This window comes from Zalophus californianus, chromosome 4 (genome assembly GCF_009762305.2).
Source record: "Zalophus californianus isolate mZalCal1 chromosome 4, mZalCal1.pri.v2, whole genome shotgun sequence".
NCBI classification, from domain to species: domain Eukaryota; kingdom Metazoa; phylum Chordata; class Mammalia; order Carnivora; family Otariidae; genus Zalophus; species Zalophus californianus.
In genome coordinates, this window is record NC_045598.1 from 65,363,551 (window position 1) to 65,416,647 (window position 53,097).

The 53,097-nt window shown below is 37.6% G+C and overlaps 1 protein-coding gene across 1 annotated transcript; it reads left to right on the plus strand.

Moving 5' to 3' along the window:
* Window positions 1–26,270: 26,270 nt before the first annotated feature.
* On the plus strand, window positions 26,271–52,823 carry IFI44L (interferon induced protein 44 like). The gene is given in 13 exon segments (XM_035727408.1): window positions 26,271–26,283; window positions 32,682–32,791; window positions 35,561–35,964; window positions 35,967–36,050; window positions 36,570–36,593; window positions 36,596–36,617; window positions 37,351–37,546; window positions 40,980–41,128; window positions 42,682–42,685; window positions 43,623–43,794; window positions 51,375–51,475; window positions 51,786–51,958; window positions 52,698–52,823. Coding segments are annotated over 10 exon segments (1,311 nt in total). The 5' UTR covers window positions 26,271–26,283; window positions 32,682–32,791; window positions 35,561–35,570; the 3' UTR covers window positions 51,951–51,958; window positions 52,698–52,823.
* Window positions 52,824–53,097: the final 274 nt, after the last annotated feature.

The window sequence follows — 53,097 nt, forward strand, 5'->3', positions numbered from 1 at the left end:
TGCCTCCACCCAGGAGAAGAGATAGCTGTTTCCCTTGATACTAAAGAGAAGGCAAAACACCCAGAAAATTCCCTGGTGTGAATTAAAGAGATCGACAATAGTTTGCCTTCTAAAGTCTTAAAAGAGTTAATCATGTGCTTTCCTGGGGTAGTGAGGAGAGAGTGAACCAGCTTCTCAGGCGCCAACAGGGTAACATTCCTGCCTGTCCTGATCATGAACATGGGAACTCACACACGCATTCCCGCTCTGGTGTTTATAGTATAAGGAGAAAGCATATCTGGGAAACTTCTTTCCTACTATCCCTCTAGGAGCCCTACATTCACTGGGCTTCTTGGCACAGGTGCTGGGTGAGTGGTCACTGGAACTCCAGGAGGGTGAAATAAGTACCCGGGCCACAAATTAGGGCTCCTCTCAAGATGTGGTACCCCGTAGCTGCATTACATCCAAATCCACCAGTCCTTTTATGAATGACAACTGAAGGATGGATGGCTAATGCTGCCGGGAAAACGGACCATTATTTGCTCAGATCGTTGTGAGCACTTCCTGATGATTTATCTTTCCCTTTTATCGTTTTGTTTGTACCTTCAGTTTTAGAGAACGGATTTAACCCAGTGTTCATTTTTCATGTTCTAAAGTAGCATGAGTTTAGCTCTAAAGTAACCTCATAAGGAATGCTTCATTTCTGTTGTGGTAAATGATCTTTCAACTTTAAAAAGTGAACAAAACAAAAGGTCACATACATTGCATCCTCTTTCCTACTTTGTGTATATTTATGGTTAGAGGCTGTTAGGAGGAAAACATGCTTTTGTAAATAAAGAGGTTTGGAATCAAAATGAATTTGAATCCTGTTTCACTATTTTGTGTTGTCATATTTTTATCTAAAATTTGAGTCTCTATTTCTTCCCCTAAAAGATAGAGATAAAAATCAGTAACTGTTTTTATGGATTTTAAGTTTTAAGTGAGTGATGGATAAGACAAGTTAATTGTAGAGTGCCTGGCACATAGTAGGCGCCATTATTTCCAGTTTCTGTAGCTTGGGAATTGGTGATTTTCAAACACTATTAAGATACATTTGTATATCCCCAGCAAGAGGTGGTGAGCTAGAACCTTATACCTACTAAAACAACAAAAATAAAAAGGTAATAATACCAAGTAGAGGCAACAATATGGGGGAACTGAGAACTCTGAACTGCTAGTGTGTAAGCAAATTTTTTTAAAAGTCTGGAGACAATGAGAAGGTGTTTAACAAAACTAAGCAGGTTCACATCCTAAAGACCCAGAAATTCTATTACTGGGCACGTTGCTGGAGAAATTCTTTTGCATAAGCTTAAAGAAGCACACATAGGAATGTTCACTGTGGCATTTTTTTGAAATAAGGAAGACTTAGAAACAACTATTCTAATGAATAGACTAGGGAATGGATGAATGAACTGTTCATGTTGTGAGATACGATGCAATGTCAAAGGGATGAATCAGATCTAAATACACCAAAACTGATAGATATCAGCATTTCAAAAGCACAATTTTTGAGGAAAAGGGTAAATGCACTACACTGGATGGGCATGAGAGGTGGTAGAGAGGAAGACAAGTGAAGTTACAGGGATAAAGGAGATCAAAGATGAGGGACCGGGTCTGGAGCAATTGAGAAATGTGCTGTGAACTGAGGACAGGTTATATCAATCTCATTTTGAAGCCCTAAGATTCATACAATGACAATGACACAGAATAATAAAAGTAGACATGTTACACACTTTTCTTCCTCAAAATACCTCCATTGAGAGCTAATGGAAACAATTTGGGGCCATTAAAAAACAACATTTAAACAAGACTTCTTTTTTTCTGAGGCTTTTCCCCCTCCAGTATCGAATACGGTTTCATACGGGCTCACTCTCGTGCGGCCTTCATCTGGTCCCCATGAACACTTATGCAACCTTTGCCTCTGACAACTCCCAACCATTGCCAATGACCCACTTTTCCTTTGAATTTTCTACCAGGTTTTAGTCAGCATGCCTTTTGTCTTAAAATTTTAAGACACCAAGCATCACTCCATTATACCTCCTAATTGCCAGAGAAACAAATTAAGTTCCCAGAGGAGACTCTGAAAACTGTCACAGCTTGAGTATAATAACAAAATACCAAGTGGACTAAACAACAGACATTTATTTCTCATAGTCCTGGAGGCTGGGAAGTCCAAGATCAAGGTGCCTGCAAATTCAGTTCTTGGTGAGTTCCATCTTCCTGGCTTGTAGAGGTCCCCCTTCTCAATGTATCCTCACATGATGGGGGGGAAGGAGGGGAGAGGAAGGGAGAGGGAGAGGGGAGGGGGAGGAGAGAAAGAGGGAGAGGGAAAGGGGGGAGAGAGAGAGGGAGGGAGAAGGGGAATCTGGTGTCTCCTCCTCTTCTTATAAAGTCACTAATCCATCGGGGGCTCCAACATCATGACTTCATCTAAACCTAATTACCTCTCAAAGGTCCCACCTTCTACTACCATATAACAGCTCCTAATACATAACATCACATTGGGGGTTAGGGCTTCAGCATATGAATTTTATAGGGATACACACTTTCAGACCATAATAAAAACCATGTCACTAGGCTTGAAGTAAGAAGAAAGTGCTGCCTTTTGGAGAGATAGGCCACATAGCAGAGCTCTATCCAATGAAATCTCTTCGTAACCTCCCTTTCTATAATCTTCAGCAACCTTATAATTCTGTACTCTTAAGGTGGGAAGGGTTCAAGGGTTAGAATTTTCCTCTCTGTGTGACACCTTCTTTGCCATCTGTACACTACCCTAAGGTCCTATTACATTTACTCTCTGCTCTTAGAGGCCAAGGAAACCTTTTTTTTTTTCATTTTAAAATCTTCATGCTTGCATGCACACTGTCTATCATATAGTAGGTACTTAATAGTTGCTTTTAAACTCACCTGGAGGCGCCTGGGTGGCTCAGTTGGTTAAGCATCTGGCTCTTGGTTTTGGCTCAGGTTATGATCTCATGGGTTGTGGGATGGAGCCCACCTTGGGCTCCTCACTTGGCCGCCTGGCGGGGAGTCTGCATGGATGGTTCTCTCTCTCTGTCCCTCCCTTGGTGCTCGCTCTCAAAATAAATAAATGAATCTTTAAAAAAATAAACTCACCTCGAATAGTACAAGAGTACCCTAACTGTCCCTCTGCTTCTACTCTCGTCATTCCCACCATCATTCATTTCCCCACGTAGTAAGCAAAATGAGTCTCTAAAACAGTACATCTGAAAAGTCACTCAGCAGCCCTAAACCCTTCAGTGAGCACCTACTTAGTGACAAAAGCCCAGTCTTTCCTGTGGTCTACAAGACTCTGCCTGACCCGGGCTCCAGCTATTTCTTCCCCCTCATCTGTGCTTCCCTCACTCCTCACCAGGTACACAGCCTTCTTTGCTGTTCAGTCATTGTCCATGCAAGATGCTGCCCCAGGACTTTTGCACTTGACATTTTTTCGGCTTCATAGATTCTTCCCTTAGGTATTTTCACAGCTTGCTTTCACATCTCTGTTCAAATGTCACCTCATCTAAGATACCTTCCAAAACCACCTAACCCAAAATAGCAGCTCACCTCAACATTTCCACCTCCTTATGTGGCTTTAGTTTTCTTCATTGCACTACCTGGCATTGTATACTTTTCTCTGCTTGTTCGAATGGGAGCTCCACAAGGACAGAGATTTTGGTGGTTTTGTTCACTGCTGTATCCCCAATACCCAGAACCGTTTTTGGCATATAGTAGGTATTGCCTGACTGATAGAGGATTAATGCCTTCTCCCATTCAAAGAGGTTGGTTGATTGAGCACTTCTGGCAGAAACTCCTCAGTTTGCCACTCAAGGCTATGCAGGGTCTGGCCCCAACTTCCCTTCCTTTCCTTTTTGCTTTAATTTCTCCTCAATTGCCCTTGCTTTCTTTTTTAAGATTTTATTTATTTATTTGACAGAGAGAGACACAGTGAGAGAGGGAACACAAGCAGGGGGAGTGGGAGAGGGAGAAGCAGGCCTCCTGTGGAGCAGGGAGCCCGATGTGGGGCTCGATCCCAGGACCCTGGGGTCGTGACCTGAGCCGAAGGCAGATGCTTAACGACTGAGCCACCCAGGCGCCCCTCTTTTCTTTTTAAAGATTTTATTTATTTATTTGAGAGAGAGAGAGAGGAAGAGAGAAGCAGACCCCCCACTGAGCTGGGACCCCCCCCCATGGGGGACTCCATTCCAGGACCCTGGGATCACGACATGAGCCGAAGGCAGATGCTTAACTGACTGAACCACCCAGGCGTCCCAGGTTCATTTTTATTTTTTTGTTAAAGCCCTAAGGATTTTTCATGTTGGAAAAAACTTACCAGCCAAAAATGCTGCAGTACCAACTAATGGATTATACTACTTTTAGTAGTTTGTAAACTTTCATTTTCACTTGAAGATTTTTGCTGTAATTGTTTTTCCTCCTCAACAATTTTACTTACCATATTTTAAACACTACTTATTCTTCCTGTTGCCAGAGTAACATGAGCTTTTTACATTTTGAGATGCCACTTAAAAAGTGATGGTAGCAACTTCCCCCAGCCAGGTTTCTTCACAGTCATATCAAGATGTAGATCAGAACATCATAGCAAGATAGTAGGGGCTCTGAAAAGACACTATCGTAATAACAATGCTATGTGTTTATTACATTTATTTCATTTTGTCCTGGCCAATAGAGGAAAACTAGATTTTTCAACCATGTGCAGTTAAGAGTGGAAACTATGTTCTGGCCAATGCAATAAATGAAATGTAGCTGGAAGCTGTGTATACCCTTACAGGGCTGGCTCCTAAAACCTCTTGCATCATCCTATATGTCTTCCTTAAGTGCTGGGAGGATGTCATTATGAAGGTCAACCTTAGGAGCCATGTTCTGAAGATGGTGGAGGCTTGGTCAGCTTGGGTGCCTGCATGACTGTTTAGTAGAGGGACACTCTCCCTCCAGCTCCCTGCTACCATGTATTGGACTGTTACATGAGCCAAGAATAAACTTCTCTTGGTTTAACCATTGAGATTCAGAGGGATACTTTTGTAGTAGTCATTTACTAGAATTAACTGAAGCTTTTTATGAACATATTGCTAACAAATGAAGCAGTTTCAATTCATTAGCAGAGAAGAAATTATTTCAAGTATATAAAACATTGAGATGATTTTATGAATTGTCTTAATCCAAAATTTAAAAACAGAAAGTTTTCGGGGGGGCGCCTGGGTGGCTCAGTCGTTAAGCGTCTGCCTTCGGCTCAGGTCATGATCCCAGGGTCCTGGGATCGAGCCCCACATCGGGCTCCCTGCTCCGCGGGAAGCCTGCTTCTCCCTCTCCCACTCCCCCTGCTTGTGTTCCCTTTCTCACTGTATCTCTCTCTGTCAAATAAATAAATAAAATCTTAAAAAAAGTTAAAAAAAATAAAAACAGAAAGTTTTCTGTAAATTGGGTCCTGATAAAAGAAATTGGCATTTTAGTGCAGACTCCCAAGAGGTAAAGCAATGTATACTATTCCGTACATTTTTAGAGATCAATAAACTGAGGCCTGGAGAGCCTCATGCAAGTTTCTACGGTTGGTAAGGAGGTAGTGTGGCTGCAGAAGTCGCGCTTGTCACCCCTATGTTGTATTGGTTCTTATTGCTAGAAGGCACTGTTCAGCAGTTGGGGTGATCATAGAGCTGTTGACAAATCAACAACTATATTCTTGTGGCTGTTAAAACATTGATGCATCCTTTGCAAGAAGAGCAAATGATAATAACTTGAGTCTCATGATAAATCGTTTTGTGCAAACCATTCCAGCTTCAAATTGCTTTTCAATGATTCATTATGCATGAAGAACTCTAGTATAAAGTTTGAGTTTCAACACTTACAGAAACTTTCCTCTGGATTCATCTGGAGAAACTGAGTTTTCTTTTCCTGCAAATTGCTTTAGAGCTGCTAGCTCAGCATGGCTCTCTATTCTTAGTGCACATTCAAAACAAATAGGCATTTTGGAATTGTCACACCAGGACTGATGAGCAAAACTTAGCATATCGAATGCAGTGCAGAGATCCAGAGGTATGTCAATCATAAACATTTTTTTTCAGTTCATGTTAAAATCTTGAATGGGATAATTTGTATACAAATAACTAATCTAATTTGAATATAAGTAACCCCTTGTAGCAGAGTACCCTGTCAACTTTCATTTATTCATCAAATATTTTTTATGCACCCATTCTGTAGTAAGGCACTGTTTTAGGTACTTGGGGTTTATTTCTCAAAAAACAAAGATTCTAGGCTTCATTAGAGCAAATTGTGAATGCTTTCCTCAGGGAACAATCCATTATAATGCCACTGGAAGAACCTGGATCACACTGGCTTTTCATTTTTTTCTGCAAGAATGCCAAGCACATGGTATTTGCATGTAATGGGAGGTCTTAGGGAACATTACACTGGTGTGCTCCATTTTGGCTCCAGTCTGTGACACTCCTGGTAACTCTCTTGTTGCCTTTGGGAATATAAATCCCTTCTGAGTCACAAAAGATATTTTCCCCTGAGGAAGAGACGTTTCAAAGGTTTGTGTCTTCCTTGGAGGTAATTAAGATATACTCTTCAGAAAGTTGAAACAATGGAGGGCATGGATGAATCAATGTTTTATGTGTGGATAAAAATGAGATCTCACCAGGAGGTTGTTCTCTCACCAAGAAAAATATAAATAGATCATGTGTATCACATAGTGTGCGTATCATGAATAATATATCACAGGGCACCTGGGTGGCTCAGTCAGTTAAACATCTGCCTTTGGCTCAGGTCATGATCCTGGGGTCTTGGGATCGAGCCCCACGTCGGGCTCTCTGCTCAGTCTGCTTTTCCCTCTCCCTTTGCCTGGCACTCCCCCTGCTTGTGTGCACACACACACTCTCTCTCTCTCCCTCTCAAATAAATAAATTAAAAAACACAAACAAAAAAAAAATACACACCACAGGTAACTAGATCGGTAATTTTCTATTGCTTGATAGTTAGGCTTCCCATATTCCAAACCTTCCAGAATATGGCCACAGAGCCAAAAAGATAAGAAAATATTCTTTTTAAAAGGATAATTACAGTCCTAACAAGGCCTGCCTGATGTATCCCCTGACCTCAGCTCACCATGTTGAGCTGCACTGGCCTTCTTTCTGTCCCTTAAACAAGCCAGACTTGTTAGCTCCAGTGGATTGGCTGTCTCCTGGAAGGACCCTTTCCCAGATCTGTAAGGGATGGTTGGTTCAGTTTTCTTAATCAGATCTCTGATTAAATGCCCCCTTCTCAGACAGGCATTCCTTGATCAGTCTGACTGAAATACTGTTTTCCACCCACTCTTGCGACTCTATGCAATCAGATATCTTGTTTAGCGTTCCCATGGAACTTATTCCTCTGCCATCTTATTAGTTCGTTTGCTTTTTCCACATCGCTTCACCACTCCAAAAGTTAGGTCCCATTAGAGCAGGAACTTTGTCTGTTCTGTTCTATCCCTGGCATCCAGAACACAGCTGGCCCTTAGAAGGGATTCATGAATATTTGCTGAATGAATGGATGTAAGTTACATTTCATAGAAACAGGCCTGAAGCCACCAAAAAACTGTATTTTGCTGGAGTTTAAAGTTATTTTGTTTATACACTTGTTATTTAAACAGAAAATTATGTCAGACTACCATTATGCAATTGATATTGCTGGAAGTATTTCAATATTTTGGCCAGAATTTAACCTAAAACATAATTTATTCCCACCTTAGTATATGTGAGTATATACTAATACATCTAGTTAGAGGAATACAAACACACAGTGAATTCAGCTGGAAAGAGTCAGCAATAGAGGCAGCCTGTGGTTAATAAGCCTGACCTTGAACCAATTCTGTCAAGGAGTGATTATTGGATAAAAGGTAGCACTTTCATGGAGAAATGGCAGCAGGAGGAGAATTTAGACTTAACCACGTGGCCGTTTAACGACTGAGCCACCCAGGTGCCCCTAGGCAAGTACGGTTTTATCACAAATGTTCTTCTGTAAAGTTCTGAACATCTGGGTATAGAGCTCAATTCCTTCGTGATGCAGAACAGATTAACGGGCAGCAGACATTTACTGCATTGACTTCTGCGAGTTAATCTCTTTATCCGTGAGGGAGATAGACTAATTCTTGCACTTCAGATTTTTGTGAAACTGAAACAAAACTACATACATGGCATTGAATGTGCCCCAAACACAGTAGGTACTTCGTAAATATTCACATATTCATTGATACATTCAAAAAGATTGTGCTTGGTGTAATTATAGAGTTAAAATCAGCTGTTTTTAAAAAAACTATCTTGTGGCACTCAACAGACTTTTTTTTTTTTAAAGATTTTATTTATTTATTTGAGAGAGAATGAGAGAGAGAGAGAGAGCATGAGAGGGGGGAGGGTCAGAGGGAGAAGCAGACTCCCCGCTGAGCAAGGAGCCTGATGCGGGACTCGATCCCGGGACTCCAGGATCATGACCTGAGCCGAAGGCAGTCGCTTAACCAACTGAGCCACCCAGGCGCCCCAACAGACTTTTTTTTTTAAAAAAGATTTATTTATTTATTTATTTTTAGAGAGAGAGAGAGTGCAAGTATGGGGAGGGGCAGAGCTAAGCATGGAGCCTGACGTGGGCGTGATCCCCTGACCCTGAGATCTTGACCTGAGCCAAAACCAAGAGTCGGACGCTTAACCGACTGAGCCATCCAGGTGCCCTGGCACTCAACAGCCTTACGGGGATTCTTATTATTCAACTATTCTAAATAGTCACCGTGTATGTTTGCACACATGCTCATATACAAACGTGTGCTGGGGATGAGTGAGGAGCACGGTAAGCAGTGGAATGAGAGAAAGAACTAAAATGGGATATGGTAAGTTAGAATGCATGGGAAGTGATTTTCAGTTTTGTACGTTAGAAGTACTGGATGGTTATGTGGGATTATTATTAACCAGAGGCCATGCAGCAGGTTGTTCAACTCACTGACATTCTTAAGACTTGTAAATCTGTGTTATTTCGGGCACTTGACCACTGGAAAACCACAGTAAATGTTTGGAGGATGTGTTTAACTTTTGCTTGCCTCACAACTAATATTCTAATAAACGCTATTCAAATTTTTATATTCCAGTAGAATAAAAGACACCTAATCTTTATTCTTATCCTAAAAGCTTTTATAAATAATATTTATCTCAATGTTAAAAGTGATGTGTATCTATAGTCCCATTAAACTGGCCTAGATGTCATATTAAAAACTGCTAACTACCATGAACAATTAGGGCTACATCTAAATACTTCTGATATATCAGGTGTATTTCAAATCTGCAGGAAGAGAGTGAGTTTCAAAGCCTGCTTCTGGATAAATATTTGGCTCTACTGAAAATTTTGGAAAGGTGATATAATAGCTTTCCATGATAATAGCTATTATTAATAGCTACTTGTTTCATTATATTTAATCCTCCTGTATCAGTGAGAGTCGTGATTGAAAATAGAATTCCACACAGATAATTCTACTGAGAAGACTTTAAGAAGGGTGGGGACGGGGATAAGGGAACCAATGAATGATGCTGAGGAGGCTAGCGGCCCAGCAACAATGGCAAATGGTTATGAGTTGAGGAGGCTAGAAGGGAAAAGGAGAGTGTCCCCAGAGTCCAAGGAGAGCTGGAGCCATACAGGAAGGTGCAACTGGCAGAAGTTGAAGTCCTGAGAGAGTTGGCCACTGCCTGAACTTCCTAATAGAAGTGGAGGAGGGATAGGGAAGAAATACCCCAGCTTCTCTGTTTTCCTGCCCTCCCATCTTCTACTGTTAGGCCATAGTACCCGGGGAGTCTATGGATGCAGACCATTGATGTCAGCCTCCTGGGGCACACATTAGGACAGAGAAAGATGGAAAAGGATTAATCACCTCCAGGGGTAAAAGCTATGTCATTAACATGAAGGCACTAAGCCTGCCAAACTACACAGATTGTAAATAATAAGATCAGGACCTGAACTCACACTCTTTCCGTGATAGCATTAGGATTAATCAACTCAGGATGAAAAAGAATGGGTCTGGACTAGCATGCCATGAAGAGGGACAATAGTGGATAGATTAGACAGAATGACAAAAGGAAGGCGAGGAGGGTTAAGGGTGAATTCCAGAAAAGAGACAAGGTAAATAAAAGGTAGTCTCTGAGACAAAGTCAGAATCATTACATCAGATGAAAATGATCCCACCATGATTGAAAGAGTGGTAAACAGAATTTATAAGCAACTGGCATCATATAATAAATCAAAGTTTAAGTGTATGGTAGGTGTTTAATAAATGCTTGTAGAATGAATGAAGACAAATATATTAGTAGTTAAGGTCATGAGGTCTGGAGAAAAAAGGACTAGATGGGACCCAGGCTCTACAATTTAGGTAATCAGAAACAAGGGCCTCATTTTCCTTGTTTGTAAAATTAGACTAATATGGTAACTACCATATGGTAGTTACCAAATATTGTAACTATTGTACGTAACTATTGTATGGTAACAAATATAGTAACTACCCCAGAGGGTTGTACACTGAATAAATCTAAATTGAATAGCTATAAGTGTATGTATACACACATATGCACACATGCATTGCTCGGTAAAATGCCTAGCACACAGTGGTGTATAATTGTTATCTATTTCATATTCTAACTAGCTCAGTGTTAACCCCAACGATTATAAGAACATCATTCGTAATCATATGTACTACTTTTAAGCAGACTACATTGAGATGTTCAGAATTTTCTCAGCACAAAAATAAACCTATAAAACTCCTCTGTATATCTTAATTGTCTTGAGCACTATGCCCTAAATGCCTTTAGTCATAACAAAATACACATTGACACCACAATAGCTATAGATCACCAGGTGCTCTGATTTATTACTGAGCACTGATTAACTACATTAGAAGACACAAATGATTTACTATTTTTTTTAATGTGAAAGGAAAGGTGTTTTGTGATTTATCCTCCTTGGCTTCAATAATGCGAACACCAGTGTTTCCAAGAGGACTAACTTGATGAATGCTTGTCTTCATTTGGGGCACCCAACTTCTGCTGGGCTTCCTGGCACATTTAAAACAATTTTACTGTCTGTAAAATATTATAATGCTGGGCAATGTTTCATTTAATTCATCACTCTATTTTATAGCAATATCACATATTTTATTTGCATTTGAAAAGCAGTGGAATTTCAGTCTTTTTCCTGGTACATTGACTTTTATAACTTGCATATTTTTGTACTACAGTTGTAGCTGTCATTATGGTTTATTTCATAATGGAGTCTTAAGTTGTATCTTTTTTGACACAGAAATACTTTATTCAAACATGCATTCCATTTGGTTTTTATCTTTATTTTCCCACTTTGACAAAGAAATGCCTTGGGAGACACCATCGGTGTCTCCTGCCACATCCTCTCTGCCCACCTTTGATTTTGGCTGTGATCTGGTGGATACTTCCTTGCTTCCCACTTCCAGCACCATCTGTATCTCTTAGCTTTTCTACCTCAAGGCTTTACCCGGAGCCCTGGGAGCCTGGGATTCTGCCTTAGAGCTGGGAGGTGGGGGTGGGACAGAAGTGTCCCTAGGTGCAACCTCCAACTATGTGTATAAATACATCAGCCTTTCAACAAGAACAGTCATGTGTGTCACTTCTACTCAGCCTTAGTTTGGCAATAAAAGGACTAGTGGAGATGAAAGTAACTTGGAAAGAGCATTCTCTATGCAAGGGAGACAGAGCAACTTAACCACAGCCAATTGATAACTAGTGAGAACAGGCCAGATCTCTTAATTTCTCAAAAGAAGTTAGAAATATTGCTAATTAAAGTTTTTGAAATGAAAAAAATTTCAAAATAAAATATCTTGCTTTTAGTCTGGATTTAGCCTTTGGATTACCAGCTACAAAACAAAATTATAATACCAGTAGCTGGCTTTCCTATATGATAGCCAAACCAGTTAGTAGCAAGTATCTAGGATAAAATGTAGTGAAAACAAGCAGGATCTAAAGGAAAAACACAGAGTCTTATTGAGAGATATAAAAGAATATTTGAAAATTATAAAGATGCAAATTGTTCCTAAATTAACTGCTAAAATTAGCACAATACTAATGAAAATTGCATTTTTTTAGAACCTGAAGGAATTATTATAAAGTCCATTTGGAAAAATAGCTAAACAAAAATAGTTTCCAAAGAAAAACTGGAAGAGATACTTGCTAAAACAGATATTAAATGTATTACAAGATTACAGTAATTGAAACCCTGTCAAACCACAATGAGGTATCATTCACACCCACTAAGGTGGCAATAATAATAATAATAATAAAACAGGAAATAACAAATATTGGTGAAGATGTGAAGAAACTGGAGGCTTTGCACATTGCTGATGGGAATGTAAAATGGTGAGGCCACTGTGGAAAACAGTTTGGAGGTTCCTCAAAAAGTTAAACATAGAATTACCATATGACTCAGCAAGTCCCTTTCTAGCAATATATGGAGAAGAATGGGGAAGAATTGAAACAGATATTCACACAAAACCTCGTGCACCAACGTGTTGACAAAAGGTGGAAAAAGCCCAAATGTCCATCAGACATCAGTTTGGGCCAATAGTTACACAATTGTGAAGAGGAAAGTTTTGATCAAAGAAAATTATATCCACTCAAATTATAGTTCATATATGATGCTAATGAAAAGATAAATTCAGATACACAATAGTGCAGAAAATATAACTCCAAAAATATGCTTCTCGAGAAATATGTCCAGGCATTCACAAGTCAACAGAGAAATAAATGTTTATAATCCAAAAATGAGGAGTTTGTGGTATTAAAGGAATGGGTTGAGTATAGGAAACATTTTAATACAAAATAAGTAACCAGCAATTATATTAAATATTGCTTTAAAACGTTGTAAATGTTGAAAGTAATTCTTAAAAGAAACAAACATGTAATACTGAAAACAATAATTTGATGTGACTAACATATATTGAACTCCCCAGATTATATCTACTGATGTAGGATGAGGAGAAGTAAAACTAAGTAAATTCCCATTTTACATAGAGTGGGGTAAGGTAAATTCACTATTGATTTTGGTAATCAGAAAATTATAGTATTTTTATTTTTTAATCTTAATGTGACAAGCAGTATATATTAAAGTTGTATATACCTCTGTGAAATCACTGGACTAGATAAAACCCAAGAATAGTTAGACTATGCAACAAAACAAAAAATTAACAGTATATTTTCTTAAAAGAGGAAGTATGAAATAAGAGAACAGTTATTTTAGTTGTGAGAATAGACACAAATGGGTTAATCTCTCCTATTACATAGCAACATTCTCATATTGATTTAAAAGGATATTTCGGATATAAATTGTGTGTAAAGTTTCATCTAAAGTAATGAGGCAGGTGATTAAAAAATGAAGGGATGATGAAAGTTATAAAGCGAGTAGAAACGAATAGCAAAAGAAACAATAAATTTCAAAGAAAGGATAATTCAAGGCAAATTATTAAACAGGATAATTTTATATCAATAAGTATGGTTCACAATGACGATATAATAGTCATGAACCATTTTAGCAGAATATGTATCTTTGAAATAGTTCATGTAAAAAGGTTTTAGAAGTATACAGAGAACTTGATAAAAACAACTGTGGAATATTATGAAACATGCAACTAAAGAAACAAATTATATCCAAAGGCCAGATATTTCAATAACAAAGTTAATCATTTAAAAATTTGTATACACAAAAAAATAAATTATTATGTACAACCACCTGAATTATTACTAGATACAAAATAAAATCCAAACTCAACTTTACACTATTTAGAGAAAGTAAAGTGAGATTATTTCATATCAAAACATGACATGTATCCAAGGAGCTACTCCACAGCAAATCCAAAACCTTGAACATTTAATAGCTCAAGCAGACGAAATTTAAAAATAATTGAATTAAACATCTAACCAATGAAATTTGAAAATGAGCAGCCAAAGAGTTATTGAAAGTTGAGGCACCTGAGTGGCTCAGTTGTTAAGAGCCTGCCTTCAGCTCAAATCATGATCCAGGGTCCTGGGATCGAGGCCCGCATTGGGCTCCCTGCTCGGCGGGAAGACTGCTTCTCCCTCTCCCACTCCCCCTGCTTGTGTTCCCTCTCTTGCTGTCTCTCTCTCTGTCAAATAAATAAATAAATAAAATCTTTAAAAAAAAAGAGTTATTGAAAGCATTATGGACTGAAGGGAAAATTCTGTAAGAAAGGTAAAAGTAATTTCATTCCAAAAGTCAGAGGAAGAGCACAATGCCAAAAATGGTACAGAGTATAGAGCAAATAAGGAACCAAGAACTTGGAAAATAGTTAAAACAAGAGAAATGATAAAATCTAAAAAAACTGTTACTTGTCTGGAGGAAACTCAACAATCCAATGTTCTTGAAAAGCCTATCAAACATAACTGGGTTAAAGAAGAAACTACTAAAATCAATAATGAGAAGCTAGATATAGTAGCACATGTCTACATTATTTTTTAAATTAAGAAAATATTATACACAATTCTGTGCTATATATGAAATAAACTGGATAAAGTTGATTATTTCTATTCATTCTATTCATTCCAATTCTCCTACATGACACTCATTGTAAACAACGAAGAGTATTTACAGTGCAAGAAACCATGTTGTTAACTACAGATACTATGTTGTAGAGCAGATCTTGTTCATTTTGCACAGAAACTCTGCATTTGCCCAAATTCATCAAGAGTTTGCATACATTAAATGTGTGCAATACTTTTGTGTATTAGTTATATCTCAATAAAGCTAAAAATGTGAGCAGTATTTAGTCTTTTATAACGGCACAGACTGAATTAGACTTCAGAATCTAAACACTATTACTGTTTACTTTGGTCAAAACATTGTTTGATCTATTATTTGTTTTGTCTCCAGTCACTCTAGTAATAATTTTGCATGCTATATCTCTATCTACCTATATGATAATTTATTTGTCATGTGCCTCTACTCTCATCTTTCATAGAGTGTTGTTCATATAAGCCATCCAATATTTGCAAAACTCTTTTAAGTTTCCTTGAAGCAGTTTGCTAGTTCCTAAGATCGAGATCATTTGGAGTGTCTTTGTAAACACCAAAATATACACTTGTTCTGGTAAGATACCAAAGCATGAGCATAAATTTATTCAGTCTTACAGCTTCCCCTAAATGCATTATGCCTCAGAGGTCTTAGCTGGAAATTTGGGTTAAAATAAACAACCTCAGTGTGAAGTCCATGCTTCATTTGTTCTCAGCTTTCCTAAGGCCATAAATAATGAAAGACAGATTTTAACTTCTTAGTATTTCCAATGACGTCATCAGGCATAAAAGCATGGCAGTGAAACAGAGCATTAGGAAATGAGCAGGCACTTTGTACATCAATAGAAACAACATCTGTTGGATCCTGATCTCTGCAGTCTGTGTTCTTCAAAACAGGTGCTTAATTTTCCTGTGCTAATAAGTCTGTGTAAATTGAAACATTATATCATCTTCATGGGAAGTACTGATTCTTCCTTCCATGGAAACAAATATTTGTTAAACTCTTTCAATAACTCCTAATTTCAAAAGCCTTGTATTAAAACTACATATTAATCATTAAGCTCATGGCAACTGAGTGGCCAATGTTACTTTTATAAGAATAGAAAGCACAATGAGAATTTGAAACTTATATTGGGTATTATTAACTTAATAGCACCTGGCAGTTTTAAGCACAAAAGAATTTGTACTTGGTTTCTTTTAAAAAAATTTTATTATTGAAGTATAGTTGACATACAATGTTATATTAGTTTCAGGTGTACAACTTAGTGATTTGACAATTCTGCACATTACGCAATGTTCTCCATGATAAGTGTAGTTACCATCTGTTATTACAATATTATTGACTATATTCTCTATGTTGTACTTTTCATCTCTGTAACCTATTCACTTCTTTTATAACTGGAAGTTTGTACCTCTTAAGCCCCTTCACCTATTTCACCCATCTCCTTACTTTTTACTCCTCTGGGTAAAAAACAAACTAGTTTGTTTTCTGTATTTATGAGTCTGTATCTGTTTGGTCATTTGTTTTGTATTTTCGATTCCACATATAAATAAAATCATATGGTATTTATCTTTCTCTGTCTGACTTATTTCACTTTGCATAATACTGTCTAGGTCCATCCATGTTGTCATGAATGGCAAGATCTCATTCTTTTTTATGGCTGAGTAATATTCCATTGGGCCTATATGCCACATCTTCTTTATCCGTTCATCTATTGATGGACACTTAGGCTACGTCCATATCTTGGCTGTTGTAAATAATGCTGCAATAAACAGGGGGTGCATCTATCTTTTCAAATTGGTGTTTTCATTTTCTTTGGGTAAATACTCAAAAGTGAAATTATTGGATCATATAGCATTTCTATTTTCCATTTTTTGAGGAACCTCCATACTGTTTTCCGTGGTGGCTGCAACAATTTACATTCTCACCAACAGTGTATGAGGTTTCTTTTTTCTCTACATCCTCATCAATATTTGTTATGTCTTGTCTTTTTGGTACTAGCCATTTTGACTGGTGTGAGGTGATATATCATCATCGTTTTGATTTGCATCTCCCTGATGATGAGTGATGTTGAGCATCATTTCATGTGTCTGTTGGTCATCTGTATGTCTTCTTCGGAGAAATGTCTATTCATGTCCTCTACCCTAATCAGATTATTTGTGCTTTTGGTGTTGAGTTGTATAAGATCTTCGTATATTTTGGATATAACCCTTTATTGGATACATCATTTGCAAATACCTCCTCCCATTCAGTAGGTCATCTTTTGTTTTGTTGATGGTTTCCTTCACTGTGCAAAAGCTTAATTTTAGTTTGATGTAGTCCTAATAGTTTATTTTTGCTTTTGTTTCCCTTGTCTGAGGAGACATATCCAGAAAAATGTTACTAAGGCCGATGTCTAAGAGATTACTGCCTATGTTTTCTTTTAGGAGTTTCATGGCTTCAGTTAGGTATTTAATCCATTTTGGGTTTATTTTTGTGTATGGTGTAAGAGAGTAGTCTAGTTTCATTCTTTTGCATGGAGCTGACAGTTTTTCCAACATCATTTATTGAAGAGACTGTCTTTTTCCCATTGGATATTCTTGCCTCCTTTGTTGTAGGTTAACTGACCATATAAGGATGGGTTTATTTCTAAGCTCTCTTGTTCCACTGACCTATGTGTCTATTTTTGTGCCAGTACTATAGTGTTTTGATTACTATATCTTTGTAGTATATCTTGAAACCTGAGATTGGTTGCTAGAGGTGAAATGGACATAGTAGCTGAGCATGTTGGTAGCAGAAGACTACCGTGGGAGGAAGGGACTCCCACTGTGGTACGGTGACAAGTGGACCAGATTTTTAAAGCTGCCCTGGTGCTGTGAGGGCCAACAGTACTGTGGTACCTTTTCTTCCTTTAGGGTCAGGGTGCTTGGCTTTTCTTGAATTCTCTTGACAACTAACCAGTGCCTATGATTCCTACTTCTCTCATTTCCCTGTGCAGCCAATCAACTAGTACCTCATTAACTGAAATAACTTGAGTAAAACTCTATATTTTGGAAAAAGCCTAAAGTGCATGTGTGGGGACACACACACACACACACACACACACACAATTCCTTAAACATTCTTCCTAGATTCTAACCAATGATTTAAAGTGACACCAGACATTTATGAAATCATGAGAGCAGTAACTCTAAATTTGAGACAAGTAATGACATGAAAACCATTCTGAAAGTTAGTGAATTGAATGATTCTCACCAAGGTTAGTTATCTTGTATAAGAGGCAAAAAAGGATAGTATTCATATTTTAAAAAAATAATAGTAAGAGCTATGAAGTATACAAAAGTTAAGTCCTAGATACTTTGACATTTTAAACGAAGTCATGTCAAATATACTCAAACACATTTAATATTATATTAGCAAAGATATTAAGAAACTGGAGAGTATAACTGCCTATAAAATAGAATTATAAAGGATCTTCAGCTTTCAAAACTTGTAAGTTATCTATTAGTTGGAAACAATAAACATAATGTTTACACAGTATTGAATATATGGCCTACACACACAATTGTATTTTCCGGAATAAATTCTGTCAGATTATACTTCATCAATCATAGATATAGGATTGTATGGTGAGTCAGGAATCATCTTAGTGACTAGAATTTGAGAAGCCTGAAGAGATTGAAAGCAAAAGATACTCAGATGCAATGTTCTTACTGCACATTTAAAAAAAAATTTTATTATGTTATGTTAATCACCACACATTACCTCATTAGTTTTTGATGTAGTGTTCCATGATTCATTGTTTGCGTATAACAGCCAGTGCTCCATTCAGTACGTGCCCTCTTTAATACCCATCACCAGGCTAACCCATCCCCCCACCCCCCTCCCCTCTAGAACCCTCAGTTTGTTTCTCAGAGTCCATAGTCTCTCATGGTTCGTCTCCCCCTCCGATTTGCCCCCCTTCATTTCTCCTTTCCTACTATCTTCTTTTTTTATTAACATATAATGTATTATTTGTTTCAGAGGTACAGGTCTGTGATTCAACAGTCTTACACAATTCACAGCGCTCACCGTAGCACATACCCTCCCCAATGTCTATCACCCAGCCACCCCATCCCTCCCACCCCCCACCACTCCAGCAACCCTCAGTTTGTTTCCTGAGATTAAGAATTCCTCATATCAGTGAGATCATATGATACATGTCTTTCTCTGATTGACTTATTTTGCTCAGCATAATACCCTCCAGTTCCATCCGCGTTGTTGCAAATGGCAAGATTTCATTCCTTTTGATGGCTGTGTAATATTCCATTGTATATATATATATATATATATATATATATATATATATATATATATACCACATCTTCTTTATCCATTCATCTGTCGATGGACTTCTTGGCGCTTTCCATAGTTTGGCTATTGTGGACATTGCTGCTATAAACATCGGGGTGCACGTACCCCTTCAGAACACTACATTTGTATCTTTGGGGTAAATACCCAGTAGTGCAATTGCTGGATCGTAGGGTAGCTCTATTTTCAACTGTTTGAGGAACCTCCATACTGCTTTCCAGAGTGGCTGCACCAGCTTGCATTCCCACCAACAGTGTAAGAGGGTTCCCCTTTCTCCGCATCCCCGCCAACATCTGTCGTTTCCTGACTTGTTAATTTTAGCCATTCTGACTGGTGTCAGATGGTATCTCATTGAGGTTTTGATTTGGATTTCCCTGACGCTGAGCAAAGTTGAGCACTTTTTCACATATTTTTTAAATGCCAAGTATTTGAGAGAAAACCAGGAAGCAACTTTCCAAGTTATACCCCAAAGCTACTGGCTAGTATGTGGTCTGAAGTCACAACAATCCAATGATTAGAACAACGTTGTTCCTCATCTCTCCCTATCCACAGGTATGTGTGGTTTCATCCCATTGTATCTGAGCTTGTAAATTTTCCATCCAGTTGTATTCAACCCTACTCTTATGGGACTATTTGATGCAAACATTTAAAAAATAAATTTGTTTGGTGAAGGAAAAAGGTTGGAGTTTTTTTTTTTAGATTTTATTTATTTATTTGAGAGAGAGAATGAGATAGAGAAAGAGAGCCTGAGAAAGGGGAAGGTCAGAGGGAGAAGCAGACTCCCTGCTGAGCAGGGAGCCTGATGCGGGACTCGATCCTGGGACTCCAGGTTCATGAGCTGAGCCAAAGGCAGTCTCTCAACCATCTGAGCCACCCAGGCACCCCAAAGGTTGGAGATTTAAATGGTTATGACTAATCTCTGTAACTTACAGATATTTGTGTGAACACTTTCCAAGGTCTGTGTCCTGCACTACATGGAAAGCTCTGTGAGGGCAAGGACCATATTTAGTCTGCAAACCACTTTCTCCTCAGTACTTAGCTTAGTAACAAGGCACATACAAGATGGCCAATAAAGATTAGGTAAATTAATGATAATGGAAAATGGTTTTAAAATTTCTCTGTCCAATCCTCCAACCCTGCCATTGCTTATCAGTTGTTAATTCTTTATTTCTTGACCCTTATTGGTATAGTGTAGATAGACATACTGGAATGTAAAGCAAGATAGTAGGGGCTATGAATAATAAAAATGAAGAGGTGCTTTAAAATTTGAATTTCTAGGGCGCCTGGGTGGCTCAGTTGGTTAAGCGACTGCCTTTGGCTCAGGTCATGATCCTGGAGTCCCGGGATCAAGTGCCACATCGGGCTCCCTGCTCGGCAGGGCGTCTGCTTCTCCCTCTAACCCTCCCCCCTCTCATGCTCTCTCTCTCTCTATCTCATTCTCTCTCTCAAATAAATAAATAAAATCTTTAAAAAAAATTTGAATTTCTAGAACAGCAAAAAGAAAAGCTTGATCAATATAATTCTCTCAATATTTTATTCAATTTTCTTGGAAGATTTTCAGGAGATTTAATAAGCTAGAACTTTGATGATCTGCTGCAGTAGACGTACAAGATAGGATTATTTGTTGATTGGACCTAAATGGGACCAAAGATTCCAATGAGGTCCTACCAGCTGCAACGAATTGTTTTCAATATACCATGCTTTTTTCCACAACACACTATTTATCAATGAATTGAAAATCAGACTTCAAATGATAAGAGAAGCTTTTACTTATATACATATATTTTCTATTATCATTCTTTAGCTTTCTTTTTTTGTTTGTTGGTTTTTTAGGGAGAGAGAAAGCATGAGTGGGTGGGCAGGGAAGGGTAGGAGGAGGGGGAGGGGCAGAGGCAGAGGGAGAGAAAGAATCCCAAGCAGGCTCTACGCTCATCCAGAAGCCAGACATGGAGCTTGATCCTACAACCCCAAGATTGTGGGGTTCCCCTGAGCAGAAACCAAGAATCAGATGCTTATCTGACTGAGTAACCCAGGTGCCACCATCTTTCAATTTTTGGATCCTTGCAGGGAGCAATGTTTGCTGATATGGTGGAATCTGGAATGCTTGTCTTTAATTTCAAGAACTAAACATATTTATGATCACTTTATAAAAAGAAAAGTGAGTTTTACTTATAATTCTTTTAATCTTTGGTATGTTGTAGATAATTTTCATGCTAAGAAAATACATTTGTTGCCCATGGCACTGTCATTATTAATATATCTTTTTTTTTAAAGATTTTATTTATTTATTTGAGAGAGAGAGAGAATGAGAGATAGAAAGCACGAGAGGGAAGAGGGTCAGAGGGAGAAGCAGGCTCCCCGCCGAGCAGGGAGCCCGATGCAGGACTCGATCCCGGGACTCTAAGACCATGACCCGAGCCGAAGGCAGCCGCCCAACCAACTGAGCCACACAGGTGCCCAATATATCCTTTTATTATTTTGACTAAATATTTTTAAAAAGATTTCATTTATTTATTTGAGAGAGAGAGAGAGAGAGAGAATGAAGCAGACTCCCCCTGCCGAGCAGGGAGCCCGATACGGGGCTCTATCCCAGGACCTGGAGATCATGACCTGAGCTGAAGGCAGATGCTTAACTGATTGAGCCACCCAGGCGCCCCAAATAAATATTGTTTTTATATTTTACTGAACAAACTGTAAAACTGAAAATTTTATTTACAATACCTTTAAGATATAAAATCTTTAATTACCAACAGACCTAAATATTTACAAACAAACCAATATATTTCTCTGTAATCTGTTTCTTTCCTTTTCTCCCTGTCCCTCTCTGTCCACTTGTCTGTCTGTCTCTGTCACTCCCTCCTACTCTCTCCTAAACTTCTCATTATTCTACGTTCTGACTAAAATTAAAACATGAATTTTTACAAATAGCTTTCTTTACAGCAGAAGGTGAAGTCATTTGGTGACACCACTCCTGAAGTGGTGTCCAATCTCACTTAGGTAAATCTCCATCTATTTTGCCAAACAGGTTTGGCTGCTAGGATTGATTTCACGTATCAGGTTACTGGAGAAAACAAACCTGTCAGGCAAGCAACGCTTTATGTGGCTTATAAAAACCTTGTCAAAGTTTGGGTCTTTGAGCTGGCTTAAAAGTGTTTTTAAAATGGTAACATTTTGTTTACATAATCTGTTTTTAATTAATGTGTTTTATATAAATATCATCATTGGTTCAAGTAATACAAAAATGGACAAAAAAAATATCCAGTTCCTGATTCCCAACAACGAGAAATGTTTCCTGATTCTTGCAACTTTTTCCTCTCTGGGGAGGGGAAGGAGATAAATATATAGTATATAAGGTAGATTAAATTGTACTCTCTGTTTTAAATAAGGGCTGTTTGGGGACATGTTAGGCTGTAAGAGCTGAGGTATGAATAATTGACATTATCTAAATAAAACCTGGGCTGTGCCTTCTCCTGGAATTTCTAAAAATCAGCTCACAGAGGGAGAGAAAGGAGGGGAAGGCAAGGGGCTGAACAAATCATAAAGTGACAAGCGCTCTTAAGGAACCCCTCAATGCTCTCATGTCTAACAGCCATGAAACACCATGTGGATGTTTACCATTTAGCCTTGTCCATTGGAATGGAACTTTTGGATCTGGGTGCCAGATCTGATCTTTCCTCAGTTTCCTTTTGATTCGGAAAATGACATCTCTATACAGTCAATTGCCTAAGCCAAACATTTAGGAGTTGTTCTTTGTTTCTCTCCTTCTGTCAGTCCCATATACAATCCATCAGCAAGGTCTCCTGGCTTTACCTCCAAAGTATTTTCCCTATCTTTTCATTCATTTTTATCCTGACCATTACCACCCTATACCAATCCATCATAACCACTTGGATAATAACCCAATTCGCCACCTTCTCTTGCAATCCATCTTCTTCTTCCCAGCATTCATAATGTTGCTTTTAATTCATCAAGCAGATAATTTCTTTCCCTGGAAATCTTCGGTGGCTCCCTAATGCACTTGGAATTAAACATAAGCTCTCTGACATGGCTAAGTCAGGTCTCAACTCAAATGATCCTTTCTCAAAGAGATCTTCCCTGACCACCCTATCGAAAGTGTCTTTTCTCCCTGTACTCTCTACTGCCCCAAGCTTGGTTTTATTAGCTTATCAGAACATATTGCAATGTGATATTAACTCACTAATTTTTTTGTTCACTTACTTATTTTCCATTTTTATCCCACTGAAAATAAGGGTCTTTGAAGGTAGGACCTATGTCATATTCAAGGTCCCCATCCCCAGCTTCTGAAAAGTGCCTAGCACCTTGCAGGCACGGCATATATGTTTGGTGAATGAATGATTGAATGAATAAATGAACAAACTTATAAAGGAAGCACAATTATCATCAGGTACCACCATAAATTAATCAAAAACAGGTCCTAATTCTTTCTGTGAAGTAGGTTTGCTAGATCCAAAGGCTTGGGTCATGCTGCAGACGTGGGATATACGGATTTCAGAAAAAAAAAAAGAAAAAGGATAAATATTTTAAAATATATGTGGACAAGATAGAGAAATGTAAATTCACTTTACAATTATTTGGATTCAAATTGCTCTGTTCTTAAGTATATTATTTCATCAAATTGATGAATATTATTGAGCTATTACTTTATGCTAGACACATTTTGAGATCTGAGGCATTCAGTACATCTATGTCTAACATAAGATTTGTGGAATCTAGTTTGATAACTGAATTAGAATGAAGGCTGAAATACTTGTCTACACTTAACAAAGCAATTAAACAAATAATTGTCTACACTTAACAAAGCAAATAAGGATTAACGTAGGAATTAGCAGAGTCCTACAAAGTGGATTGTACAAATGGTTTAAACATGACAACACTCAGAAAAAAAAGCCATCTGTGGGTGTTACCTAGCTGTCAGTTTAAGAGAAATTAGAGACAGGATGAAGCCAATAAAAATACCTCAGTTGCCTTCGTAGAAGTTTATACTTGTCCAAAACCAGAGATTTTTGGTTGTAAGAAGCAGAGCAGGAACAGAGACTAGAAATAACAAGGAGTAGGGTTTAGATATTAAATTCGGATACATTTTTCTAGTGATCAGATAATAGTTTTTGGAGAAACATGTTCTAGTACTTGTTGGATGACTATTTTCAGAGTAATTGTGGAGAAACTTCATGCTGTATATTGTATTCTGTACATTTACAGATTTTCAGAAAAGCATGTGCCATGTTGAGCCCTTTAAAGATAAATAGGTAAAACGCATTAGGACACCAACAGAATCTAGAAAACATGTACCATCATAAATAAGGGAGTGTAGCAAGAGAACCCCCTTGTGGCCGGAGAATATTTATTCCAAATGAAGACTAACTAGAGCTAGTTAGATTTTTCTTATCACAGACCCAGCACACTTAAATCGTGGGTTCATTGTACCCCGTTCACTAATTTGATGTCATCATGTTTTTCTGTTTTTGTTTGGTTTTCTTTTCTCTTTCAAAAGCAATTTGATGCATAATACATACGGAAAAGTATATAAATCACCAGTGTATAGATCAATGAATTATCAGAAATTGAACACGCCTATGTAACTGCACCCAGATCCATAATAAGAATATTACTAGCACCCAGAATACTCCCCTTGTTCCTGCTTCTAACCATTATCCCTGCAAGGGCAGCCATTATTCTGATACTTGACACCACAAGTAGGTTTTGATTATGCTTGAACTTTGGTAAATCACACCATATATATTCTTTTTCCATCTGGCTTCTTTCACTTGACATTATGTCTGTGGGATTCATGTCTGCATACTGCGTTGTCGATATGGTTCTTTCGTTCTCAGTGCGGTACAGTATTCCATTTTGTGCATACACCCTAATCTACTTGTTCTATTGTTAATGGGCATTTGAGTAGTTTTCAGTCTGGGAAATTGTAAACAGTGCTGCTAGGAACATTCTTGTGCATGTTCTCTGATGAATATGCTGATGAGAATGCAGAGATGCTAGAATTGCTGGGTCATAAGCCATGCATATGCTCAGCTTTCACTGATACTGTCCCGGGGGATTTTTAAAGTCATCGCACCCATTTCTAGCTCCACAACCCGAGTTGCCATTGTGCCACATTCTAGCTAACATGTGGTTGGTCTTTTTCGTTTTAGGTGAATAGTGGTATCTCATTGTGGTTTTACTTTTTCATTTTCTTGATGACTAATGAAGTCGAGTACCTTTGCATATGCCTACTGGCCATTCAGGAAATGCTCATCTTTCAATAGAAAATCACTGTATATGATTTGTGGGTGTTGAAATATTCTGTAGATGAGTTCTCTGTTGAATATAAGAATTGAAAACCTCCTCTCCAAATTTGTGGGATGTATTTTCATTCCCAATGATGTGTCATTTCATAAGAAATCCTCCACTTTAATATTTTTCACTTTATCAGATTTTATGGTTAGCACTTTTTGCATCTTATTTAAGAGTGCTTCATCTACTCCGAAGTCTGGAAACGTTCTCATATAATTTTCTTCTAAAAAAGCATGATTGTTTTATCTTTCACATTTAGATTTACAATTCATTTGGAAATTTTTGAGTGTGGATCGAAATTAATGTCTTTTCTGTAAGGCTATCTGGTTAACTCAGAACCATTTATTGAATAAAACACCATTTCTTATCTGTACTCCAGTGTGTGTTTGTCACGCATCAGGTGACTATGTATGTGTGCCTCTGTCTCTGGACTCTATTCCGTTCAATTGGTCAGTTTGTCTCTCTTTCATCAATAACCCATTGTCGTATTTATGATGGTTTTACAATAGTTTTGTAGTAGTGAGTCCCCAAGTTTTGTTGTTCTTCTTCTGTTCCAGTTATTAGTTTATTGCCCCTTAGTTCCAAATTTATCCTTTATTGCGGAGTTTCTGAAATGGAAACGGTCCCTTTAAATGTTTTTTCCTTGCCTGCTGGCTCAAAGTTCAGTTTTGCCAGTAGAGGGCACTGGAGAGACATTGCAAGAGAGGCGTTCTGCTTCCTGGTTCTGCAAGTTCTGAAAAGTGGGGCTTTTTCAGGGTTCAGCTCCTGCCGCACGCACAGCCATTTCAATGCCGGGCCCCTTTGGTGCATGGTGGCCTGCAGCCCCCAGCAGCCCGCCGCGTTCCCCCGTATTCCCCCTTTTGAGCGGTTTTGCAGCCGAGGGACTCCAGTGAGACTCCTCTGAGCAGCTTTCCCTAGCACCCAAGGGGGTGAATTTCCAGCCATTTTCACAGTTCCACTGCAGGTACTTCTTTGCCATTTAGTGAGCCAAGGCCGTAACCAGGTCTTGCTCGTACACCTGCTGGGACATCTTCCTGTGTGTCCTATTTCACCCTAAGGGTAAGATTATTCCTGACATCTGCTCTCTACTATAGTTTTTAGTTTTTTTCTTCTAGCTAATCCCTCATCACTACCATACACTGTTCTTTAAATTAAACTTTCCCAGATCTTACTGTGTGGTTTCTTTCTCCTAGTTGTATCCAGGCTGATATAACATCTTTATAATAATGTCTTCCACTATGTGAACATGGTATTTTTCTGTTAGTTCTATTCTTGTAAATCATATGATACATTTATTCCTAATTTTTTCATGTATTGTATTTTATTATTAATTTTGCTGTTGTTCTTATATAAGAATCTAGTAGATTTCTGGCAATTTACCTTTTATCCACTGAGCTTGATAAATTTACATATGAAAGCTAATAGTGTGTCTGTATATTCTTCCTTATTTTTCACATACACAATCTTGCTTATGTAAATAACTGGGTTTATTTTTTCCTTTCTAATCCTTATACTTTTTATTCCTATATCTTGACTTACTGCATGTCTAGATTTGAGGCCTCAAATATTGACTAGAACTGGTAATAACAAATAGTCTTGCTTTTGGAAAAATGTTTCAGTTTTACACCATTAAATATGATGCATGCTGTATTTGTTTATTACCAGCCACGCTATTGGATTAGGGAGAGTTCATTCTATTCCAAGTTAAGGTTTTTAAAAATTAAAAAAATTTTCTTTTAAATTTTTAGAGAGTGAGATAGTGTGAGTGCAGGGTGGAGGGGCAGAGGGAGAGGGAGAGAGAGACTCTTAAGCAGGTTCCACGCTTTGCACAGAGCCTGCCGGACAGGAGGCCTGGAGGCTCAATCTCATGACCCTGAGATTGTGACCTGAGCTGAAATCAAGAGTCAGACACTCAACCAACCTAGCCACTTGGGTGCCCCTAAAGTTTTTTTTTTTTTTAAGTTTGGTTAATTCTTTTTTTTTTAAAATTTTATTTTATTATGTGAGTTGGTGTCGGAGTTTAAGTGCTTTACCCTTGAATTAATATTATTATGTTATTTTTATCTTTTTTTATTAATATGCCAAATTACATTGCTTTTTCAATGTAAAAACACCCGTGTTATGGCAATGAACGTGTCATTGTAGGTTGTTCTTCCTGAGACTAAGTCTGAGTTTAAATCAGTTCACTTTTCATCTCTAATGCAGAGTAATATGAAATCAATAAATGATAAAGTAAATGTTTAATCATAAGGGAATCATTTAATCATAAGGAAACCATTCATTTTTATTATTTTTATTTTCTCAAAGAGACACTTTTCTTTAAATATGTTCTACCTCCCTTTAGAAAAGTAGATTGTGTCTAAATGGCTATTACTAGGTTCTTCTTTAATCTTTGGGGCTTCTAAGTTGTCATTCATCTATTTCATTTAATTCATTTTTCATGTATATCAAGCAGCTAAGGTATGGCAAGCAGAGAGGGGGGAAAACTACAGAGGAGGAAGGAGAAGGCCAAAGAAGGAAACATGCTGAGAAGGCAGAATAAAATAAGAAGGAACTATGAGATAGGAAGCCAAGGGGATGGCAGGAAAATGAAATCTTCGAGGCAAGACAGTACTGGGAAATAAATGACCCCAGTTTGTGGCAGGAAGAGGCTGCAGAAGAAGAACGGGGAGAGCCATGAAGGAGAGGGAAGGCAGAACCACACTTTGATTTCCCTCAGGTGAGGTAGCCCTGGCTCCTCGGTGTTCCCGACTGGCCACACGAAGTGGATGATACTCCCTGCTTTGAGAGGGGGTTCCCTTATCCAGCTCCGGGAATATCTCAAGTGACAAAAACAAACAAACAAACAAACAAACAAACAAAACTTTGGCCATTTCAGTCTTTGAGGCCTGGAGTGTAGGATTTAGGGCTTTACTCCAGGGAGGCCCAGGAATGATTTCAACCACTCATTATTGCCACCAACCTAGGACTTGGGAGATGGAAATATCCTCTCTTCATATTTCTCCATCTTCCATTTCTTTCTCTTTAAACAGCCTCTGTATACCTTTTAAGAAGATTTATTTCTTTATCAATAAATGGCATTCTCAAAACTCAATGAAAATATCAATATATTTTTATATATGTGGTTTTTAAAAATATATTTTTAACTGATAAAAGGTTTATACAGCAGATCTTGTAAGTACGCTAGTAGCTCAAAAAAGATGGCCATGTTACCTCCTAATCCAGCAAAGGCGACATTAATTCATTCTGTGGTTTTTCTGTGCAGGTAGCTTTTTCATATTCTATTGCCCATGGTCTAATAACTAAAAATATTTTAAAAGAACCAGAAGATTATTATGTGTTTGCCTTAAATTCTTTTTTTTTAATGTTATGTTAGTCACCATACATTATATCATTAGTTTTTGATGTAGTGTTCCATGATTCACTGTTTGTGTATAACACCCATTACTCCATGCAGTACGTGCCTCCTTAATACCCATCACCAGGCTAACCCATCCCCCCACCCCCCTCCCCTTTAAAACCCTCAGTTTGTTTCTCAGAGTCCATAGTCTGTCATGGTTCATCTCCCCCACCGATTCGCCCCCCCCCTTCATTTTTCCCTTCCTTCTCCTAATGTCCTCCATGCTGTTCCTTATGTTTAACAAATAAGTGAAACCATATGATAATTGACTTTCTCTTCTTGACTTATTTCACTTAGCATAATCTCCTCCAGTCCCAGCCATGTTGATGTAAAAGTTGGGTATTCACCCTTTCTGATGGCTGAGTAATATTCCATTGTATATATGGACCACATCTTCTTTATCCATTCATCTGTTGAAGGGCATCTCGGCTCTTTCCACAGTTTAGCTATTGCAGACATTGCTTTTATGAACATTGGGGTGCATATGGCCCTTCTTTTCACTGCATCTGTGTCTTTGGGGTAAATACCCAGGAGTGCAATTGCTGGGTCATAGGGTAGCTCTATTTTTAATTTTTTGAGGAACGTCCACACTGTTTTCCAAAGTGGCTGTACCTACTTGCATTCCCACCAACAGTGTAAGAGGGTTCCCCTTTCTCCACAACCTCTCCAACATTTGTTGTTTCTTGCCTTGTCAATTTTTGCCATTCTAACTGGTATAAAGTGGTATCTCAATGTGGTTTTGATTTGAATTTCCCTGATGGCTAATGATGATAAACATTTTTTCATGTGTCTATTAGCCATTTGTATGTCTTCTTTTGAGAAGTGTCTATTCGTCTTCTGCCCATTTTTGGACTTACTTGTTTTTTTGAGTTGAGTTTGAGAAGTTCTTTATAGATCTTGGATATCAGCCCTTTACCCATAATGCCATTTGCAAATTGAGTTTGAGAATTTCTTTATAGATCTTGGATATCGGCCCTTTACCTATAATGCCATTTGCAAATATCTTCTCCCATTCTGTGGGTTGCCTCCTTGTTTTGTTGACTGTTTCCTTTGCTGTGCAGAAGCTTTTTATCTTGATGAAGTCCCAAAAGTTCATTTTCACTTTTGTTTCCCTTGCCTTTGGAGATGTGTCTTGAAAGAAGTTGCTGTGGCCGATGTCGAAGAGGTTACTGGCTATGCCTAGGATTTTGATGGATTCCTGTCTCACACTGAGGTCTTTCATCCATTTTGAGTTTATCTTTGTGTATGGTGTTAGAGAATGGTCGAGTTTCATTCTTCTGTATATAGCTGTTCAATTTTCCCAGCACCATTTATTGAAGAGACTGTCTTTTTTCCATTGCATATTTTTTCCTGCTTTGTTGAAAATTATTTGACCATAGAGTTGAGGGTCCATATCTGGGCTCTCTATTCTGTTCCATTGGTTTATGTGTCTGTTTTTGTGCCAGTACCATGCTGTCTTGTTGATCACAGCTTTGTAATATAGCTTGAAATCAGGCAACGGGATGCCCCCAGCTTTGTTTTTTTTCAACATTTCCTTGGCAATTCAAGGTCTTTTCTGATTCCATACAAATTTTAGGATTGTTTGCTCCAGCACTTTGAGAAATGCCATTGTTATTTGCTTAAATTCTTTATTGCACCTCATCTTATTCTTAGGTTGATGCATTGCCTCGCCTAATCTCGTTCTGTGTTGGTTTTATGAGCATAAAATCTATGTCTGTTTATGTCCCCAGGGTTTAACACAGAGTGTTTTATATTGGTGCTCAATATATTTTTTATTAAAAGAAGAAAGAATGGATGGGTGAATGGATGAATGAATGAATAAGTAAATGCAAAAGGCTAAAAACTAGTCTCTTTGATTCTGGTCTTGTCCTTTGTTATAGTCAGAAATCTATAATGGCCCCCCAATGGCCTACCTGCTTGTACAACTCCCTCCCCTTGAGTGCGGCAGAGATCTGAAGATGATGGGATATCACTTCCATGATTCATTTATTGTCTTTAAGAAAGAGATTATCTTGAAAAAATTAGGTGAGCCATTAAAAGAAAGGGACTCTTTCTGAAGGCAGAGACTCAAGGCATGAAGGAGAATTGACACAGGGAAGATTCTGCTGCTGACCTTGGAGGATTCTGTTGCTGCCATCTTGTATAAGATGAGTGCAAAGGTTGTTGTCAAGAAACTGAGAGCAACGACTAGGAGCTGAGAGTAGCCTCAGGCTGGCAATCAGCAAAGAAAAGGGGACCTCAGTCTTACACTTACAAAGAACTAAATTCTGCCAGTAGCCTAAATGAGTTTTGCATCAGATTCTTTCCCATAGAAAGATGGGACCACAGTTGGCCAATGCCTTGAGTGAGGCACCCTGAGCAAAAAATTCATTTGAACCATGCTGGGTTTCTTGATCCATGGAAACTGTGCCATAATGAATGTGAGTTGTTTTAAAGCCTCTAGGTTTATGATATTTGTTACAAAGCAAGAAAAAACTAACTCTTCTTCCTAAGACTTTGAATTTTGATCATGCCATTCTTCTGCCTTTAGAATCTTCATATTGTCTTCATGATAAAATCCAACTTAAATAAAGACTTTTAAAATCCTAATCACTTCCCTAGCCTCATTGCTTGCCAGTTTGATGATGTCGGTCCATTCCAGGCAGTCTAAAATCCTTGGAGGTCCCTGATGACACTGTGCTCTCTCTTGCTTCACTTCTTCCTTATACTTTGTAGGGGCCCAAAGTGGGCTGCCCCCAAAGGTACCACAATGACATATTGATTATTTTGAATTGAAGCTACTTGGGAAAGAGTTGGTGCAAGGACACTTAGACCTTCTCTGACCCCCAGAAAGCAGGAAATAAATCTCTTACATGAAAAATATCCTCCCTGTACTAAGAAGTAAAAAGACACCCTTATCACCAAAGAGAGGGACTTTAAAGCCAAGAAAGCAGTAGAAATAAACCTCAGTGTGTGTGTTTGTATGTGTGTATATGTGTGTGTGTACCAATCTATAGACCTATAGCTACCTCAGCCCAAATTCCACTTAGAATTCCTTACTAATGAAAGTTCCCAAACATCTCTTTTCTTTATCCTGCCAAGTTCTCACAAATTTATTGTCTCTTTGTCTAAATTGTATAAAAACTGCCTGCCTTTGTCATTTCTTCGGGTCTCAGTTTTATTATTGGGCCTCCATGTACATATCCTAAAACTTTGTTTTTTCCTTTTGTTAATCTGTCTCATGTCAGTTTAGTTCCTAAACCAGCTGGAAAAACCTTGGAGGGAAGAAGGAAATTTCTTCCTTCCCTACAACTTTGTGTCTCGGTCTAAACTTTGATTTGCTAGCTTTTACTAGTGCCCTAAGCCTGGGTGAGTCCACTGTCATCCTGGTGCCCAGGGGATCTGGTTTTTACCCCTTTTGTAGCACGTAGGACATGAATATAGCTCTCTGTGTACCTGACGGTCTCCCTGAGCACACGACATTCGATGTGAGGGCAGGGTTTTTATCTTACTCAGCATTATCCTTCCCCAGGGTCTAAGCCTGTGTTGAATGATTGAATGTGTAAATGTGAAACGAAGCTGTGCACTGCCTTATAAATGAATTCTGGAGAAGTCAAATCCTCATCTGTTTGTTCCCATGCAGAAAGACTTGGTTTTGAATACCAGCCAGTGCCACCCCTCTGCTCGTGGAATTAGTTTGGCCAAAGTCACCTAATGTCCTTAAGTTTCGTTTGCATACTTTGATAAATAAAGATACTAAGAGTGATGACTGTATGAGATTGTTTCCAGAAGAAATGAGGAAAATGCATACAGTTGCACAGTCAAGTCCATAGTTAAATGTAAAGAAATGTTAGCTATTAGTTTTAGTGCAGGTTTTTTTATTAATTGCCATTTCATGCATTCCTACATAAGGCTACAGAGGGGACCAAAGATCTTTCTCATGTGTTTGGCAGAAATCTTTTTTTTTTCCCTTTCGTTTTCTCTGTCTCTTTGTTTCTAGCAAGGTAAAAGAAAATGACAGGTCGCATGCTGCCTGCTGATTGCTGCTTTGAGTTTCACTTTCCTTTCTTTCAAACAGGAAGCCACAAATCTCAGCAGAACCTTCCAGTCTCCAAACTGGGGCTGCTGGATACATGAAACAGAACAGCTAACACCACATGTAAGCTCAATCCAACTCTTAAAAAACAGGTAAGTGACTTTTTGCCATCCAATGTTTCCTAGCTCTGTGTAAAGAAAATTGCTTGTTTGCCTTTCTTTTGAAAAAGAATTTCAGAGGAAACTTGCTGCTAATGATCATAACTTCCCCTTTTATTTGTTTTGTTTTTAATGAATTTTTCAAACACAGGGAACTCCAGAGAGTAAGTAAACTCCAGTGTAATCTCACTCAGTTCTATCAGATTTTTAAAAATGACTTGCTTTATCAAATTGGAATTGTTTTTTACCCCTGAAAAACAAAAGCATTACAGATAATGTTGAAGTTTTCTGTGAATCTCTCCTACATTCCTTTCTTTTCCCTTCCTTCCCCCTAGGGAAATATTATCCAGACTTTGGGATAAAGTATTGTTTTGCTGGTTTTTATGCGTTTGCTGTATATACGTATATATCTAAACATGATCTCGAGTATAGCTTTGTGTTAACAGTTTATTTTTATTTTTTTATTTTTAAAAGATTTATTTATTTATTTATTTGATAGAGAGAGAGAGAGAGACAGCGAGAAAGGGAACACAAGCAGGGGGAGTGGCAGAGGGAGAAGCAGGCTCCCTGCCGAGCAGGGAGCCTAATGTGGGGCTCGATCCCAGGACCCTGTGACCATGACCTGGGCTGAAGGCAGATGCTTAATGACTGAGCCACCCAGGCGCCCCAACAGTTTATTTAAATAATATCATACTAAGTGTATCATTCTCAACTTGCTTTTTTCCACTCAAGATTAATTTTTTGAGCTTTATCAATGTGGATACAAATAGGTCTAGTTCAGTCACTTTAATAATCTTTAGTATTTCATTGTGTGCATATGCCAAAGTTTGTACATGCAGTCTTCTAATGTCATCCTAAACAATGCTGCTATGAATGTACTTGTTCCCCAAAATGATGTGTGTCTCTCAAAATAATGTGAATATTATTGAATCTCCATATCCCGGTCAACTTGGTATTGCTGGACTTTTGTTTGATGTGAAATGATATCTCATTCTTTAATTTATAGTTCTCTGTTTCTAGAATGGTTGAACATTTTTTGTATGTTTATAATTCATTTGAGTTACCTCATCTGTGAATGTCTTCTTCATATACTTTGACTGCTTTTCCATTAGAGACAGTTTTTCCATTAGATGTGAGATACACACACACACACATACACACACACACACAGAGTAATATTACTCAGCCATAAAAAGGATGAGATCTTGCCATTTGGGACAACATGGATGGATCTCGAAGGGATTATGATAAGTGAAATAAGTCAGAAAGAAAAATGCCATCTGATTTCTCTTACATGTGGAATTTAAAAAACAAAACAAATGAATAAACAGTATGGGTTTATTTCTGTGTTCTGCTTTTTCTCTTGGTTTTCTATCCTTTTGTTTCATTTCCTCTCTTGTGTTTATGATGAATATGAGTCACTGAATATAAAAAAAATTAAACCTAGAAAGATGTTTTCTTCGTCTAAACAAGATCTGTTTTGCATCTGCCATGCAGCTGGGGACAAAAGCAAACTTCATTTATACTAACCCAATCATAGACTGAAATTACTTAAAGATGGAGTTAAGTCTGTCCACTTCTAGCCCACCCTTCCTTCTTCCCTGTAGCTCTTCAGAATCCTTGCCCACAGGGGTGCCTTGGTGGCTCAGTCAGTTAAGCGACTGCCTTCAGCTCAGCTCAAGATCCTGGAGTCCTGGGATTGAGCCCTCCCACCCCCACCCCCCAAGTTGTCAGGCTCCCTGCTCAGTGAGTGGGGGGCCTGCTTCTCCTTCCCCCTCTGCATCTCCCCCTGACTTGTGTTCTCTTTCTGGCTTGCTAACTCTCTCTCTCTCTCCTTGCCCACGGCCTGAGAAGAGGGTTGCCAAGGCATCCTCTTTGCTGTGCTCTATTCTTCTAGCTCTGGGAGTCCAGCAAAAGTTTTGCCCAACATCTCAGCATCTCTGGCACCTCTTCTAAAGCTAACAGATGCTCCTTAGAGAAATGTGCTCCCAAATGCCAAGCTTACCTCTCAGTGTTCACTGCTTTTCCAAATCTTAGCCCTCCAATGCTTTCAAATACATGTATTTACAGTTCACCCTGTGTTCTCATTTTTCTCATTGAAAGAATTGGCATGATGGCTCATGGTTTATTCTGCTGCTGTAGGACCTCGATGTCTGTTAACTCCTTTCATATGTCAGTTTCTTCCTTTGGGAACTGTTTTCTGTATAAATTCCTTTCTCCTACCTTCTAATTCATGGGTTGACCAACTATGGTCTGTGTGACTCCAACCTGTTTTGATAAAAAAGGCTTTATTGGAATATAGTCATGCCATTTGTTCATATATTGTCTCCGTTTTTGTGTCACATTGGCAAAGTTGAGTAATTACGGCAGAGACCATATGGCCCACAAAGCCTAAAGTATTGACTCTCTGTCATTAAGAAAAAAGTTTGCTGATCACTGTTCTGATTCATTAATTTTACTTTATTCTTTACCTAGGCTTCCATTTACTTTGTCTACTGACTTTAAAAAATGTAATGGTATTTTTTATTTCTAAATTATCTATTTTTTATAGGTACCTACTATTGTTCCATTTATATATATATGTGTATATATATATATATATATATATATATATATATTTGCCTTGTGTATAAACAAATAACATGTTTTAATTGGGGCCAGAGGAAAAAAAAATAACATGCTGAAGCTAGAAGCAGAAATCTGTGCTTTAAACCACTACGATATACTAACTAGCCTCTCAATCTATTATTGTTTTTCTATCAGATACAGAACAATGGCAGTGACAACCAGATTGACATGGAGTGAGGAGAAAAGTCTGCAGAAGATGCTTGGGAATGTGTCCTTGAGACTTATTTATAAGTCTAGTGTCCACGACAGTAACATTTCTGGTATGCTTGCCAGGTGCACTTGTCAGGGACTTACTGTAACAATAATTTACTTTAATATAAAGATGACTTTTGTGGTCTTTATGCTTGGGCATTATCCTGAAATGTCTGACCATTTAAAAAGGCACAATCCCTCCTTCTGTTTTTCATTTCAAAAGAATAATGCAACTGAAATGACAACTGCAGTTTTAGAAACAGAAACAAAAATTGCTTCTGGATAACTGGTATTTTATTCCTTTAGTCAAGAGATGTTGTCTGTAGATCCAGGCAAAAAGAGACTTTCTAGGATGCTTCATTAAGCAAAGCTTTAGGAGTATATATCCTGTCTGACATCAAGTATTTGGAATGTGAAGTTTTTTGAGTTGAAAGTTTGTTAAATTAGATAATCCTACATTCTGATTCTAGTCTTTCTTTGTGTTTGTGGTCATAATTTAGCTGCAAGAACAAGGAAAAATGAGAGGAACATCAGATTTCATGCCATCAAATTTCTCTTTCATAAACTTCAAAATGAAACCTAGGAAGCATAAAAGTTATGAGGTATTACTCAGAAAGTATAGGCAGCTTTGAGCAAAATGAGTTGAGAAGGAGAAGTGGAGACATGGAGAGGGAGAGCCAGTGAGGGTGGGATTTATGTTGGCACAGTGACCCCTTTTGGGGTCAGCTCTAGGATCTGTAGGGATAGTTATATGAGAGTTTCCAGAGTGAGTTACTGTGCAGGGAGGTTAATTTTCCCTTCTCTTCGCATGATGTTGCCAACCCTAACTCCCAACTGGACAGCTCAGCCCTGGTTTATATAAGCAGACTTTCTGCCTCATTTAGAAGGTAGACTTGGGCATATTTAGCCAGGCAAGTTAAAAAGCTTATTATGCTATGTTTATTTCCTACAGGAACTGAGGATGATACGAACTACATAACAAGATAACAAGAGCCACGAAGTAAGTTAGGTTCTTGGACGATCTGTTACTCATTTTATTTTAGAACACTTCTATAAATGGCATTGGAAATGAAATAGTAAGATAAAAATCATAACTTGGAGTGATAAAAATGAGTTATAATGTTACTTATGTAATACGTTCGAGGCAATTATGGCAACAACAGAGACAAAATCACTACCAACTGTGAACCTTTAAAAATCTACCAGGCAATAGTTTGGCTTTATGTTTCTCTTTGGACTTGCTAGATTCAAAGTTTTCCAGACAGAAAGGTCTAGACGACTATTTCAGGTAATTTGTCCGAAGCCTTTCCCTGGGAATAAAGTTTTTGGGGGAATTTCAGTAAGTTTTAAAAACAAAGCCCCCTTTCCCCAATTTATAGATAAATATCTGTATTGCATATATTTTATTTCTCCTTAATATAATCTTATTACTGAAATAATACTCATCTTCATTGTTACTGCTATTTGTTAGATTTGTGTGGTCTAAGGTTCGTAGTTTAACAATGATTTGGTTGCTGGTTAATGTTTCTTTACTCAGATATAGATAAACGCATTTTCTTCAAGCACAAAATGCATAACCTTAGACCATTTCAAATCATATGATAGATGTTAATGCCAAGATAATAAGTAATTAAAACATACTTTTAAAAGGAAGGAAAGAAGCAGCAGAATTGTGCTGTTCCTATGGAAGTTTGGCTCTTGTCTTTAAGTACCTACCGCATATTATTTGACAGGCACAGAAATCCCCTGCTAGCCGAACTCAGAGCCTACAAACCCTGTGTAGACTTTATTTCAGAAATTCGTAATCTCTTGCTAGGTCCATTTGGGTCTGGAAAGTCTAGTTTTATCAATTCAGTGAAGTCTGTTTTCCGAGGCCATGTGACTCACCAAGCCACAGTGGCGTCTGATGTCACCAGCATTACTTAAAACGTAAGTTATTTAAGGATTTCCTGAGGATTTTGTTTTATCAATTACAATTATCAGGTTTGTTCATTTCTTTGCCATTTTCTCTTAGAACATTAACCTCTTCCTGATCTACAAGCAATTAAATGCTAAATCAAATGTAAAAAAGGAGTAAAATTTGATTCAGAATTCCCTCCGTTGTGTTTCACTTTTCATTTTTGTGCATGCAAGAAGCAGTTATATGAAGAATGCTTTTTGGTACTTGTAAAAAAAAACAGCACTAAAATTTTAAAAACTTTGTGGAAATCTTTGTCCATTATATTAGAAGTCTGTTTTTACTTATGTCCCACATGGTTTTACCTGGATTGAAATTCTTTTCTTTTTTTTGGTAATAAAATAATGAAAATTATGTATTATAACACTTGTCCATTTTACAAGACCATTTTATAAGAAATGATCGTGAAAAGCAAGACAGCAATTCACTTTGGTGGGTCAACCTTCAAAGGGTAAATTTATCAGTGATCCTACAAACACTATCTTATTTGTAAACAAATGTAAGTACTAATACCATTTTTAAAACTGTTACTTTAGATCTACAAATTACTGTGGAAAAACTTATTTCCCTTCTATGCTTGTCAATGTTACACAATCAAATAAAAAAATTAAGGGGAATGAATAGAACATTTCATCATCAAGCTGTATTTTTCTGTGATTGCTACAAGCAAATATTGTTATCTTCTGATTGGAAATATGAGTGCACTGTCAATGCAAAATTTAGCATAAGACAGTAATGGTTCATTTTAGTTTTGTGTCACATTTAATAGCTGAAAACATTTTCTAAGACTTTCAAGAATCACATCTTATTTCTTGATGTTGGCTAGATTCTATCTATTTGACTGACTTTATTTTGGTATCTTAGCCTAGTCTCAGAAGCCAAAGCAAGGTACTGCAATGGCACTTCAATACACTAAGCATTGATTGAAATGTTTCTATTTGTGAAATATTGTGTTGGCAATAAAGACCTAAATACAAATGAGAGCTGGTCTTTTTACTCAGGGATTTCAGTGTAGGTAATAAACAAATAAGTACTATTCAATGTGATAGGTGCTGTAATGGAGGTACTCATCAGGACAGGCTCTATCTCCCTCCTTTTCATGTTGAAAGCTCCAAAGGCATTGCTCTAAGAGAAGATGTAGATCTTTAGGTCCAAATGAAATGCAAATACTACTATATAAACTGAAGGAATACAAGACAGAACATTTGTTGGGGAAACAGAGTATTTTATTTCATTTCTCAGAGACCCTTCTCTTTGAAGAATTAAATTTTTTTTAAAAGATTTTATTTATTTATTTGACACAGAGAGAGAGAGCACAAGCAGGGGAGCGGCAGAGGGAGAGGGAGAAGCAGGCTCCCCTGCTGAGCAGGGAGCCCGACGCGGGGCTTGGGGCTCGATCCCAGGACCATGGGATCAGGACCTGAGCTGAAGGCAGATGCTTAACCGACTGAGCCACCCAGGCACCCCTGAAGAATTACATTTATGAAGTAAACAGATTAATGAAAACTATGAATGTGCCTATTGATCTCGAAATTTTACAATGCACTTTAAGTGTGTAACTCTACTGCATCAGTGTAAGTCCTTTCACGTGGAGGCACCAGTAAGTCCTGTTCATTTAGATCAAAATATCTAATGGTATTGCTCCTGGGCATTGGACTTATGGACCAATGGGAGCTTTTGACTCCAGTACAGATTACAATAGGTAGTAGAGGGCTTCTCATCTGCCTAGTGTGGAATGGGAGATTCGCGATTCAAGTGTTGTCTGGTATCATTGAGAAGTACTTCTCTTTGTGAATCTTCCTGAGTGTTCCATAGTTATGCCTCTGTGGAAGTATATTTGACCAATAAAAATTTTTCAGAGTTCTGAAAAATACTCTTGGGATCACAATGAGTGTTTTTATTTAGGAAAGAAGATTTGTTAAAGTGGAGCTTCTCAAAGTGGGGTTTGTAGACCCCTAAGAGTCCCTGAGGGCATTTTAGGGGATCTATGAGTTTAAAATTATTTGTGTAATAATGCTTAGATGGCTTTGCTTTCTCTAGAGTATTGACATTTGAACTGATCATACACATGTAGTTTTATTTTTTGGGTGGCGCCTTAGCATGAATCAAGCAATGGCACCAAGCTTTATTAGTAGTCGCTATATACGTTCCTAGCACTGGCAGTAAACAAAATGCTAGTTTCATTTAAGAATGTAATTGATGACTAAGTAACAACCATTGATTTTATTTAAACTCACTTTTTATTATTTTATATATATATTTTGTGTGATGAAATGGGAAATACATACAAAGGGTTTCTAAGGCATATCAAGATATGGTGGTTGTCAAGTAAAGACACTGGTGCAATTGAGTTGTGAGCTGAACTCTTTTCATGTAACATCCTTTATAAATGAGAAAACAATTGACAGGCTTGATTATTCATACTTAGGTATTCGGTAGACATTTATGGACAATGCACAAAGTTAGCATATCACTACAAGAAAAACAGCCAACCAGCAATGTTTGTTGCCAGTGATAACATCTGAGCTTTTAAGAAAACAAAAATTAGAACTTTGGGAAACCTGGATCCACCACTTTGAGGTTCATAACTTCTCAATACTTAAAAACTTACCTGATGAGATTAATGGTGCTAGTAACAAATATGATGTTTTAATATTGTGTGGTGAAATGTGCCAATGTTTGGAAGATCTTATCTAGAGCCAATATTTTCAAATGACCAAATGCATTGGGTTTATAAGTCATGCATGGATAAAAAATATACTCAACGCATAAGATAGATCAATGAATTTAATGTAGCTGAGTATGAAAATGTCACAGATCCTAGCTAACCTTTGGATAAATTATCACTTATTGAGCTTTGATGCATTATTAATGAGGAATATCCACAATTCTCTGAAAGCTGTTAAATTAAATACTCTCTCCTTTTCCTACTACTATATATACATAAGGCTAAATCTTCTTCATACACTTCAACCAAAATGATATATCACAATAGATTGAATTCAGAGGCAGATATAAGAATCCTGCCATCTTCTATTAATCCAGATAGTAAAGAGAATTGCAAAAAGTAAATTGATCCTGCTCTTTTTAATATTTTTTTTGGAAATAACTTTTTCATAAAAATGTCCTTTAGGTTGATAGTGCAATAGATTCATAATTGTATTTTAATATTTAAATTTTTTTGCTTAAAATTTTTAGTATGTTAAATATCAATAGATATAACCTACGTACATAAAATATCTTTGAGATTCTCAATAATTTTTAAGAATATCAGGTGATCCTGAGACCAAAATGTTTGAGGACCACAGTGTTAAAATATTAGCCACTTTCTGTTCTTCCTTTTGTCATGTCTTGAATGCTAGTTGAAGAATGAATTTTTTCCCTTTGATATACTTTGTTTTATAGTATAGGATATATCCTATTAAAGATGGGAAAGATGGCAAATGTCTGCCATTTAGGTTGTGTCACTCCATGGGGCTACATGAGAAAGAAGGAGTAGGTTTGTGTGTGGATTACATACCCTACATCTTAAAAGGCTGTGTGCCAGACAGATAATCAGGTAAGAATTCTCCAATCTCTAAAACATTTAAAATCAGTTTCATCAATTATTTTTAAGTTTTTACCCCATAAGGCAGTTTCAACTGTCATAGTGTTTTCAACATCAACCAACACTACTCTGCTTTAAATGAATAAGTATTCATATAAGTAAAGTAGAGTAACTTATTTTCTACAGCATTAAGATTCTCATATCTGCCTCTGAACTCAATCTTAATTGAATTCTTAATGGGGTGCCTGGCTGACTCAGTTGGTAGAACGCGTGACTCTTGAACTCAGGGTCATGAGTTTGAGCGCCACACTGGGCGTGGAGATAACTTAAAAAAAAATAAGGTGATCTCAAAAGAAAAAAAAAAGGAAAGAAAGAAAGAAAAGAAAAGAAATACAGCCAAAAGGCAGCATTTTACTCATACAGATCCCAGAAAAAGGACAGGAGGAGATTGTGTTTATTTCACTCTTTATTGTAAAATAGATAGGAAAGTAATAGTTCAATCTCATGCACTTTTTTGATCAATTAGACAAAATCTTGGAACAATTAACCACTTTTTGTTGAAGTGTGATATTATTATACTGTAAATACTTAGGTTTCACTACTTAAATGCTACCTAAATAACATCCAAAGGTTGGCTCTGCCACTAGCTAGATGTGCACCCATAAGCAAGTAACATACTTGTCTCCGTAAGTCTTACTTTTTTATGTGTGAAATGTAGGTAATAATAATGCCCATTTCATAGGGTGCCTGAGAAGATAAATGAGATGATGTACTTTATATTCTCAAAAGGTCAACCATTATTATCCCCTTTCTTTTAGGCATTGGGTATAATACAATCAGCCTCAATTTCCGAACAGTGACTTCCATTGCTTCTCAGTTGTGCTTGATCAGAAACCTTAACTATGTACTCAGACACTAAAAAGCCATGATTAAAAACCTCATTTGTGCCACATACTTTGCTAGTTACTGGAAACACAGAGTTGACTAAGAACATAATTCTTATCCTCACAATCTAAGGAGACATAAGGTACAGGGAGGTACAACAGAGCAGAGAGATGGGAGAAATCGTGAGCCTACGAAAACCTTCATTTTTTTTTTTTTTAAGATTTTTATTTATTGAGAGAGAGAGAATGATAGAGAGCATGAGAGGGAGGAGGGTCGGAGGGAGAGGCAGACTCCCTCTGAGCAGGGAGCCTGATATGGGACTCGATCCCGGGACTCCAGGTTCATGACCTGAGCCGAAGGCAGTCGCTTAACCAACTGAGCCACCCAGGCACCCCAAAACCTTCATTTTTCATAACAGAGAGGCAGTCAGTTCAGTCCAACATTGAAACATATGGGTAAAAAATAATGAATGTAGCCCTTTACTATATTTTTAATTTTTTTGAGATTTTATTTATTTATTTGACAGAGAAAGAGTGCACAAGCAGAGTGACAGGCAGGCAGAAGGATAGGGAGAAGCAGGCTTCCTGCTGAGGAGGGAGCCCAATGCGGGGCTTGATCCCAGGACCCTGAGATCATGACCTGAGCTGAAGGTGGGCACTTAACCAACTGAGCCACCCAGGTGCCTCCCCCTGTAGGGAGGTCCCTTTACTGTATTTTTAAATCTATCTTCTCAATCCTAGAAAGATTATTGTTCTGTTGTAAGGAGATACTAACTTAAAATTTGGTATTTCTTCTGTTTCATTTTCGTTTCTTTTTCTTCTGTGAAATTAAAGAAATTATAGTATTTTATTTAAAAATGCATTTTCAATATATTTTCCCCTCTCCTTTTTTCTCTATCCATTAGTCCATTTGAGTACACAAAATGTTTAGAGAGGAGTCTTAAATGATGTGTAACCAATGTCAATGGTAGTTTCTTTCTCTTTCTTTCTTTCTTTCTTTCTTTCTTTCTTTCTTTCTTTCTTTCTTTCTTTCTTTCTTTCTTTCTTTCTTTCTTTCTTTCTTTCTTCTTTTTCTTTCTTTCTTTCCTGGAGACTGGGATTTGAAATTAGCTTTTTAAACATTGTACCTTCCTGAAATATTTCCATTATGGATAATGTAAAGCATGTGTAATTCTCATTTTCACCACTTCTATGAAGTGGTCTTTCTGTAAGAAAGATATAATATTGGGGCACCTGGGTGGCTCAGTTGGTTAAGCATCTGCCTTTGGCTTGGGTCATGATCCCGGGGTCTTGGGATCGAGCCCTGCATTGGGCTCCTTGCTCAGCAGGAAGCCTGCTTCTTCCTCTCCCATTCCCCTGCTTGTGTTCCCTCTCTTGCTGTCTCTCTCTCTCTGCCAAATAAATAAATAAAAAATATTAAAAAAAGAGAAAGATATAATATTACACTCATAGTGGAGAGGAGGTATGGAAGGGTACTACTAATTAACCTGGGTGAAGAGTGGCTAGAGGGAGGACAGTTTTGGGTTGGAGGTTAGTGGTAGTCACATTTGAGGTATGAATATGTCTTAAAGAACTCAGCAAAGACTCTCTAAATATTATCTTATGTTTCTATAACAGTTGAGCCCCAATAAACCAATTATGCCCAATCATCCTACCTTCATCAGCTCTCCATCACTGAAGGACAGGATTCACTGTGTGGCTTATGTCTTAGATATCAACTCTATTAATGATCTCTCCTCTAAGATGGTCGCAAAGTTCAAACAAGTTCAAAAAGAAGTCTTGAGCTGTGGTGAGTCTCATTGTCCTTATCAAAAAACTTTCATTTTGAAATAATTACAGATTCACAGGAAGTTGCAAAAAGAGTTCAGAGAGGTCCTATGAACACTTCACCCAATTTCCTGAGTCCCACATTGGTTGGTGGCAATAGGAGACAGAGATCATTCACATATTTTGTTGTCACATGTGATTTTCAAGTGGCTTGATCTGATAGTCACCTCCCCACATTATGTGACCTGACAAGGAAGATCAAAACCAGAAAATTGACACTGTTATAATGTGTGCACGTAGCTCTGTATTGTTTTATCACGTGTAGATTTCAAAGTAGTGAGTGGGTCTGCCTCACTCACTAGGTGCTTTTCAGTCTGTTGCTTTCTCAGCAATTGGGTTTGTGTGGGAGCCCTTTAGGATTGGGATCTCTGTTCTTTATAGTTCTATGATTCTCCTGCTCTTAATCCCCATTGATTTTCAAAACCAGACATTTTGGGGCTTGTCTTTTTGGTGCCAGCCCCCAGGGTTGGGGTGCCTGATGTTGGGCACAATCTCTTCATTCCTTGAGAAAGAGTTCATATTTTTTTAAATCCCACCTGATTGTGGGGTCACTGCATCTGGAGTGGGGTCCTGGGTAAGCCAGTGTCTCTGCCTCTCATACCCTTCTGGATGTACTGCTTTTGTTTTGCTTGTGGAGGTGCTATTCATCTAGTTGTCAGGTCCTTTTCAGAGGAAAATTATTCCATACGTCGTTGTAAATTTGTTGTGTCTGTAGGCGGAGGTGGGTTCACAGTTTTCCTATGCTGCCATCTTCAATTCCCCCTGCATGGGAATTTTAAAATTACTTTGCCTATTTCTACAAAAAAATTTGATTGGATATTGATAGTAATTACATTAAACACATATATAAATTTTGGGAGAATTGACATCTTTATTCTGTTGAGTTCTTCTAATCCATGAACATAATATGTCTATCCATTCATTTAGATCTTCGATTTCTTTCAACAGTGTTCCACAGTTTTTAACATTCAAGTCCATACATAATTTACTAGATTTATACCTAAGTGTTTAATTTTTAAAAATGGTATCATATTTGAAATTTTGGTTTCCAAATGCTTATTGCTGGTACATCAATTTACAATAGAATTTTGTATGTAGATCTTGTTTCTTGTGATCTTGCTGAACTCACTTATTAGTTCTAGGAAAGTTTTTTCTTTTATTCCTTGGGATTTTCATGCCATTTTAAATAGGGATAATTTACTCCTTTTTAATCTGCATGCCTTTTATTTCCTTTTCCTGTCATATTGTTCTGGCTAGAAGTTCCAGTACTATGTTGAATAATAGTGATGAGAGCACATACCCTTGTGGTGTTTCTGATCTTAGGGGGAAAGTATTCAGTGTTTCACCATTACAAAGATAGCTGTAGGTTATTTTTTACAGTTGTTCTTTGTCAGTTTGAGGAAGTTCTTTATTCTTAGTTGTCTGAGAGTTTTTGTTTCCTTATCATGAATGGGTATTGGATTTTATCAAATAGTTTTTTCCCACAGTTTGATATAATCATGAAATTGATCTTTGCTTTCTTAATATGGAAGATTACATTGATTTTTTGTTTGTTTGTTTTTTGGATTACATTGATTTTTTAATCTTGAGCCAGCCTTGTCTCTTTAGAATAAAACCCATGTAATCATGATATATAATTCTTTTCACATATTATGGAATCTTATTGATAATAGTTTATTAAAATATTTTTATCTATATTTATGAGGGATATTGAGCTGTAGTGTAGGTCTTTTTTTTTTTTTTTCCTGCTGTTGTCAGGTTTTGGTGTCAGGGTAACACTGGCTTCATAAAATGAGTTGGGAAGAGTTTCTCTTCCATTTTCCTGAAGGGATTGTGAAGAATTGGTGTTAATTTCTCTTAAAATCTGTGGTAGAGTTTTTCAATGAAATCATCTAAAGTGGTGATTTATTTTTCAGGGTTTTTTTTCTTTTTTTTTTTAAAGATTTTATTTATTTATTTGACAGAGAGAAATACAGCGAGAGTGGGAACACAAGCAGGTGGAGCGGGAGAGGGAGAAGCAGGCTTCCCCCAGAGCAGGGAGCCCGATGCGGGGCTCGATCCCAGGACCCTGGGACCATGACCTGAGCCGAAGGCAGACGCCCAACGACTGAACCGCCCAGGTGCCCCTTTTTCAGGGTTTTTAATACCAACAATTTAATTTTAAAATAGTTAGCAAGCTATTAAAATAATCTGTTTCATATTAGGTGAGTTTGGATAGTTTGTAATTTTTAGTTCAGTCTATTCCATCTAAGTTGTCAGATTTATGTGTGTAGAATTGTTCATAGCATTTCCTTACTATTTTTTTCTGTCTGTGGGGTCTGTAGGGATATCCCCTGTGTCCTTCATCATATTGATGATTTATGTCTTTTGTTTCTCTTTGTCACTATTTCTAAAGGTCTGTCAATTTTATTAGTCTTTTCAAGGAGCCATGTTTTTGTTTCATTGATACTTTAAATAGTTTTCCTGTTTTCAGTTTGTTCATTGATTTCTGCTTTTTAGGATTTCTTTCATCTTCTTGATTTGGATATAATTTGCCTTCTTTTTTCTAGGTTTTTGAGGGGAGGGACTTAGATTATTAATTTTGGACTTTTCCTCTTTTCTATTATAAGCATTGAGTGCTACATATTTTTCTGTAAACACTTCTTTAGTTATGTACACAAATTTTGATATGTTGTATCTTTATTATCTTCCAGTTTAATGTATTTTTCATTTCCCTTGAAACTTCCTTTATGACTCATGAATTATTTAGAATGTATTGTTTAGTTTTTAAGTGCTTGGAGTTTTTCTTGTTACCATTCTGTTATTGACTTACAGTTTGATCCATTATGGTCAAAGGACACACTCTGATTTAAATTCTTTAAATTGTTTTTGAAGTTAAATTATGGCTTAGTCGGTATTATATTTTGGTAAATGTTCCAGGGGTACTTGAAAATTATGTGTATGTTCTACAAATGTTGATTAGGTAGGTTTTCTTGGTTTTTGGTATGGCAAGTGATTCTTGATTATACCTTTAATATTTTGGGTATTATACGATGAGACCCTGGATCTTATTTATTTATTTTTCTTTTTAAAAAATGATTTTATTTATTTGAGAGAGAGAGCACAAGTGGGGGGAGGGAGAGGGACAAGCAGACTCCACTTCAAGTGCAGAGACCAATTCAGGGCTCCATCTGAAGACCCTGAGACCATGACCCAAGCCAAAATCAAGAGTTGGGTGCTCAACTGACTGAGCCACCCAGGTGCCCCTGGAACTTATTTAAATCTTGTGTTTTAGCAGACCTCTTATTACACTCTGCTTGTGGAAGTAAAAGTGCAGGTTCCCCATTAGGCCTTGGTTGACACCTCTGGGGGAAAGCGAACTTTGTTATTGCTCCCCATATGATCTTCACTGATACCAAAGGAGGCTAGGAGTCTCCTTAAAGCTGGGGGAATGGTGATTATAGTTTCACTTTCTCAGTTGGCCTCCTTGGACCCTGGTAAGGAGGGAGGGGCACCCTATTGCTGATGGTGGGGGTGGATATCCAGGATCCCCAAGGAACTTCCATTGATACCATCAACAGGGACATAGCACAGTACAGGTATAAAAGTCCTGGCTCCCTACCCATTCTTCTTCTATGATACTGTCCTGGCGGAGTGTGGAGGATAGAGAAGGGAAGAGACTTCTGTGGATGGGACTGAGGCTCTTTCATGGTGTTTGGCTGGGATAGTGTGGCTCTTGTGTGAAAGTTTTCTATCTTGCTAGGTTGCTCTTCTTCTCATGCTTGGCAAGAGACAACAGACTTCCTGCCGTCTCCTTCCTTCCCTTCCCTCCCCCCTTCCCTTTCCTCTCCCTTCCCCTTTTGTTCCTTTCTTTCCTTTTCCTTTTACCAGCTCCAGTTGGTTTTCCCTAGTGGTGCACTTCTCCAGCAGCCAATATAGGATTTATGGAGTTAAAAGAAAACCTAGAGACCTCACCACCATATTGTGATTGTAATAATGAACTAGCAAAATGAGAAATTAAGAAAATAGTCTTTTACATCAAAAAGAATAAAATATCTAGGAATAAATTGAACCAAGGAGGTGAAAGACATACATACTGAAAACTATAAGACATTAATGCAAGAAATTGAAGAAGACACAAATAAATAGAAAGATATTCTGTACTTAGGGATTGGAAGAATTCCTATTAAGGTGCATATACTCTCCAAAGCAATGTACAGATTCAATGCTGTCTTTATCAAAATTCCAATGACATTTTTTACAGAAATAGAATGAACAATCCTAAAATTTGTATGGAACCACAAAAGACCCCAGATAGCCAAAGCAATCTTGAGAAAGAAGAACAAAGCTGGAAGCATCATGCTCCCTGATTTCAAAGTCTATTACAAAGTCATAGTGATTTTTAAAGTATGGTATTAACATAAAAATGGATATATAGATCGAGAGAACAGAATAGAGAGCCCTGAAATAAATCCACATTTTGGTCAGTTAATTTATGGCAAAGGGCCCAATAATATATACAGTGGGGAAAGACAATCTCTTCAATAAATGATGTTGGGAAAACTGGACAGCCACATGCAAAAGAATAAAACTCAACCGCTATCTTACACCATACACAAAAATTAACTCAAAATGGATTAAAGTCTTGAATGTTAGACCTGGAATCATAAAACTCCTAAAAGAAAACATAGGTGGTAAGCTCCTTGCTGTAGGTCTTGGAGATGATTTATTGAATCTGACATCGAAAGTAAAAGCAACAAAAGCAAAAATAAACAAATGGAACTGCAGTAACCTAAAAAGCTTCTGCACAGCAAAGGCAACCATCAACAAAATAGAAAGGCAGCCTACTGACTGGAAGAAAATATTTGCAAATCATATAACTGATCAGAGATTGATATAGAAAATATATAAAGGGGCGCCTGGACGGCTCAGTCAGTTAAGCGTCCAACTCTTGATTTTGGCTCAGGTCACCACCTCAGGGTCCTGGGATAGAGCTTCAAGTTGGTCTCTGTGCTCAGCAGGGAGTCTACTTGAGGATTCTCTCTCCCACTCTTTCTCTGCCCCTCTCCCACACCTTGCTCTCCCTCCTTATAATAAATAAATTAATCCTTAAAAAATAAAATATATAAGAATTCACACCAATCAAAAACAAAACAAAACAAAACAAAACATAAAAACAATCTAATTAAAAATGGGCAGAAAATGAGTAAACAGCTTTCCAAAGAAGACATACCAGAAGGCCATCAGGTACCTGAAAAGATGCTCAACATTATTAATCATCAAGGAAATGCTAAATAAAACCACAATGAGTTATCATATCATAACTGCTAGAATGGCTGTTATAAAAAAGACAAGAAATAACAAGTATTGGTGAGGTTGTGGTAAAAAGGGAACGCTTGTACACCATTAGTGGGTATATAAATTGGTGTAGTCATTATGGAAAATAGCACAGAGGTTCCTTAAAAAATTAAAAATAGAATTACCATACAATCCAGCAATTCTACTTCTGGGTATTTATTCATGGCCACACCCCATGAAATGAAAACATTAACTCAAAAAAATATATGCACTCCCCCACCATGTTCATTGCAGCACTATTTACAATGGCCAAGATATAAAAACAACCTAACTGTCCATCAATGGATGAATGGATAAAGAAGATGGAGTGTACACACACACACACACACACACACAAGAATATTATTCAGTCATAAAAAAGAATGAAATCTTGCCATTTGCAACAACATTGGTGGACCTCAAGGGCATTATGCTATGTGTAGTAAGTCAGACAGAGAAAGATGAACACTGTATGATCTCTCCTATATGTGAAACATTTAAAAGAAAAAAACAACAAGCTCATAGATACAGAGAACAGATCAATGGTTGCCAGAGGTGGGGGTTTGGGGGTGGGAGAAATAGGTGATGGATGAAGGTGGCCAAAAGGTAAAAAGACATTTAAAGAAGAGAATTGTTGGTCGTTTATACTCTAGAGCCTTTTGTTTAGTATATCAATAGAAATACCACTTGATACAGAAAAGCTGTGCAGCTTAATGTACAGAGGATTGTCTTATTGACTAAGTAAATCTAGAATTTTTAATAGTCATAATTTGATCTTGAGAAAGTTAACTTAAGTGCACTGGACTTTAGTCTCCTATATATTGGGAATAAGTTCTCAATCTAAATATTGTAATAAACATGAGATGTACTCAGTGTAAGTATAAGCATATACAGATCTACTTCAATTTACAATGGGCTTATTGTAACTTGAAAATGTGTTTAATACACCTAACCTACCAACACTGTAGCTTAGCATAGCCTATCTTAAACATGCTGGGAACACATACATTAGCCTGTAGCTGGAAAAGTCATGTAACGCAAAGCCTATTTTATAATAAAGTGTTGAGTATCTCATGTAATTTATTGAATGCTATAGTAAAAATGAGAAAGAGAATGGTTGTATGGCACAGACTGGTTGTAACTTTATGTTGCTTACCCTGTGGTCACACGGCTGACAGAAATAACCATACTTCATATCTCTAGCCCCAGAAAAGATCAAAATTCAAAATTTGGAAGTATGGTTTATACCAAATTCATAACGCTTTTGCACTATTGTGAGGTCAAAAAATCTTACATTGAACCATGCGAAGTCAGGGACTGTCTGTATAAACATGTAACAGCTCTGAAATTATGCTGGGTTTGGGGTAAGACTGAGTTACAAAGTGCTAAGGTTTGGGAAATGATGTTTTTCAAGGACATCTGGCCACACCCCATGCTGGGTGGCAAGGCTTTGTTCATCCAACTGGGCTGATTTAGAGCCTCTAAGAAGACCTTGCATTAATTCTGAAAGAGAAGAATTCCATTTTAGCAGAAGTTGGAAAGAAATTATATGTGTCGATTGAGAACTGCCTTCTATACAAACCAGGTTTTATTTAATTGGCCAACCTTGCTAGTTAATCTTCTGGGACTTGGATGAAAGGAAGATGATAAAAGCAACCGTTTAATAATAGGGATCACAAACACAAGAGATATGTAAAGGGAAAATACTAAAAGCTCCGGTAAAGAAGTCTCTCAGGGGTATCCTTGAATGGCATTTGGAAATCTCAGTTTTATATTTTTTTCTGGGGAAGCATTTGTTAGTAAAGCAGAACTTTGATTCGGTTAGAAGCCAACTGGGAGAGGACAAGGGGTCCTTAGTAGAACTGTGAAATCAGTGTGCTTTGCTTTTACAAATACTCACACATAACCTTCCTCAATTTCTGGGGTTCTTTTTCAGTCCTTAGTGTCCAGCAACCACTTTCCCCCTGCTCCCCCTGATCACTTTAAAACACACTATTTGGAATAGTAGATGATTGCAATGCAGTATGAATTTAGTTACATTTAGAAATGATCTCTCATGCTGGAAGAAAAAGATCATTTCTCCTATTAGCAGAACTTCAGGTTCTATATTGACATTTACTAGGGTTATTTCATTCTTTAGGAGAGCTGCTTTCACTCATACTTAATTACTGTGTTGAAACATTGCTGTTTATGATACAAAAGAACTGACTTATCTCTTTGATATAGGTACAGCATGTGTCCTCTTGCTTCCTAAAGCGACTAATTGCAGTGAATTTCTTCAGGACAACTTTTTAAACATGGATAAACCTATGACTTCCCAAAGCCAGGTAAAGAATATATTTCTAACTAGGCATTATTGTAATAGTGTTATAGTATGTGTGTGTGCATGTGTGTGTGCGTGTGTGCACGCTCATACTACATATTCACAGGTAAACGAAGACATGGATCAATTGCTTAGTTAATTCAAGTTTATGTCCCACTTTAAAACAATAATTATTGTTTTAAATTATAATGTATTATAATTATATTCAGAAGAGAACTACTTATCAAGCTATTGCTTTTTCAGTTTCTTTCTTGAATTATATTTGAATTCAGTCAATTTTCAGATATGAGTTATGCTTATTAATTTTTCCACAGATAATGCATGTCAGCAAAATGCTAAATGATCCTATTTATAATACCTTTGTGGTTGAAAATTATACATCAGAGTGGAAGCTGGACCCTTTAAAGGACACTCAGATCCTCTTTGTGCTGAGGCAGATGTTACGGGTAGCAGAGGACTTCTTTGAGGACTTGCCTTGAGGAAACAGGTGATCTGGCCCCCTTATGCCCCTCTCATAAAGCATGGTGCTTTGTGAAAATCGCAGAGTTCTACCTCACTGGATGGCTGATGCCCATCAGCTTGCTCTAGACCTGACAGCCATGTTAGGATATGTGCTTTGTTTCTATTCTTTTTTATTTTGTTTTCAGACAAAATTGTAGGAATGTTCCAGCTCTCCATGTTCCATCAGTTGCCTTGGTTCTGATACTTGGTCCAATCCTGGATTGGCAGGCCCCAATGAGAGTCGGTCTCTGCTGACAGCCTCCTTATGACTTCTGCTTTCATTCGTGTTTTGCCTTTGATCCCTGAGAGCATCTAACTGATGGTTTCTTCTAGGATCAGTCATACCTCAAGCTCAAAGGTCAACCTTGAGCAGTGGTGGGCCAAGATATGCCCTACCACAAACTACCATTTGAGATTTTAATTTCTGTGACATTTTTCTCAACCTTCCCAGCAAAATTGACTATCCTCTTACTTATTTGTCGTTAGCACTTTATTTAGAACTCTATGTGAGTACTAATACTTTGAATAACAATTTAAAAATGGTTACATGGATATCCACTTCCCTAGATTGTGAGTTCTTTAAGAAGCAGAGTTTGGATTTTACATACCTTTGTATTCACAGAACTTAGCACAGTGCCTAATAGCGAGCAAGCATGCCTGCCATTATGCATCCCTCCCAACTTTCCCAGACTGATAACATGTACTGAAAATTTTTCTCCTTATAGAAGGGAAGACTGGAAGAGAACGAAATGCTGGAGAGAAGAAGTGAACATAGAGGAGGGAGAATGTTTCACTTGTCTCTGGATGAAGATATGAATTTAAACTAATTAAAAAGAACAGATATTTCTTAAGGACTTATGTGTTATTTCTGTGAAAAAACAAAGTTTCTTCCCTTAATGAACCCATACCTGATTTTCATTAATTGAATTCCAAACCATCCTAGCCATGTCTCCCAAGTAGAGTGATCAAATGAGGTTACAAGTGCAAGTCAATAAGAAGGTTATTTTATACAAGTGCCCCCAAATGATTTGAAAATCCTCTGGGTAGCTGTAGAAGTTAGGACCATTAATAAAGAAAAAAGGAATTTCAGAAGATAGGTTTTAGATTTTTCCCCCTAAAACCTTA